General features: G+C 42.4%; 2 protein-coding genes across 2 annotated transcripts; both read left to right on the top strand.

Annotated features, from left to right (window-relative positions):
* Positions 1-27,101: 27,101 nt before the first annotated feature.
* On the top strand, positions 27,102-38,927 carry LOC147416857 (uncharacterized). The gene is made up of 6 exons (XM_086508017.1): positions 27,102-27,194; positions 27,321-27,398; positions 37,734-37,859; positions 37,968-38,099; positions 38,197-38,268; positions 38,528-38,927. Exons 1-6 carry the CDS (start codon positions 27,125-27,127, stop codon positions 38,767-38,769), a joined length of 720 nt encoding a protein of 239 aa, XP_086364143.1. The 5' UTR covers positions 27,102-27,124; the 3' UTR covers positions 38,770-38,927.
* A 19,096-nt stretch (positions 38,928-58,023) lies between these two features.
* LOC147416856 (uncharacterized) lies at positions 58,024-58,662 on the top strand. The gene has a single exon (XM_086508019.1). It carries the CDS (start codon positions 58,024-58,026, stop codon positions 58,660-58,662), a length of 639 nt encoding a protein of 212 aa, XP_086364145.1.
* Positions 58,663-62,503: the final 3,841 nt, after the last annotated feature.

Raw genomic sequence — 62,503 nt, 5'->3', positions numbered from 1 at the left:
GGTAAACACTCTGAGTGGCCAGGACATGTGCCAACCCTGCCTCTGCTGTGTACCCCATCTCTTCAGCTCTGATGCCCAGCTTCATAGCTAACTCTGGTTTGATAAAGTTGGCTTTGGCACCTGGATCAAAGAAGATGAGTGCCGTCTGATCCCTAAGTTTACCCCATGCCCTGCATAACTCACTGGCATCTGTGTTAGGCCTGTCACCCACCATGTCTGGCACTAAACCTGCCGTGGGTTTAGGCTTGTTGCCTTTCTAGTCTTCTTTATCTTCTGAGTCAGCTGGCCTTTTCCTTTGTGGACAATTGATAGAAATATGACCAGGCTGCTCGCATATAAAGCATTTGTTCTCAGCCATTAGGACCTTCTTTTCCTCGAGCGACTTGCGCACAAAAGGCTTCCTTTTTTGTTTCTTTGCCTGCGCTCCAGAAGTCCCAACTGAATCCTTGTCTTTGGTGGCCTGTTCTGACCCCTGTGACGCATCAGGAGCCGTTTTCACAAAGGGCTTCTTCGCTGAATTTTTCTTTTGCTGCCCTCCTTTATCACTGCTCGGAAATCCACTGTCCTCTCCTTTCAACAGGGCAAGACCAGTGTTCGCAACTTCCATAAGCTGAGTAAGGGTAGCCACTCTGTTCTTTATACAGTAATCGCGAAGCCCTTTAGGCAGCCCACAACAATACTTCTCTATCTGCTTTGTCAATGGCACAAATCTGTAGGAGGTCACTGAGAGTAATGCTTTGCAAAACCTCCTATTGTACTCCAGCAAGCTCTTGCACGAAGCTGCCGTAAGTTGGTGCCAATCTGTCAGGACATCGGCTTCAAATTCATTTGATAGCCAAGCAGATGCAAACATTTGCTTGAAGTAAACCCAAGTGGCGGGTGCTTGTCCTTGCATTAACAATGTCGTCCACCATGTAAGCGCATTGTCCTTTAAGAAAGTGACAGCTTTCCTGACCTTCGAGGCCTCTGTAAAATTCCCTCCCGCATAAGCTGTATCAAACTGCTGGAGGAAAGTGAGTGCCTTTGTCTTGTCCTCGAAACCACTGAAGGTACTGAACTTTACCGCTGCACCACCTTCTTTGTAAGCCTTCGGCTTCTCTAGTGTCCCCAAGTTGTCATACGGAATGGTCTGCAACATGGGCACTGTACTAGGCATGATCGGCACGTGTTGGCCATTCACATTTTGCATCAGAGGTGCGATATCTGGCTGCTGTCCAGAAAAACCAGCCATGCCAAAATGAGCCTGTGGCACCCCAAACTGGCCCTGGTTGCCGTGGAAACCTTGCTGCATGCCGATAGTACCATACATGGGGTTTGGCATGATGCCTTGCATACCCCCGAACACTGTTCCTGGCATGTACGGCTGACTTCCAGATGCATAACCAGCCATACTTTGGAACACTGATCCACCCCCGAAATACCAGGATGTACCGTGGGTGGTGGAAAAACTGAGTGCATAGCCTGGTATCCAGCTCCTTGTCCATTCAAGACAGCATGCTGGCTCTGAAAGGTGGCGGGCTGAACTGGCATAACCTGTGGAATAGGCGTTCTAGCCACCTGTTTAGGCACGGGAGGAACCTGCTTTGGAGCCCCCGACTCCGCAACATGCGAGTGTTCCCTTTCCTCCTGCGCCTCATGAAGTACCTGGGCTTGAGCTTCAACAAGCTCCGTACGCGGCGTAGGTTGCCTATTTTGCTGTTGCACTGGTGGCGCTTGCAAGAATTTCATAAACCTCGGATTCTGCACCAGCTGCGAAAAGACATTCACCGCGGCAACTAACTGAGTCTTAAACGCATCATCCTCAAGTTGCCCTGTCATAAAGCCCTGTACTACTGAAGGGACATTCACGTTGACAGGAGGTACAGACTGACGTGGCCGTGAGCTCTCACCAATCTCAAAAACCATAGGAATCTCCTGCCTCTCCTTTGGAGAGGAACCCTCTTCCATAATTCCCTTCCCCTTGTCGGCCATAGTGTAATCCCCGCGTTCTTGCACTGTGTGCCTTTACCCTGAACAATTCAGGCTCACTCTTTGAGGAAAAAGTGATTGATGTCCCGGTGACGGAACCATGAAACCGGCCCGAAGGGCGGTAGGCGTTGGCTTTCACCCGAAATTCTTTACTTTATACACACACACAGAGCACTTTGCAAAGAGAACCTGCGACGGGAGTTAACACTTAAACACACACACGGCTCGGAAGCTAGAATGCTCCGAGCAGACGCCGACAACCTGTAGGCCCCAAAATTGGCGCCCCTTTCGGTATTTCTTTATTCTTTAGGAGGGTAAATTACAAGGTAAGGTCCTGGGAATCCTTCACGTGTATCCACCTAGATACCATTTGATTTGGCCAAATTTCGGCAGCATAACAACCCCAAAACTTGCGCGAAACCAATTCCCCTGCTGGAACTCGCTTGCACTGTCGTATATCCTCTGATTCCTGTCCAAAAACAGTAAATTCAGCACGCTGTATTTACTGGTTTTTGCCCTGTTTTCAGCCCCAAACAGTCCCCTAACTGTCCTCTGCCAGTGGGGCACGATTCCCAATGATCGTGGCGTCCGTATGGCTGAAAAACAGTAAATATACAGCGCATACACAGCGCTGATTTTGCACCTGTATGGTGAGGTTATGACCCTCACCAGTGCCTGCTTTGGAGCAACAGCTAGCTACCCCTGTTCCTCCTCAAGGAGGCTCTTGCCTCAGCACAAAAGCATGAACCCACACAACTGTACATCAGTCAAATGAGGAGCCCTCTTGTGGGGCATCACATAATTGCACGTAGGGGAGAGAGAGAGCAGTGTGTAGTGTGCAGGGCATCACTCCTAGCACCACACTGTACATGAGAGGGAAAGGAAGCACTCCATAGCTCTTAACCTGTGACAAAAGCTGAAATGAGGCCTCTCCCAGCATAAAAATCAGCGCCCATTTTTCTGCAAGAGGAAAGTTCACGAAAATGTGACACTTGGCGCATTTTCAAGCATTTTCCCGTTTCGGGTTCGCCGCTTAAAAATATCCCAACCGACGCGTCAGTTGACTTCGCGGCAGAGTTATAAAGTGTTCCCCTAGTCATACCGGAGGTAATGACGCGAACACATTTCACGGCCCAAAATAGCAGTTCCCTAAATTTTAGGAGATGCTTCCGTTGGGCTGCCACTGGTCTTCTGACCATCTATCCTCATTGGAGCCGCATCAAAAAGTGCAATGTGGCCCAACTGTCGGATACTTTTTGTTGGTAGTCCCACCTTGACTTTACGCCTTAATTGAGTTCACTTCCTAGTATCCACCAACTTGCTAAGTGCGACGGGGGGGCCTATATGATCTTGCTCTGAGCCTAGACATCCTCTTACCATACGAATTCCAGTGCCGACCACTTCTCGTCTGCGGGTGAATCTACCGTTCACATTGGCCATACAATGTCCGACCGTTTGCTACTTCAAAAAGAGGGTCTCAAAACAAATAAATAAACCCCATTGGAAAGAAACCAACAATCAAGGTTAGCAGTTGCCACATCTCTGTGACATGGTTAATAACTGCCACGTCCTCGTGACACTGGTATGCTCAAAATTTCAATTGGACCTAAAAATGACCTTGAGACATCCTACGGGTAGGATGTCTTTTTGCCCAGATTTAGCCAAAAATTGAATCCAAGGTTCCCCTTGATGTGCTAAACACACAGCTATTCTCACTTTTTGATTCTGACACTTGTAGGGTGGTCAAATGATCAAGTATCTATTTCAGAAGCTGGATACTCTATCAGCTGATTTTCAAGTCAAATGAGCTCCAAATTGGACCAAAATTGACTGACAGGCTTATATAAAGCTATACAACACTATGGTATGGTCATAGTAGGGTTTTGGCGTGAAAATCATGCAAGAGACATCCTACGGGTAGGATGTCTATTTGCTCAGAATTGACCCAAATTTGAATCTAAGACTCTCCCTGTGTTCAGCAACCCAATGATATGCTCAGATTTGGGTTTGGATGCTAAAAGCTCCCAAAGCTGGCTATTCTTGCCTTTGTTTGGTACAAAACACTAAAATCCACTTAATCTTCAATTTTACTCATCCAAATGAGATGAAACTTGTCACATACACTCAATACAACATTTAGAACATGCATATGATGTCAACTTATGGTTTGGTCTCAAAATCACCCCTTGTACACAATTTGGGTAGGATATGTGGCAATTCTCGTCTTTTGCCTTTAATCTATCAAAATAAGGTCAAATTCCTGGTTTGAGAGTGTAGATATGGTAAAACCTACCTTCTAAACACACTGGTGGTCTCAGAATTCCCAAATTCCTGCCCAAAAACTCCCTGGAGACATACTACGTCCAAATTTTTTTCTGCTCAGAATGAAGCAAGATCTAGTTCAAAGGTTCCCCCTTGAGTCTAGCAACACCTTGGTATGCTTAGAATTTCATTTGAATATCAAAATCACTCCAAACAAGCAATTTATGAATTTTTCGCTTTCTGACTTCGCCTTTTGACTTTTGGACATCAAAAACATGGGAAAACACTCAAGTCAACATGTTCCTAGGGTAAAACCTACCCTCTGAACGCACTGGTGGTGTCAGAATTCCCAAATTCCTGTCCAAAAACCCCTAGAGATATACTACGCCCAAATTTTTTTATGTTCAGAATGAAGCAAGATTTGGTTCAAAGGTTCCCCTTGAGTCTAGCAACACCTTGGTATGCTCAGAATTTCATTTGAATGTCAAAATCATCCAAAACGGCTCTTCCGGACACAATCTTTCCAAAAAAGCTAAAGTCCACTTCACCCCAGTTTAAGTGTCCAAATGAGATGAAACTTGGTAGACACCCGTAGAAACACTTTTAGAACATGTGTATGAAGTTAGCTTATGGTTTAGGTCTCTCAATCACTCCCCAACATCAAATGGGTAGGATGTCTGGTATTCACTGTCTTTTGCCTTTTTGAAGCCGAAATAAGGTCAAACTCCTCGTTTCAAGGTGTACATAGGGTAAAACCCACCCAATGAACAATTTGGCAACCTCAGAATTGTCAAATTCTTGCCCAAAATGGCCTTGGAGACATCCTACGCCCAAATTTTTTCCTGCTTAGAATGAAGTAAGATTTGGTCTAGAGGTTCTCCTTGGTGTGTTGATTCCCAATATGTTTAAATCTGGTGATTTTGACAACTTTGAGCTAGTCAAACACTCAAGTTTTTGCTTCAGATTCTAGTGTTTCCTCAAGCTGTTTACCCATTCAAATGATTTTCAATTTTGTCTAAACTTGGTGTGAAGGCTTCTTTTATGCTAAGAAACACTTTGGTTTGGTCAAAAATTGGTATGGGCTCTAAACGATCCAATTTTTGTCCCACTTAATCCCCTAGATCCTGGGAACACTCTAGTGATATCAGTTTTGCAAAATGCTGCCCCAAAATGGCCCTAGAGACATCCTACGCGTAGGATGTCTCTTGCATAATTTTCCTGACTGGAGTATTTCTGATGCTTCTTTATGGTCTCTACATTTGATATCAATCACAATCAACACTAAAAAGCACAGAAATCACTCAAAACAAGCACTTAATGAATTTTTCTCGCTTTCTAGCTTCGCCTTCACCAAAAACATGTAAAAACACTCACCTCAACATGCCCTTAGGGTAAAACATACCCACTGAACACACTGGTGACCTCAAAATTTTCAAAATCTTCACAGTTTTACCTCTAGAGACATCCTACGCGTAGGATGTCCTTAATGACAGAATTGTGATTTTTTCAGTTCTAACTTTCTCTTAAGCTCTGCCAACCCCTTTGGACTACTCACAGCAATTATCAATCATCAATCAAGCATCCAAATGCAATGTTACTTTTTCCTTGATTTTATGTTTTCACAACTTTGATGAGCCTAGTTGGCATGCATGAAATGCTCAAGATCACAAATCAGGATGTCCTACCTATCCTACTCCTACTCATCACATGGGATGGTGAAATTTTTGATGCTCAAGTCACTTTCTAGCCTCACATGGACTCTCTAGCTGACTTTTCACCTCTTCCACCTCACCAACTCCCCATCAATCCACACCTATCTCCTACCTAATACTACTTAAGTCAAAGGATCTAGGCCAGACACACGCTCCCTAGACTCCATTTAAAACCAAAAAGTCCACCACTCTCCGATCCTATCTAAAAGAATGAATATACTCTAGCAAGCCAGAGGGACCTCTATCCTCAAGGACTAGTCTCAGTCACCTACTTAGGGCCCTTGTCCCGATAGCGGTGCCAATGTTGGCGGATACGCTGCGACGGACGTCAGCATAGCGAGAACTCACCTAACATATAATGTCAACTGAGGACGGAGCTCGACCCGCAGACGCGTGGAAGCAAGCAAAAGGTGTCAACCTCTACTCGATTGACTAATGACTACTTCCTACAAAGATATCAAATCTATATGCCATCGGTTTTGTGAATGTGAGAGTCTCCTATGATGCTACTGCAAGCCAAAAGTCTATCAAACGATCTCGAAACTTCACGAAACTCAAGGGAAGTCCTACACACACTGGGAGGCTGCTATCCCTAAGGTCTCTGACCACAAATCCTAATCCAATACCCTCCGTGAAGAAAACGCGCAGTATGTCTGGTCGGATTTTACAGGTCACTGTTTCTAAATACATGCCTAATGCGTAGCTCTACTCGCTCTGATCGCGTGGATATGCTAAAATGCAAAAACGGACAACGTTTACTCACCGAAACTCCAAAAGTAGCTCGCAGGTGAATCTGCCAAAACACAGATGAACGCGCGTGAGGTAAGCATCAACGCGTAGCTCTCCTCGTGAGCAACACGATGCTGCTCTCTGTTTGCGATTCCGACCACCGTAGTTCTTGTAGCCTAATCTTGGAGTGCTCTAAGTAATGCCCTCCAGAGAAAGCTATGTCAAACTGCTGAATGAAGGCCAAAGCCCTCGGAGCATCTCGGAACCCAAAAAAGGATTCAAATTTAATCGACTGTCCACCTTCTTTAAATTCTTTTGTTTTCTTTCTCTTGTCTTCGAGGAAGGCGTATTGGTTGGCTATGTAGAAGTGATTCTTTTCAAAAGTGTTTGTCCATGTCTTTCCGCGAGTACAGGTTCCGCTTTTCTGCACTCGTCTGTCTTTTTGGCTTTCCTCCCTACCTAAGAGAAGCAAAGGCCACACGCCATCTCGAGTAAATCTTATCAATCGCGTAATTCTTCAATTGTTTACTTAATCAATCTGTTCATACATATGCCAATCTGCAGTTGACGTTTATACTCCTTTTCTGGCAAACTTGTCCGAATTTTTTTTGCCCAAATCTTCATTCTTTTCTTCATATCCCGCGCTGAATTTCCAACTTTTCTTTGCCTTCCCACTGAGAGGTGTCACCCATGTGTAATCTGGGATTCTTTATGGCTTTATGCCCTGTAAGACAAAGCGATGAAGACGGGAGCGCGCGCGCGATGCGCGATGTATGAAGGGTGGGAGTGACTAATAAGTCCGATCGCGTAATTCTTCAGGTGTTTCGCCAATCTCGGGTACCTCGAGTAATTAATCAATCTGTTCACACATATGCCAATCTGCAGTTGACGTTTGTATCCCTTTTCTGGCAAACTTGCCCGAAAAAAAATTTGCCCAAATCTTCATTCTTTTCTTCAGATCCCGTGCTGGATTTCCAACTTTTCTTTGCCTTCCCATCGAGAGGTGTCATCTCTGTCAGATTCTTCATGAGAACCCATGTGTAATCTGGGATTCTTTATGGCTTTATGCTCTTATAAGACAGAGCGATGAAGACGGAAGCGCGCCGGATGCGCGATGTATGGTGGGAGCGGCTAAAAACTGTGTGCGCTGCAAAAAGGATCGGATCCTCCGTAGAAGAAGAATCTTTCTGTGCTCTAATACCATTGTAACAAACTTGGACACTCCAAGTCAAGATTCTACCGCAACACAACAGAGATTCACTTCAAAACAGTTCACACTTCACAATTAAGTGGACACGGCCCGAGGGAGTTCCGTGCCTAGAGATATTGGCCCCAAAGACTGGCGCCCCTTTCGGTATTTCTTTTTGTATTAATCTGTGTTCAAAGTACAAGAGAGTGGGAGGGTGCTCACTCTCAGACTGTGCGTCCAGATCCTCTGAGAAGTGAGGCGGCCCACTTATTTATTGATACAAGGGATGCCCAAAAGCAGAGCCCCAAAAGCATGTAATTTAAAAGCCCCTTAAAATAAAGGAATTATCCCCAAAAACTACTAATTCAGCCAGCGAAAATTCAGCCAGGGAATTCCGTACGCAATGCCACGTCAGCATCTTCGCAAAATCCGGAAAATCCATGTCAGCAGCAGTTAACTTAAAAACCAGGGGTTTCCGTACTGTCTGCCACGTGTCACTGTTAGCGCATTTGTCGGGCAGACTCTGTGTGTGTCCGGGTCTGTTGCCACGTCACCCATTTGTGACAGAAAGAACTGAATCAAACTGAAAGAAAGAGAGAGAGAGAAGAGACGACACAAGGATGTCGGGTCCCAACCCTCAAGGGCCCCTTTGCTCTATTGCCAGAGCAAGTACTTGTTTTATTCTTGCACAAATGGGTACTGATGCTACTGATGTTGGGTACTGGGTACTGAGGCACTAAAGGGGTACATTGAGGTACTGAGATTCTATGTCGATGATGATGATGTCGACGACAAGGTGCTTGTCACGAGTCTGTGTAGCCTTATTTGTTGATTTTCTTTCGGGGGAAACTTTATTTGACTTGTTTTTAGAAGCACCCCTCTGGAAATCTAAAGGCCCGAGAGTTGCATAGTGTGAACGGACGGAAAGAATTGCTAGAATTGCTAAGGCTAGCTAAGGTGGGTTTGCCAGTAGAAAATCACTCGATAACTGGGCTACATTGCATTTTTGGATGTGGTCCCAATGGTGAAAGATGGTAAGATGACCAGTGGGAGTCTAATGGCAGCATCTCCTAAAATTTAGGGAACTGCTATTTTTGGACCATGAAAGGTCTTCGCGTCATTAGCTCCGGAATGTCGAGGGGAACATTTCATTGCTCTGCCGCTAAGTCAACTGACGTGCCGTTTAAGATCTTTTTAGACCTGAAGGCTGGAACGGGAAATTGCACATTTGAGTGCCAAGTGGCACATTTTGGCACACTTTCCAACAGAGAGAGAACTAGCGCTCGTTTTTACAAAAGGGTTGATTGTTGCAAACTTTTTTTAAAGCGGCTTGCAACAGGTGAAGAGCTATTGAATGCCTGCTTTCCCTCTCATGTACAATGAAGTGCAAGAGTGATGCCTTCAGCACATTTCACTGCTCTCTCTCCCCCCTGCGCACACTAATGTGATGCCCCACAAGAGGGCTTTTCAATTGACCTCATGTACAGTTGTGTGGCATTATGCTTTTATGCTGAGGCAAGAGCCTCTTTGAACAGGAACGGGAGTAGCTAGCTGCTACTCCAAAGCAGGCACAGGTGAGGGTGATAACCTCACCGTACAGGTGCAAATTCAGCCCCAAATTAGGTGCTGTTTTGGACTGTTTACGGGCTGTTTTTCAGCCATTGCAGTGCCAGAAGCATTGGGAACAATGCCTAACTGTCAGAGGACAGTAATGGGAGTGATTAGGGCTGAAAACAGGTAAAAAACAGTAAATTACAGCGAGCAGGAATTCACTGTTTTGGGCTGAAAACGGAGGGTTTAGCTCATTGGAAGTGAGTCCAAGCATGGGGGTTTATTCCGAGCAAGTTCTGGGGTTGTTGTGTTGCCGAAATTTTGTTGGAACAGTAGCCACCTAGCGGGATATAGGTGGAAACCTTCAGGACTCTATTTTGTAACTTTTCCTTCTTAAAGAATAAAGAAATACCGAAAGGGGCACCTGTTTTAGGGGCCTATTTGGTGTCAGTCTTGGATACAGGTGCGTTCTAGTAGCCTGTACCTCTCTTTTCTACTGTGTCTTTAAGTACAGGTTAAGTGGGCGATAATAAATTGGGTGAAAGCTAGATAAGGTTTACGGACTACTGCCCAGTTAAGTGAATAGGCCGGTTACATGGTTCCTATCGCCGGGATTTAAATCACTTTTTCCCTAAGGAGTGAGCTAGGGTCTGTTTGAGTGAAGACACACAGAGTTTGAGTCAAGAGTTAGAGACTTGCACGCTATGGCTGACAGGAGGATGGATGGCAATAGGGAAGAGGGTTCCTCTTCACATGGGAGACAATCGATTCCTATGGTTCATGAGGTTGGCGAGAGTTCACGACCGCCACTCTTTGTCCCTCTTGTTGATGCGAATGTTTCTCGGCAACAGGTTCCAGGGTATATGACTGGGCAGCTTGATGAGGATGCGTTCAGGACACAGTTGGTTGCTGCTGTGAATGTGTTCACACAGTTGGTGCAGAACCCAAGGTTCATGGATTTTCTGCAAGCTCCATCAGGGTCACAGCAGGCAAGGTAATCAACTCAGCCAGTAGAGCCTATTGAGATTCAAGCCCAGGTACCCTATGTGTCCCAGCAGGGCAGGGAGCACTCGCACGTTGCAGAGTAGTTGGGGTTCCAAGACAAATCCTTTCCGTCCATGAACAAGTGGTTAGGACACCGGTTCCACAGGTTTTTCCGGTTCAGCCCGCCACTTTTCAGAGTCCACATGCTGTGTTGAATGGATAGGGAACAAGACTCCAAGCTATGCAACAGGTTTTACCACCACCCACGGTACATCCTGGGTATTTCGGGGGTGGATCAGTGTTCCAGAGCATGGCTGGTTATGCGCTTGGAAACCAACAGTACATGCCAGGAACAGTTTTTGGGGGTATGCAAGGCATGATGCCAAACTCCATGTATGGTAGTATTGGCATGCAGCAAGGGTTTCAGTGCAATCAGGGCCAGTTTGGGGTGCCGCAAGGTAATTTTGGCATGGCTGGTTTTCCCGACCAGCAGCCATATATGGCCCCCGTGATGCAGAATGTCGATGGCCAAGGAGCACCGATGATCCCTATGACAGTGCCCATGTTGCAGACACTTCCCTATGACAATTTGGGGGCACTGGAGAAGCCCAAGTAGTACAAAGATTGTGGTGCAGCAGTCAAGTTTGAAACCTTTAGTGGCTTCGAGGATAAGACGAAGGCTCTTACCTTCCTCCAGCAGTTTGACAGTGCATATGCAGGGGGAAATTTTGCCAAAGCATCCAAGGTCAGGAAAGCTGCCACTTTCTTGAAATCAAATGCGCGTACATGGTGGACGACATTGTTGATGCAAGGACAGGCACCCGCCACTTGGGTTTACTTCAAGCAAATGTTTGCATCTGCGTGGCTATCAAATGAATTCGAAGCCGATGTCATGACAGATTGGTACCAACTCACTGCGGCTACTTGCAAGAGTTTAGAGGAATACAATCGGAAGTTCTGTAAAGCTTTGCTCTCAGTAACTTCCTACAAGTTTGTGCCACTGATAGAGCAGATTGAGAAGTATTGCCGCGGGTTGCCAAAACGGCTTAGGGATTATTGTACAAAGAACAGAGTGGCCACCCTAACTCAACTTATGGAAGTTGCCAACATTGGTCTTGCCTTGCTGAAGGGAGAGGACAGTGGGTTCCAGGGCAACGTTAAAGGGGGCCAGCCTAAGAAAAATTCAGCAAAGAAGCCCTTTTTGAAAGCGGCTCTTGATGCATCACAGGGGTTAGAAAAGGCAGATAAAGGCAAGGATTCAGCTGATGCGTGTGAAACACAGGGCAAGAAAAAGAAAAGAAAGCCTTTTGCGCGCAAATCACTCGAGGAAAAGAAGGCTTTAATGGCTGAGAACAAGTGCTTTATTTGCGAGCAGCCTGGCCATTTTGCTGCAGATTGTCCCCAGAGGAAGAGGCCAGCTGATTCCGAGGACAAAGAGGATAGAAAAGGCAAGAAGCCCAAGCCCACGGTAGGTTTAGTGCCAGACATGGTGGGTGATAAGCCCAACTCTGATGCTAGCGAGTTATGCAGAACATGGGGAAAGATCAGGGATCACACAGCTCTCATTTTCTTCGATCCTGGTGCAAAGGCAGAAGATGTGCATAAGACTGCGTTTAGAACGACATTTGGTCTTTATGAGTTTTTAGTGATGCCATTTGGTCTTACGAATGCTCCTGCTACGTTCAATAGGATGATGGATCGGATTTTTCGCCCACATCAAAAGTTTGTTGGCACATTCTTCGATGACATGATAGTGTATTCGAAGAATGAAGAGGAGCATAGGCGTCACTTGACCATTGTGTTTGAAGAATTACGCAGGCACAGGCTGCTCATCAATGGAAAGAAGAGTGAGTTTTTCTTGGAAGAGATCCACTTTCTCTGGCACATTGTGTCAAAAGATGGTGTCCGAATGGATCCTGCGAAGGTAGAAGCAATCAAGACATGGCTAGCTTTAAGGACTTTGCACGATGTCCGTAGCTTCCTGGGACTATGTTCTTACTACAAAAGATTCATTCGCAACTTTGCAGAGATTGCTTCACCTTTACATACTTTGCAAAAGAAAGAGGTCACTTTCAGATGGACCCAAAAAGAGATTTCAGCTTTTAATCTCTTAAAGGAAAAGATGACTTCAGATCCAGTCATTGTGCTGCCAGATCTCAGGAAGTCATTTGTGGTCCAGTGTGATGCTTGTGGCAGTAGCATTGGTGCAGTGCTAATGCAAGACGGCAGGGTAGTAGCCTATGAGAGCAGAATTTTGCAAGGGCCAGAGATGACCATGCAGGTCTATGAGAAAGAGTTATTGGTTGTGATTCATGCGCTCTTAAGTTTGAAACACTACCTGCTAGGTGCTGATTTCGTTGTCCAAACGGATCATCAGACCTTGCGATACTTCTTGACATAGTCAAAGCTATCGGAAAAGCATATGCGATGGGCAAACATTCTCTCTATGTTCCACTTCCAGATTGTACATGTGGAAGGCAAGAAGAATGTTGTGGTTGATGCGTTATCAAGAAAGCCACAGATTTCAGCTGTGTCAATTCCTTATCATCATGAGCTTGATGAAATGAAGGAACAATATGTGAGTGACGAAGATTTTGCAAGGATCTTCAAGCAGTTACAGGAAGGACAACGTCATGAGCACTACCTCCTCAGAGATGGTTTTATGATGATGCATGGCAGACTCTGTGTCACTAGGCCGTTGCGACATAAAGTCATAGTAGAAAGTCATGTCCCACCGTATGCGAGGCATCGTGGATAGATGCTACAGTGAAAGTGGTATAGATGCTACAGTGAAAGCGGTTGAGACATTCTTTTATTGGCCTACCTTCAAGAGAGATGTGGATGCCTTTGTGCGAGCATGCGTGATTTGCCAAAAGGTCAAGTTTGACAGGCAAAAAGAACCAGGGTTGTTACAGCCATTGTCGATTCCGGATAAGCCATGGGAAAGCATTGCTATGGATTTTGTCTTTGATCTCCCGAGGACGCAGACAGGGAATGATGGAAGATGGACCATTATTTGCAGGTTTAGCAAACATGCCCATTTCATTCATGTCAGGAAGAAGATAAAATCTGATCAGATGGCACGCTTATTCATGTCCAATGTGTTCAAGTACCATGGTATGCCATAGTCAATTGTGAGTGATCGTGATCCTCGCATGACAAGTCTCTTTTGGAGAGGATTGTTTGAAAACCTGGGCACAACGCTTAAGTTTTCTTCTTCATTTCATCCACAAACTGATGGACAGTCAGAAGAGGCTAATTCTACTATCTTAGATTTGCTCAAATGCTATGTGTCAGATAATAAGGGCAAGTGGGAACAGTACCTACCATTGCTTGAGTATGCATACAACAATACGGTGCATTCGTGGACAGACAAGGCACCTTTTGAGATTGTTGAGGGTAGCAGAAAGGTTCCTCCTATCTTGCACACAAAGGACAAGATCTTTGAGGCAGATCGATATGTACAAAGTATGGATGAAATGTATAAGAAGATTAAGCTTGCCTTGGAAAGGACGCAGGCAAAGCAGAAAAGAGCAGCTGATCGTCACCGTCGTGAATTGTTGTTTTCACCTGGTGATTGGGTTCTATTGTGCTTTGAAAAGGCATGGCTAAAGAAGATGCAGGGCAAAGAGAGATTGTTTCCAAAGCTCAGCATGCGTTACTACGGGCGCTTTCAAGTCATTGATAAGATCAGCTTATAGGCTGAAATTGCATGACAGTTGGAAAATTCACAATGCGTTTCACGTGAGTCTTCTTAGACCCTTCTTGGGTAGTGTGCCAGAGGATATGCCAGTTGAGGATCAACCTGAAGTTGAAGAACTTGATGAGACCCTGATACCTGAACAGATTATGGCACACAAAGAAAGAAAAGTCAAGGGACAAGTTGCGAGACGATATTTGGTGAAGTTCAAAAACTATCCACCTATGGATGCGAAGTGGATAGAAGAAAGTGAACTCACAGAGTCACCAAATGATTTGCAGCTTTACCTTGAAGCCTTTGGTTTGCAACCCACGCACTCTCCAACTCTAGTAGAGCAAACGTCAAAAGGAAAGAGACCTGCTCGAGAGCGGGATGATCTACGAGCTAGCACTTCCCATGTCTATATGGATTCTGGGCAATAGAAATGACAAAAGTATGAAGGTCTCATTAAGTCATTTGTCTATACGTTTGATACTCTTTACATGTGATGATAAAAGAGTGCTAATCACACAAAATTATCTGTAACGTGTATAGAATGCATGCGATCGAGGACGTTTGCGATTTTAAGAGGGGGGTATGTCACTGTTGCTAAATTGGCTTTATCTTACAGAAAAATAATTCTAAATGAATTATTGGATTTATAAGTGAGAGGGTTTTCTCGCTTGGAACACCAAGGAAAAATGATTCTAAATAAATTATTGGAATTTTAAGTGAGAGGGCTTTTCTCACTGGAGGCATCCGAGTACAGAGTATTCCTAGTGCGTCATTCAAAGAAATGACGGGAGCACTGAGAACGGGAATATCTGTAAGGCCACCAGGAACGGGTACTTCTGATGCGTCACATCGGATGGGTGACACGGAGCATCGGAAAGAAGTATCCGACCATCCGGGAACGGACATCTCTGATGCGTCATAGGATGGGTGACATAGAGCATCGTGAAGGAGATTGTACCGTAAGTTCGGTAGGAAAGGACTAGGTGATGGGTATTCCTGATGCGTCACAAGGTGGGTGACGGGTGCATCGGAAAGGGAATATCCATAGTCGGGAGGAAATTCCGAACTGTGTTAGAATTGTGCACAAGGAAAAACAAGCACTTGAATGAAGATGGGTTCAGAGGAAACTTTGAGAAAAAAACAGATGCTTTCTGAGAAAGCGGATTGCTTTTCGGGAAAGCAAATGCTTTCCGCGAGGAAGTTTATGTTTGCATTGCAATTGTGCGTGTGATTGCATCCAGGGACACCTGGGAAGTGCTGTGAAAGCATTGTTTTTAACTTATAAGGTTTTATTGAGTTTTTGGGCAGGTTTAGACTATTTTTAAAATACGCCGGCCGCCCATTTAATAAGTGGGCAGCCATCTGATAAATAAGGCAACAGATCAGCCAACGTTTTCTCTCTCTCTTTTTCTGGCAGAACGGTGAAAAAAAAATGGAAAAAAAAAACGGCCGCGATTTCTACGCGAGCAGCTATTAGTGCCCGTGGCTAGGAGCTATAAAAGCATCACATGCCCTCACTCAGAGAGGAGGACCAATCTTTGCAAGGAGGAGATGCTGCTGCAGATTCCAGCCGTAAAGAAGACGTTGCCGGTGATGCCCATGGCTGCCCCAAGTGTACTAGATGTCGCCAAGAACCAGTGCGCGAGTTCCCTCGCGAAGAAGTGCCTACAAAGCGTGTTTCCATCGCGACAAGTTGCTGTTTTTCTCTGTTTTCAGCCCATAAACGTCGTAGACGGGGCTGATTTACGAGAAGGAACCCGAGAACACACCTCTTTTGTATGTAGGATTGGAAGAGAGGATTTTCTATGGAGAGATCTCTACTGGGGAATTGCTTTTCGAGAACAAAGTTGCGTTTCGAGCGTCGAGACTTTGAAGGTAACGGTTTTCATGTTATGAACTCTGAGTATTTGTTTGCAGGTGTACTTCCTCTTAGTGAGGGAGTAGGAGCAGAGGAAGGTATGAGCCTCTACAGGAGAAAAGCGCTCTGAGGAACTAGAGCCAGATCAGCCCAAGGGTTTCATACCCGAGTTTGGGAAGTAGATCCACGGATCGGAGAGAGGTAGTCTCTCAAGTTGTGATCCGGAAGCTTGGATTCCCAAGTACGGACTTCGTGTCTGGGAAAGCAGAGTTGTTCTGCGGGAAGAGGACTCTGGAAAGAGAGTTGGAAAAGAGTTGCAGGGATGCCATGCCCCGAGTCTGGAAGGTGAGATCCAGAGGCGAGAACCTCGATTCTCGAGGAATTGGAATAAGGAACGGAAGTTCCTTGGAATAGGGTTTTGCCCTAGGATTCGGAAGCCGAGGCTTTCGGGAACCATCAAGTCTTATTCTAGAACGAACGTGGTAATACGTTCGGTTCAAGTGCTTGTATAGACTTCTCCTCAGTAATAAAGATGCTATTACGGGGGGGACCAGCCCATCTTCTGGTCCCCAATACTGTGTCGATCTTCTCACTCTATCTCTCTCTCTCTCTCTATCTATTTCTCTATATCCTCTGGCTTCAATATTAAGTTATAAATTTTATTTATCCGAGTATATTTTATATTGCTATGCGAGTATATTTTATATTGCTATGCGCTCCCGTTTGTGACAATCACGAGTCTGTGTAGCTTTATTTGTTGATTTTCTTTCGGGGGAAACTTTATTTGACTTGTTTTTAGAAGCACCCCTCTGGAACTCTGAAGGCCCGAGAGTTGCATAGCGTGAAACGGATGGACAAAATTGCCAGAATTGCTAAGGCTAGCTAAGGTGGGGTTGCCAGTAGAAAATCACCCGATAACTGGGCTACATTGCATTTTTGGATGTGGTCCCAATGGTGAAAGATGGTAAGATGACCAGTGGGAGTCTAATGGCAGCATCTCCTAACATTTAGGGAACTGCTATTTTTGGACCATGAAAGGTCTTCGCGTCATTAGCTCCGGAATGTCGAGGGGAACATTTCAGTGCTCTGCCGCTAAGTCAACTGACGTGCCGTTTAAGATCTTTTTAGACCTGAAGGCTGGAACGGGAAATTGCACACATGAGTGCCAAGTGGCACATTTTGGCACACTTTCCAAGAGAGAGAGAACTAGCGCTCGTTTTTACAAAAGGGCTGATTTTTGCAAACTTTTTTTAAAGCGGCTTGCAACAGGTGAAGAGCTATTGAATGCTTGCTTTCCCTCTCATGTACAGTGAAGTGCAAGAGTGATGCCTTGCGTACATTTCACTGCTCTCTCTCTCCCCTACGCACACTAATGCGATGCCCCACAAGAGAGCTCTTCAATTGACCTCATGTATAGTTGTGTGGCATTATGCTTTTATGCTGAGGCAAGAGCCTCTTTGAACAGGAACGGGAGTAGCTAACTGCTACTCCAAAGCAGGCACAGGTGAGGGTGATAACCTCATCGTACAGGTGCAAATTCAGCCCCAAATTAGGTGCTGTTTTGGACTGTTTACGGGCTGTTTTTCAGCCATTGCAGTGCCAGAAGCATTGGGAACAGTGTCTAACTGCCAGAGGACAGCAATGGGAGTGATTAGGGCTGAAAACAGGTAAAAAACAGTAAATTACAGCGAGCAGGAATTTACTGTTTTGGGCTGAAAACAGAGGGTTTAGCTCATTGAAAGTGAGTCCAAGCATGGGGGTTTATTCCGAGCAAGTTCTGAGGCTGTTGTGCTCCCGAAATTTTGCTAGAACAGTAGCCACCCAGCGGGATACAGGTGGAAACCTTCAAGACTCTATTTTGTAACTTTTCCTTCTTAAAGAATAAAGAAATACCGAAAGGGGCACCTGTTTTAGGGGCCTATTTGGTGTCGGTCTCGGATACAGGTGCGTTCTAGCAGCCTGTACCTCTCTTTTCTACTGTGTCTTTAAGTACAGGTTAAGTGGGCGACAATAAATTGGGTGAAAGCTAGATAAGGTTTACGGACTACCGCCCAGTTAAGTGAACAGGCCGGTTACAGTGCTGATGGTCTATGTCGAAGACGGGGAGGTCTGCGACAGGTACTGCTGGTACTGCCCGTCTATGTCGAAGACGGGGAGGTCTGCGATGGGTATTGCTGGTCTATGTTGAAGATGATGATGTCTACGATGGGTATTGCTGGTCTATGTCGAAGATGATGATGTTGACGAACGACGACAATACTGACGACGACGACGACGACGATCGTCACGGACACGACGACGACGACGAGAGGCTAGGGCTGAAAACTGAGATCGTCGGGAATCTACTACGATTGGGTACTGTGCCGACGACGGTTGCTGTTCTAAGGGCTGAAAACTGAAAAGGCTGGCTGATCTATAAGGTTGAGAACTGGCGCTGATGTAAGGGCTGAGAATGCGGTACTATCTCGGGGCGATGACGATGACGACGATGAGACTATGACGATGACAACGATGGGTCGTCGTAAAGTCTGCGACCTGCGATGACGATGACGATGACGACGGCGTCAAGGCTGAAAAACGCTAAGGCTGAAAACTGAAATCTGTCGCGATGGATGGCTTTCCGGCGAGGATCTGCTATCAGGAATGGAATTGGGGATGCGACGAGTCTAAAGGGATGGTATTGTTGCAAAAACATTGATGACTGAAATGTGCTCCAAAAACGCTAGTGCTGTTGGGGTACTGTTGAGAGAGAGACCACTTGCTGGGTCCAACACTTGGTACATCACCTTCTGCTGCCTCCGCTACTTCTAGTGAGTGCCCAATGGGTTTCTTTTATAGTTTCTTAGCAATTTCCCCTACCTACTTTTCCAACAAAAGTCACTTATTAATAAATAAGTGAAAAATGTGTACTTTGGCAAAAAAAAGGTTCTATGCTTTGGAAAATGCTCACGCTGAAATGACTGTATTGTGTAAGAGAGGGTATGCAACTATGACCAGCCTGGGCATGCACGTCTTGCTAGAGGCTCACAAAGTGCCAGGCTCAATCCTAAGCTAGGCTTTGACTGATGCTAGACCATGGCAAAAGCATGTCCACGTGACACTGCACTCCTCATTATACCAACTGTTCTGGGGCATAGTCCTAGAACGGTGTCTCTGCTCGGGTTGTGTATGTCGATAAGCCTTCCTAGCCGCATCTTGTAGAGTCTGTGTGAGAATATGGGTGAGCTCCTCCAAAGGTCTCCCTGTATCCCCTGTGCATAGGCATATATAAATCCCATCCATGTCAACAGAGTCCGTCTCCGAAGTGAAACTATATTTTGTATGATCTCCTGCTCGTGTCCTCTGAGCTGTGGTGAATTGGAAGGATATGTCCCGTGTCAAAAGGGCATGGTCCACTGCTACGCCAATGGGCGGGGGTCCAATTTGTAAAGTCCCCAATATGGGAAAGAAAGCTCGGCGTGGCCATAATATAATTTATTGTGCTAGCCCTGTGACGATGTGGGAAGCAAGTAAACCCGGTGGCTGCTAGGAATCTCTGTAAGCCATTAAGTGTGGCTAACCCATGTGCGGTGCCCATATCTAGCAAGTATCTCCCATACTGTGTATACATTCTGTATCGTGTGAGAATCTGTCCAGCCCTATGTCTATGGTGTCTAGCTCTGTAAGGTGCAACGGAATGAATGTTTAACTTTGCTCGAGATGAGTGCTCCGAACTGTGCTCAAGGCTCCTTTTACTTACGGAAGGGAGAGCCTTCCGTTCCTTTAGTGAGAGAGTGCAATGGACACACACAAAGTGAATGGACACTATGCGTGAAGGTGCATGAGACTGAGAGATAGAGAAGAGAATACGACACCAGAGACGTAAAACCCTCCTCCGTAGGCCCTACTCTTGATGGCGAGAGTGGTCTACTATTGATTGCACAATCTGGTACAAGATGTTGAATGCAAATCTAATGGCTATGTCGAGGTCGACGAAGGGGACGATGAGGACATGCTAAGGCTGAAAAACTGAGTGCTTCGACTCTGACTATGGATGAATTCTGCTGTGTCAAAACCACCGTTGTACTGTTGTCCAAAAACGCTAGGTATGCTGAAATCTGCTGATGCAAAAACGCAACCTGCAGGTCTTTTAAACGCTGCTGAAAACTGATGTGCTGCTGCTGTCCAAGGACGCTATGGTTGGTTGAAATCTGCTGCTCCAAAACGCTATAGAGGGCAGCCCAAAAACGTTGGTTGATGTTGCCAAAAACGCTGGTTAGATGTTGTCGAAAAACGCTGGATGTGGTTGGGAATTCGCTGATGCAACGATGCAATTGGACACTCCAATGCAAGGTTGGAAATGCTGTATGCAGAGGCTGAAAACGCCAGCCAAGAGTGGGGGAAAACGCCAGCCAAGGGTGGGGGTCTTGCTGAGAAGTGTCTCCAGAGGCCTGTTGCACCTGAGTGCCTGATGCTCTCCTTCTTCTACCAGAAGTGATAGCCTTAGGTTTGCTTATATATTATCTTAGCAAAATTGCCCTACCTAGTTCCCAACAAAAGTCACTTAATAAATAAGTGAAAAATGTCAAAAATAGGAAAAATGGGTTTAATGCAGTGGAAAATTCCCTTGATGGATTCTGATGGGAATGCTTATGATCATGCTGTGTGCAAGCGGAGGATATGCATCTAATCTAAGTGACTGGTCATGCACGGTTTGCGAACAGACTCACAAAAGTGCCAGATCACTTCCTATTCTAGACTGACTTGACGGAACTGAACCCTCGTCATGCTGTAGCTTGTCCACGGACACATGGGGTTGGATGTGTCACGTGACATCTCCTCCTTTTCAAAGTGAGGTATTGGTACCGAACTGTATGGTGTCGAGAGAGATCGCCAATATCCTGGAAAGGACTCTTCGCTGGCCCACTTTGATGTGTGGGTCGTGCGATACTTGAACTTCATAAAGGTCTGCAACGCTTGCTTCTTTGGGCCACGCCGAAAGCGAGACAGTCTTCTAAGTCTCTTTCCATGCTTCAACTTCGTCTAGAGTCATGCGTCTGTCTTTCTAAAAAATCTCCGAGGCTGAAAATTCCTGAAACCACTTCCAACACAAAAACATGAACATACCCATTCCATGTAAAGTGATTGGAAAAATACTACTCTTCTATAGAGCGTGTGCATGCAAAGTAGATGAACATAGAGACGGAGTGCCAAACCGTTCATCAAACACACACAAACAATGAGGTCGAATCTTGACTTTTTGATCTAAATCAATCAACTGTGGCAAATCATAATGGAAATGCCCATGCTTGATGCTCAATCTTTCTTGTGCTCTGTCTACGACTGTGTCATGCCAAGGAAGAGACATGGAATGTGACTTCCTTGAATGCATACTTTTTAGCTCTTTATGAGAAATACACATACATCTGTGCTCATTCATGAGTGAATCATGCTCAACGTACAATATGACATGCCTATGAAAAGGGATCACATAAAGACGCTAACTAAAATACAGGAAACGATCACGAATGAAACACTCGAACAATGCGTGCTGATGAATCATTCAAACACATAGTACTTCCTGTAAGGGTTCTTTGGACCTAGGCTCGAGAGCCAAGATCGGTTCCTCTGATCTATTGAATCTTCTTGTGGGGGATCTGTGGACCTCGACTTGAAAGCCAAGATCGATTCTTCGTGATTGATCGAATCTGCAATGAGGTTAGCTTCACTAGAGAAAGTATCATGTCACAAGACGGGCACCACGTGCCAATAGAAAAGAACAGACTGAACAGACCTTTAGCACTTCAATAAAAACAGAATTGAGAGAGAGAGAGAGACGACACGCGACACGGAGTGGTGGAATTCCACCCCAGAGAGTGTTGGCCCCAAACCTTGGCGCCCCTTTCGGTATTTCTTTCTATTGCATCAACACAGTACAAGTCGATACTCCATACTCTGCACCTTCTCCAGGAAACATGCCAGAGAATGAGTCCTAACCTCATATTTAAAGGCCCTTGGCCTAAAAAGCAATTACAGTGAAAAGCCTTCAAAACTCAAAAGCATCAGGTCCAAAAGCAAAGCCAAAAAACTGCTAGCGTAAATCACGGAAATCCGTACAGCCTGCAACGTCATCAGCCATCCCAAAATGCGGAAATCTCCCCGTTGTCCTTAGGGTTAGGGTTAGGGTTTCTAGCAGCAGAATTAGGGATTGCAGGTTTTAGGGTTAGGGTTTTCTAGAATTAGGTTTTCAGCAGTTAGGGTTTCTGCTCTCGGGCAGCCACGTCATCACTTTGTGACAGTTTAGGCCCCTCGGCCACATCTGTAAGTTGGCTCCATTCTTTAGGCTTTGACATGTCAGCAATTTGTTACATCTCCTCTTCTTGAAAGAGAGTAATCGTCTGCGATTACAGCATATCTGCAAAACAACTCAAGTTAGCTCAAAAATTTCCGAGGGTCATTCCAAGGGACAATCAGTTTGCTCTTTTGATCAAGGAGTTAGCTTCTCCTTTCTGCTCTTTTGAACAAGAAGTTAGCTTCTCCTTTCGTCTAGATCGGAACTCTCGATATTTTGGCGCAGTAAAATTAGCCATCACACCCAAACCGTACTGATCTTCCACGGGTGTCTTGATGCACTAAAATCACATACCCAGGCAATCTCATCCAATTGGGAATATTTAGTAGTTGGCACATTACAATGCAACACAAATGCTTACATATGCATGTTACAAGACATAGAAACATAAAGCCGCCGATGAACACTCCTCCCGCATAACCTAACGAGGTCCTGGCCGGGAGATATTAAACGACTCCCTCATCACTCCTCTCGCATAACCTAAAAATGTCCGGGCCGGGAGATACAGAGGCCTTTTACAACCAAACGCCCCCTAGACCGCAGTCAGCGTCGTTTGGAGGTGCTGAGAGTAACCACTGCTGAGACTTCTTAATACTCCTCCCACATAGCGATCCAGGTCCGGGCCGGGAGTCACAACAACAATACTTCCCCCGTAAATAACCACAAGGGTCCGGGCCATGAGTACGAACAAGCATTCTCAAACATCATTTCTCACTACTCCACCTGGGAGTAAAATCACCAATCATTGAAACCAATATTAAAACCAGAGTCAAACATTTCAAATTGGCAACAAAACAGGTTCAAAACAGATAGCATCCATTTCAAACAAATTCCAAACAGGATCACCAAACAAGTTCTCAAACAGATTTCAAACTTAAAAAGTAATCTCGACATCAATCGAGCATGAAAAGTCGATTGACTTTCAATCCTGAAACCTGCACCAAAAATTAGGGTTAGGTTCTTTCCATAAGGTCGTAGCCAAGCACAATATGGTTTGTTAGCTCTTGGACAAACATTGTTGCTTTGGTGGCGATGGTAGTCCCAAGATAGCAATCACAATAAACCTCCAAGGTTATCTGCTCGTGAAGAGACATCTACTGAGAAATGTCGAGAAATTTCAAGTTACAATCTGCTAGGGTTTCCATGGCAACCATTTCAGGATACCCAACTCTGCCAAAAGTTGCACTCCGAAGGAAGATGTTAGAAACCATATAACTTTGGGCAAATTTTTTTTTTTTTTTGAAAGCTTGCCAAGTACTTGGAGTATGCTGCTTGGTAGCTGTGGACATCAACATCTACATACATGGCACTGCTTTTGAGAAAAACAGTGACTTGAAACAAATCTGGATGCTTCTCTTGCAAGTGATCTTAATTGGCTTATGCCCTGTGAGACATGAGCGGTGAAGACGGGAGCACGCCCGATGCGCGATGAAGTAAGGGTGGGAGTGGCTGATAAGTCCGGGTTGGAGGACAAAGATACCTCAAATAAAAATCCCAAAAGCTTGTCTGCTCTTTTGTAGGACCGATATGCTTTCAGAAAAACACACGCTTGATGCTCTGAAACCACTGTCACAAGACGGGCACCACGTGCCAATAGAAAAGAACAGACTGAACAGACCTTTAGCACTTCAATAAAAACAGAATTGAGAGAGAGAGAGAGACGACACGCGACACGGAGTGGTGGAATTCCACCCCAGAGAGTATTGGCCCCAAACCTTGGCGCCCCTTTCGGTATTTCTTTATATTGCATCAACACAGTACGAGCCGGTACTTCAGACTTTGCACCTTCTCCAGGAAGCATGCCAGAGAATGAACCCTAGCCTCATATTTAAAGGCCCTTGGCCTAAAAAGCAATTACATCATTCTTTAGACTTTGACACGTCAGTAGTTTGTTACATATCAACTAACTCATCATCCTTGTGAACAATCACATCATCTTCATGCAAAGCATCATGCTTGTGAGAAATCACATCTTGATCATCATGCTAATCCTCATGCTCATTATTATCATTCAAATCATCATACTTATCATCATCATTCAAATCCTCATGCTCATCATTATCATGTAATTCATCATTCAAATCCTCATGCTCACGCTCTATGGTTGCTTTTCTTTCTACTTCTCTTTCTGCGTGTCTGCGATCCATTTCTGTTTTTCTTTCTTTGCATTCATGATCAAATTCTGCCATTCTTTCTGCTTGTCTTGCTTCGCGTTCTAACTTCCTTTCCATAAACATCTGGTCCAAAGCCTCCATAGGAATTAGTGCAATCCTTGGCGTAGATGGGGAAAGGGGAGGGTCGGAAAAGCCTCCTGGTGGGGAAAATTCTTCTTCGCCTCTCTCATGCTCATCACCTCCAAGCGAAGTATCCATTCCGCTTCGATTGATGACCATCCATTGTGAGCTTTGGTTCTTAAGTTCACGAGGAACTTGGGTTCTTGGGGGTCTTGAGTTCTTGATGGTCTTGAGGTTCTTGAGGTTCTTCTTTCACTTGCAATCTGTGTTAGAGAAAGATCTTCTCTTCACCCGAGTTCTGCTCTTTTCCGCGGGCGCACCGCTTGGCGGCCTTGCGCTCACACCAAGGTTGCTTTTTTCCACCTCACGTCAATTGGCCGGCCGCTAAGTGCACGGTCCGCTCTCAATGAGTGAAAAGAGGCACAAGGGGAGGCTGGACAAGCCCTTCTTTCTTGGGTTCCCTGTCACTCTTCGAAAACACGATTAGGAATCGACACGCTTAAGTTAACTTGGGTTCGTGCGACTGCAACAAGCAAAAAAAATTATGTGGTTCTTTCCTTGAGTGATACAGAACACTGCCAAAGCTCTGATACCAATGTAAGGTGCAACGGAATGAATGTTGAACTTTGCTCAAGATGAGTGCTCCGAACTGTGCTCAAGGCTTCTTTTACTTATTGAAGGGAGAGCCTTCCGTTCCTTTAGTGAGAGAGTGCAATGGACACAAACAAAGTGAATGGACACTATGCGTGAAGGTGCATGAGATTGAGAGATAGAGAAGTGAATACGAGACTAGAGACGACGTAAAACCCTCCTCCGTAGGCCCCACTCTTGATGGCGAGAGTGGTCTACTATTGATTGCACAATCTGGTACAAGATGCTGAATGCAAATCTAATGGCTATGTCGATGTCGACGGAGGGACGACGAGGACGATGCTAAGGCTGAAAAACTGAGTGCTTCGACTCTGACTATGGCTAAATTCTGCTGCGTCAAAACTGCCGTTGTACTGCTGTCCAAAAACGCTAGGTATGCTGAAATCTGCTGATGCAAAAACGCAACCTGCAGGTCCTTTAAACGCTGCTGAAAACTGATGTGGTGCTGCTGTCCAAGGACGCTATGGTTGGTTGAAATCTGCTGCTCCAAAACGCCGTAGAGGGCAGCCCAAAAACGCTGGTTGATGTTGCCAAAAACGCTGGTTAGATGCTGTTGAAAAATGCTGGCTGTGGCTGGGAATTCGCTGATTCTACGATGCGATTGGACACTCCAATGCAAGGCTGGAAACGCTGTATGCAGAGGCTGAAAACGCCAGCCAAGAGTGGGGGAAAACGCGAGCCAAGGGTGGGGGTCTTGCTGAGAAGTGTCTCCAGAGGCCTGTTGCACCTGAGTGCTTGATGCTCTCCTTCTTCTACCAGAAGTGATAGCCCTAGGTTTGCTTATATATTATCTTAGCAAAATTGCCCTACCTAGTTCCCAACAAAAGTCACTTAATAAATAAGTGAAAAATGTCAAAAATAGGAAAAATGGGTTTAATGCAGTGGAAAATTCCCTCGATGGATTCTGATGGGAATGCTTATGATCATGCTGTGTGCAAGCGGAGGATATGCATCTAATCTAAGTGACTAGTCATGCACGGTCTGCGAACAGACTCACAAAAGTGCCAGATCACTTCCTATCCTAGATTGACTTGAATGAATTGAACCCTGGTCATGCTGTATCTTGTCCACGGACCCATAGGGTTGGATGTATCACGTGACAAGCTCTCTCACATTTCCTCTCAGGTATCATAGAAGATTGTCTGATGGTTACCCATTCAGGCATTGAAGTCCCCCAGGAGAATGATGTCTCCCTCTTTAGAGAAATCCCATATTTCATCATCAAGCAGAGAGAAAGGAGACTCTCTTCTAGGTGACACATAGGTTGATGTACTTAAGGCAAAGTAGCATATGGCAATATAGAGAAATCTACATGTGTCAGCCATCAATCCCACCCACATATACCTGGCATAATCGTCTCTCTGAACAATATGTACAAGCGACTGCAAATCTTCCTTGAAAAGAATTGTTGCCCTCCCCCCCCCCCCGAACAATATGTACAAGCGACTACAAATCTTCCTTGAAAAGAATTGCCTCCTTCCCCCCCGATCCTCTACTCCCATGCTCAGATCTCGCATCTACCTGATGAGCCGTCTCTTATCTGTATCCAATCACGTGTGGCATCATCTGACCGGGGGCCTGGTGAGTCTGGGACAATATCTGTGTCTCTAAAGCTGTCCTCAAAGGTACCCACATCAAGCTTGAGAGACCCATTGCAGTTCCACACTGCTATTTTAAGTTTGGTCCCATAGGTGTCCAACCGTCATGTGGAGTGTCGCTTCATAATGACCACCTTCCCTTCTCTATAGAAGGCTATCTTTCCTTTTTTTCTTGCCGCCCTAATCTCTGGCATAACTTCCTGCATGAGGGCAAGCTGTGATAGAGTGAGGTCATCACCAAGGAATATGCCGGTCTTCTTTAATGTGGGCCTTTTCTTCAAAAACTCTTTCTTCGCAGAGAGAGAGAGAGAGAGAGAGAGAGAGAGAGAGAGAGAGAGAGAGAGTACTGCTTTCACAGAACTCATGCAGCTGCAATGCCTAAATCTACGGGACTGTTGGCGCCTTCCAGAACAAACATTGAGTTATATTGGAGGTATTTTTGTTGTTTGTGGTGATTGCTTCCTGTATGTTAGCACATGAGTATTGTTGCAGTTTAGGTCGGATGCATTATCAGTTGATGTGATTTTATTTGATCCATGATATGTTGATTTTCATACAGGGCTCTCCAGATTAAGCTGCCTTGACATGCAAAATGTCAACTCTCTGACTGACTCATCAGCCTCAACATTTCTTACAGGTTTCGATATTCAATTCTGGTCTCTATTCATGTGTAATCCTTCCATATTTTGTTTCTTGTGGTTCGTATTCTTACACCTTAATCATTGGGTTTGTCTTTTGTGTAGCACACGTGCCATTCAAAGTTTTTTCTTAAGAGTGTTATGCTCATTGCTTTGATCATGACTTGTATCATGCATGCGATGCCTTTTTTATTGTCTGTATCGAAGAACTCACTCGTTCAGGATTTTTGGTTTAGATGACTTCTTAACAGAGACCCTACTCTTCTGAGTGAGATTAGGTCTTGTTCGGGTTCATCTTGTTGTCAAGTTACTTTGGTTCCTCTCTCTAATTATGTTCGATTAGTTTCTTCCTCTTATCGATTGTATGGCGTCGTCTGTTTTTCACATTTGACTCAGCTTTTGTTCTTGGACTTTTATACTATATCAATCATGGCTTTATGTAAACAATTCATCTTGACAGAATTTGTAAACATAGTGGCTTCGAACGGTTCCTACATAATCAATCAGTCTCCATTGGGATTTTTGAAAAATTGTAGACTGTTTTGATGGGTGAATTTCGCCTCATGGATTCTTCATGTTTATGCTTGTCTATAGTCGTTCATTGTGTTTGTATCTCGTCTCCTCCTGGATTGCTACCTATTGCTACCTGTGTGGCTATGAGTGAGCTTACATGTATGCAATCAAGACCCTTCATTTTCATGGGCCTCCTATTCACTTGTTGCTCACGTTACTCAAAAGTGCTTTGTGCTTGAATCTTCTTGTTCTAGCAAGACTTCAGCACATTGAAGGCCTCCACACTCTCTCCTTTGCCTGGTTTGACTCCAAATACGTGCGTGTCACAAACAGGATCCCATAACAAGTTAAAATATCTAGGATTTATCACTTAACACCAAGGCGAACTGAGAGAGAGAGAGAGAGAGGGGATGGATGTGACGAACTTGGACACCCCAAGTCGGGAATCTGTCATTCCACACGAGGAAATACTTAAAACCCTTAACAAAATCTTATCGCAATCTAAGAGAGAGCGAGAGAGAGAGAGAGACGACACGGCCGGCCGGCCTAGTTCCATGCACAGAGGTATTGGCCCCAAAGTTGGGCGCCCCTTTCGGTATTTATTTTTATATTAATGCTTGAGCAAAGTACAAAGTCCGGAGGGAAAGAGAGACCTTAGTTACAATTTATAGGCCCATGGCCTACTAAAAAGCAGTACATGAAAAGCTTCAAGTTTTAAAAACATCTCAAGCTCAAAAGCTAGCGCACAAGGCAGCCAGCGCATATCATGGAAATTCGTACGGTGCCACGTCAGCAGTCGGCGAAAAGCGTGGGTTGTCCGTACAGCGCTGCCACATCAATATCCTTGCGCAATTTACACTGCCACACCAGCATGCTCTCTCATGTAAGTAGTGTTTAAGTGCATATTTGAAAGACGAAATAACTGCAGCATTTCGGTTTTGTGATTCCAAATGAGATGGACATAATAGCAATAAGAATTAGTCAATCGAGACAGTGAGATCTGGGATAGATCTAGATGTGATTGCTAAACATGTTGCCAATAGATCATGGTCCGATATCTCGATGGACAATATGTTGTGAATGTGATTTGAATGTTCAGTGACTGTCGTCTTTGTGCAAGTGCTTGATTTGTGTTGTCTAGTGTGTTAGTACTTAAGAGTCAGTGTCTACTGAACTGGTTTGTCTTATGTTTGATTTTGTAGGCATACAGGCATAATCAAGGGCGATTACAATTGTTTTAAGAGGGGGGTATGTCACAAAGTGATGACATGGCGTAACCATTTGGATGGACTCCGGACAGTAGGAGATTCAGCCCTAGAAAAAATACAGATGAAGTTTTACCAACTTGCAGAACTTTCCGAGGGGCCTAAATTAAAAGGTCTGAAGCTTATAAGTTGGTACAAATTATGGTACACCATCCGAAGAAGCCCAAGGGACAAAACGTAAATCAGATTCATTTCGAGAATTCTCATTTCAAAGTACTTCTTTCATAAAGTCATAGAGATACTGTCAGCCCATTAGTATCCTTGAAATCCAAAGAAAATTCAATGACCTTATTCCATCTTGGTAACCTGTGAAAAAGGAGCGGAGTAACTCCCCTCTTGTGCAGTCTCATCTGCACCAGATTCAACCCTGCTGATCTCCGAGATCTCTCGGAGTAGTCGAAGCTAGACCAAAAGCCTCAAGGTAAAGTTTAAGTATCTGGGGAGTATCTGCCAGGTCTTCCTCCTCCATTCACTTCGCATCCAATGTCGGATAGTTCTTGAATTTAACTAAGAACCGCCGTATCACTTTACCTTTCACTTTCCTTTCTTTGTGAGCCAGTGTCTCTATTCTGGAACGAGAATATTGCTAAATTGGCTTTATCTGATAGAAAAATAATTCTAAATGAATTATTGGATTTATAAGTGAGAGGGTTTTCTCGCTTGGAACATCAAGGAAAAATAATTCTAAATGAATTATTGGAATTTTAAGTGAGGGTTTTTCTCACTGGAGACATTCGAGTACAAAGTATTCCTAGTGCATCATTCAAAGTAATGACAATAGCACTGTGAATGAGAATATCTGTAAGGCCACCAGGAACGGGTACTTCTGATGCGTCACATCGGATGGGTGACAGGGAGCATCGGGAAGAAGTATCAGACCATCCGGGAATGGACATCTCTGATGCGTCATAGGATGGGTGACATAGAGCATCGTGAAGGGGATTGTACCGTAAGTTCGGTAGGAAAGGACTAGGTGATGGGTATTCCTGATGCGTCACAAGGTGGGTGACGGGTGCATCGGAAAGGGGATATCCATAGTCGAGAGGAAATCCGAACTGGAAAGAGGAATACGCGTAAAGACGCAAGCACAAGAATAAAGATGGGTTCTGAGAAGCTTTTCTTAAAAAGCGGAAAAGTGAACGAATTTTCCGGGAAGAGCAAACGCTTTCTCGCGAGGAATCTATGTTTGTATTGCATTCGTGCATGTGGTTGCATCCAGGGACGCCCGGGAAGTGCTGTGAAAGCATTGATTTTAACTTATAAGGTTTTATTGAGTTTTTGGGCAGGTTTAGACCAATTTTAAAAATATGCCGGCCGTCCACTTAATAAGTGGGCAGCCACTTAGAAAATAAAGCAACAAAACCAGCCAGCGAATTCTCTCTCCCTATTTCGGGTAGAACAGAAAAAAAAAAAAAACACGGCCGCGATCTCTCCGCGAGCAGCTATTCGTGCCGTGGTGAAGGAGCTATAAAAGCACCACATGCCCTCACCGAAGGGAGGTTGCCAGCGCCAGCAAGAGAAGACTCTGCCGCCAGAAGACGCGAGAGATCGCGAGACTACGAAGCACGGAAGTGGCTTTTCTCGCGCAAGAGCGACAGGTACCTATTGTGGATTCGCCATACGAATTGTTGTCGTGTGTTTGCATGTGTGTTTGCAGGTACTTCATCGCGAAGGAGAAGCGAGAAGGCTTCGGCCTACGCTTTGGAATTTCGGAAACGGAATTCAGAAATTGTCTGCGGAGTCTCAACTCCGAGTACAGACGGAAAAAGGATTGAGAGCTTGTCTCTCGGATTTCCCTTACGGGAAGGAACGACCATCGAGTCAGAGATTTAGAACGGAGGGGTTTTCTCCGGTTCTTGTGCTTGTAAAAAGATTCTCCCTAATAAAGAATTCTCTTTAAGGGGGGGGGGGGGACCAGCCCATCTTCTGGTCCCCAGTACTGTGTCGATCTTCTCACTCTCTCTCTCTCTCTATCTATTTCTCTCTATATCCTTTGGCTTCAATAATAAGAGATAAATTCTATTTATCTGAGTATATTTTATATTGTTATGCGCTCCCGTTTGTGACAGTGGTATCAGAGCATGGACTCCTCTCTTTCTCTGTAAAGGAGGATGACTCTGGGAAGATACGGGAAGAAGCCATGACAAGCCAAGAGAGAAGTAAGCAGGCGGAAACCTAAGTCCTGCAGGAGAAAGCTCGCAGAGTTGGAATTTTTTTTCTCTCTGCAAGAAGTCGACACAAGACTTGGGATTCGCCGAGAAGGCAACAAGAGCATGATGCTGAAGAACCTAGAGAATCCAAGGAGCGGAATGCTCGAGATCCTTCAGAATTCAGAAGATATCCATGAACATCAATCGAGAACCATAGCCAAGAAATCCCGTAATCTCGGGAAGGATATGAAGAAGGTCTTTAGACCTCAGAACCCTTCGATCAAGTTTGATACTTTTGACGGAAGAGAATATGCCCCGAAAGCTACCGCTTTCATTTGACAGTATGAAGTTGCCTTTGCAAACGGAAATTTCTGAGAAGCGTCAAAGGTAAGGCATGTGACCAAACACCTCAAGGGGATTGCAAGTACTTGGTGGTATACCAAAGCTTTGCAAGGAACTTACAACAAGACTTGGATTCAATTCAAGGCTGAATTTTTTTCCTTTACGCTTTGAGGAAGGCATCCAAGAAGATTGGGATCGGTTTGCGCAATAGAAATACGAGCAAGTCCAAGCAAGTAGTGGTTCACTCTTGCCAAGGTAGCTCCACTCTTGACCCTCTCTGAGGAAGGAAAGATGAAGAAATTCAACGAAGGACTTTTGCCGAATTTTGTAAACCCATTTGCAAGATACTTTGCAGCAGATGGTGGAGTCGACAATAAAAGCTGAAAGTGTACACCTTGATGTACATAGAATACAATCCCCGCAGTGGGACGAGAACCATTGAACACAGGAACAACGAATTTTTGTTACCTCTCCTCGAAGGATACATTGCTATCCAGAGAAAGTTTGGAGCAAGGGAATTCAATCTAACTCCCGAGTTTTTGACCCTCAAACTTTAAGTGAGAGGATAGGTCTTGGATCAAAGTTAAATCTTTCAGGAACTCATAAAATGCGTATTGCTTTTATGCACGAGATATGCATGTGTCTGACCAGGACAATCACTCTCGCGTATTTATGAGAGTAGGATCAATTTGAAACATTGTTTTCTGAGATGAATTGGTTTGCTCAACCATCTGGAAGGTCAACTATTGATCTCGTATCCGGTAGTTCACAAACAAATTACCTGCTATTGTGGGTAGGACGGCAGAAAGGAAGGAACCATTCAGATCTTTCAACCAAGAAAAGCTTTCACTAAGCTTGAATACTCTTTAAGCCCACACCCCCTACCCGGTAAGGGAAGATATGGTAGTGCTTTTCGCACAAGTGAATGAACACTCTTTACGAGGGAAGAAACAAGCGACGACTACGGCGTGTGCTCGAGGAATCCAAGGATTGAAATCCTAGATTATTTGATGAGCGGGTTTTGCTCTAAGATCGAGCCAAGGGATCGTCAAGTTGAGCGTCTTTGCTCTAAGGATCTTACGAAGGGAAGGTAATTTCCCAGGTTCATTGAAACTCTAACACAGCTTAAGAATTATGTACACTTTTGAGTACATGGATAACACATGAAGATGCAGACCTATGCCAAGGAACTGGACGAGAGTTTGTTATACTCTCTTGAGCGCCTTTTTGCGCGCAAGAATATTCCGACACGAGAATCTCTATTTGAGATGTGTTTGGTAGAAGGAATCTACGGAGAAGAGGTTTTCCGATGGTCGTTAAGCGCAAGAATATTCCGACATGAGAATCTCTATTTGAGATGTGTTTGGTAGAAGGAATCTACGGAGAAGAGGTTTTCCGATGGTCGTTGATCATTGAGTACGCTATGTGCTTTTACCATTACAGTAGCAACTTTTGGTTGCGGTATATGTTTCTCCATGAGCAGGTCAAGTAGCATTTACACGCTGCTGGAATAAGTTCGAACTATTATGTTCGTAAGAATATAGTTCGTCAACCGTTTCAAAATGGTAAGAATTACATATGGGAGAACATCCCTGAGAATCAAAGAGGGTTCGCTCTGTTGTGAACCGGGTTTGAACGTACGTTCAGAAAATGCTATGGCTAGAATCCTATCTGCCTGAGATTTTGCAAGTCGTCGTTGATGCTCGCAAGGTGAATCATTTTTTATGATTTTGTAAGAAAGAGACGCTAATGGGCGTCCGAAAATCACTGCTGGTGGTAATAACTCGCAGGAGGAAACGATTGGAAGAAAGTGCTGTCGTGTACAAGGAATCTTCGGCCTCGAACCGTCCGCCTACGTTGAGCGACGGCCTGGAACAAGAACCTTCTTTAAGGTGATCGCAAATTGTGGAAGAAAGACATCGAGCTTAATGCTCTATGACTTGAGCATTCCCTATGTGGGAGGACACAAGAGGTTTAATACCCTCTAGACTAACAGCGCAGGATTATGCGCAAAGACAGATACCTAGATTGATTTCTAGGAGGATTATTCTTCTCGGGATTGAGAAGGTGGAATTGAGTTAACAGATTCTCGGATGAGGAAACTTCCAATCTGTTGGAACGACGCAAATGACGAGTTCTTGCATGGCTCGTAAGTTTGATGAATGGTGAAGGATATCCTCGAGGTACTAGAGGAAGAACATGAAGCGGTTAGGTAAGTATTAAATTCTTGAATTTTTGTTTAATTTACTGTTCCGCTTCAAAAATCTTATCTTTGGTGCCTAGGAATGGAGGAACCTTCTTAGCACCCTCGATTACTTCAAATGGCGCCTTCCCCATCGATAAATGAATTTGTGTTGTTGTAGGAAAACTCCATCAAGGGCAAGTACTTTACCCCTTAAGTCTTCTGATCCGAAATGTAAGACTTCGATAAATCCAAAACCACTGAATTGGCTTCTCAGATTTCCTGTTTGTCTGTGGGCGGAAGAGGAGGAGAACTGCAACCGTGTGCCAATGTTCTCCCAGATTGCCCTCCAAAACAAACTAGTGAATTGGGGGTCTCTATGCGAGATTATGGACTCAGGCATGCCATGTAACGAAAAATCTGTGAAACAAACAGTCTTGCCAAATGATCTGGCTTAACTGTCTTCCTTACCGGAATGAAATGGGCCTTCTTGTTGAATCTGTCAATGACTGTCCAAATGCCATCATGCCCACTTTGAGTCTTGGGAAGATAAAAAATGAAATCCATAGCAATGCTTTCTCAAGGACGGGAGGGTATGGGTAAAGGCTGTAGAAGTCTTGGTGCCTTATGCCTGTCAAACTTGACCTTCTGGCATACTAAACAACTACGAACAAACTCATCCACATCCTTTTTGAGCCTCAACCAATACAAGTAACTCTCAACACCCTTCAAGGTGGTATCTATGCCGTGGTGGACAATGGCACTCTGTCAAAACCTTTTCCCTCAAAGGTTGTGTAACACAACATCGTTTTCGGCATCAAATAGCCGTCCCTTATGGAATGGCCTGCAACTGCCTCCCCACTCTATATCCGGTGAAAATTGTCAACAAAATCATGATCTTTGGTGTACTAATCTACCATATCCTTGAAGCTTCGATGATGTATCACGGAAATAGCTAGAACCAAGGGCTTGCGAGACACTATGACAGAATGTTAGCCCATCTTATCTGCTCTTCCGAAAGCTGCTTTTGCAACAAGAAGTAGCGTAAACTCTAATGGTCTTTAAAGACAGTAAAGTCGGCTCCGAGTATAAAATGTCGCCACTGTGTAAGAGCATGGATAACTGCCAACAACTCTTTCTCATAAATCTGTGCAACTAGTTCAGGACGTGAAAACATCTTGCTTTTGTAAGCAATAACATGGGCTGCTTGCATCATCAACCAAAGCACATCCAAGCACAACATTTTTGTGCAATAGTCCGTGACGAGCAATCTCATTGTGAATTCTCTCCCCATGCCAACTTCTTGCGCAGGGCCACATGCCTTCAAGGTGGAAGCACGGGTGAATACATCTGGAGAGAGGCCTTCCCTGAGCATTGAGTGAACATCCCATCAATAACTTTTTTGCTTTTGTGATGCCACACTTGGCATATATCTCGGCCAAAGTACGGCTAAGGACGACATGGGAGAAAACAGCAGTGTGCTTCCTTGCCATAGCTATGTCGGGCATGTCCTGTAATCATTGCATTCGCATTCCAAGTGATGACATTCCGGACAGTAAGCCCATCAAGAACTTCTCGTACTTCCAGGAGAATACCACATTTCGCATACATACTCATTGATGTGCTGCTGGGCAGATCATTCATTAAGCATTTTATGTGCTTTTGTAAAGGCATATACATTTCGACCAAAGCATTGCCATATTTGTTCAACAGCCTCTGACTAACAATCGCATCGTGAATTTTCTCACCCATGCGAAGGTCTTGCATACGGCCATATGCTGTCAGGTGCAAGCTAAGGTGATTGCTTTTAGAGAAAGGCGTTCCGTTTGCATCTTCTTAAAACAACCTAGAGTGTCCTTGCCACAGCCAGGTTGGGTATACCCTGCTATCAGTCCGATCAGAAAAGCAAACCCGTTGTTTTTAATTCCTCATCATGCTCTGCTTGTCTATGCTTGACTTGTGTTCCGAATATTGCTTCTTCCCTGGATTTTGTTAATCGAAAACTGAGAGAGTGAATTGTGTGAGAAAAAATTTGAGAAAAAGAATTGTGTGTGAGATTGTGCCTGCGTGTGTGAGAAGGAATTGTGTGTGATTGTGCCTGCGTGTGAGAAAAAATTTGAGAAAAAGAATTGTGTGTGAGATTGTGCCTGCGTGTGTGAGAAGGAATTGTGTGTGTGATGTGCCTGTGTGTGTGTGAGGAGGTTGATGAGTTGCTGCTGCTTCTGCTGAGAAAAAGAATTGTGTGTGAGATTGTGCCTGCGTGTGTGAGAAGGAATTGTGTGTGTGATTGTGCCTGCGTGTGTGAGAAAAAATTTGAGAAAAAGAATTGTGTGTGAGATTGTGCCTGCGTGTGTGAGAAGGAATTGTGTGTGTGATGTGCCTCTGTGTGTGTGAGGAGGTTGATGAGTTGCTGCTGCTTCTGCTGGGTTGAGAGGTGCCTAGATTCAAGGAGCTGCGAGTGTGCAAGCTATTATAAACGACGATAAGAAAAGCTAAAAAAAGCCATCGAGCTTGTTGTTTAAAACCTCCGCCACGTGGATTAATGACGAGCCAGATTTTTGGATGGAGATATATCACTACTAACGAAGTAAAAATTCTACTTTTTTAGTAGCAAGCTCAAGTTTACACAGGTTGTGCAATAATCCTTATAAAGAGCAACGTCATTCACAGGGTCTTTTAGAAAAAAAAATTTGCGGAGTTGAAAAATCAAAACTGAGATAGAGGTTTTGGGTTGTAGAGCTTGGTGTTGTTAAACTTGCCCTATTATATATAAATTTTTCGTCTGTAGTCTTTATGGATCCACTACAAAAAGTAAATCTGAGGTCTTCCTGGAAATGATGAGCATTGCAAAGAAATGTATGCATTGGCAATTTGTGAGGAATCCTCATAGAAAGAGGTTTGTCTCTAACGATTTGGTTGATCATAAAGTATGCATTGGCAATGGAAAAATCTGTGTGGAATCTTCTTTAGAAAGAGGTACTATTTTGTAGACAGTGGAAGAGAATGGCCAAATAATGAGAACCCCAGTTCCAAAATTGACATTCCTTTACCGTTTGTTGTCTGTCTTGAAAATGATATTCGAGAATGTGCTACGTCCTTTCTGCCCAGAATAATCAATTGTGGTCACATTCATTTATCCGCTGCATAGGGCATTGCTTGCCGTTATCTAATGGACTCATTTGAAGTCCTAAAAATAGGATTCTTGGCTCGTTGTGAGCATTCTTTTGTGGATCACTACGCTTGGAGTCTGGTCCTTGGCAGGGTCATCAGGGGGACTCTAGCTATTGAGGTGGACGTTCGTCCCGTGTGTTGCTAGCTCCCTGGCTTTAGTTGAGTGCATATTAGCCCTATGATTGGCAGGTGCTTGTTGTCCCTCTGCTTATTCTATGTGCATGTATGGCTTCTGTCATGTCGTGTGCAAAATGGATCGTAGGGAAGACGAAGAGAGGCAACAGATGCTGATGAACAAGATTTGAGAGGATGCATGAGCCTTGGCCTTTAGACAAATTGAGTATTCTGGGGGAGAAAAAATCATGAGGCCTGCATTAATGTGCGGTGAGAAAGGAGTCTGGAATTGAAGTTACAAGCTGAAGGTCATTGCACTTCCACAATTAGTTGGAGAAGTTGTTACAATCACGTTCTATACAATAATTTGTTTGTTGGAGACGTTGGTATTGTATTTGATAAAAACGGACTTTGTGACATAAGGACATGCTTTCCATTCATTGTGCCGACTTTTGTGAGTCTTTCTCGTTTGTATTCAATCTCCACTCTTGTTTATGCACCTTTGAAGTATCGGGCTCATGAGAAGAGTGGGATGATGTGGCTCAGAATTTAAGAGTTGTTGATTGGTACTGAATGAGCTTTTGGTCTGTAGAGCAGGGATTACCACTCTTCGTAGCTTGAATCTGAGTGGAACAGGAGTGTCTGATGGCGTACTAGAGGGATTGACATATGGTCAAAGGTTGAGAGCATGGGTGGACCAGAAACATATTACAAAGTGTGCAGGTAAGTACCTAGAATTGTCTACAAACAAGTTTTGGCTTGAAAGAGTCTCAAGGTGTTTTTTGGGGTATACATGGAATTAGTTCTCATCACCCATTTTGACTCGAGTAGGAGGAACAACCTTCAGCACTGAAAGTTCTGACCATACACACAATTTATTGGAGCAATGGAAGCCTTTTGAGTTAGTGTACCTAAGGCTCCAGAATACTAGGGTTACAAAGGCTGCAGTACCTTTGATGTTGGGTAAGTAAAGTTTAGCAACATTCCCTTAGGTGCAGGTCAAATGTGGGCAACTTTGCTGAGCTGTTTTGTGGAACGACCTTGGTATTTTGAATGACAGCATTTGGGGAGTTACTTTTTGTGGATGTTCGTGATACTGAAATATCAGGAAGGTCTTTGAAGAGTTTACAAGGTAATAGCTATGCCCATTGTTTGCATGGTTGTCTTTTTTGTATGCTAGAGTTAGGGTTGGGGTGGATATTTTAATGAACCATTCATATTAGAGAGAGAAGAATCAAAGCATAACTGAACGACTTTGATGCAGAGCATTCAGCAACCCAATTGCTGCTATAGAATCACACTTAAGCTGCATCTGTTCACATCTGGGCTGCCTGCACATATGTGACTTCGGGAGGTCTAAAACCTTCAATAATGATGGGCCTGTCTTGCAGCCAAACATAAGTTGATTTCCCTTCCCAACAATGCCAAGATTCTAGCTCGCTGGAACTCACTAATTGTGTCCACCTTACAAGGATCGTGTGGTTGCTCGTCTCTTGAATATAGCGCACTGACTGCACAGTTTAGGTTAAAGGAGCAATGTGACGGAAGCACTCAATGGGAGCAGGATGGTGTTACACGTCTCTTACTAGCTGCAAATAGAGATACATCGTTAAGGTCAAGAAATGGTCATTAAGCAGTCAAATAGCATGCTGTCAAAAAGGCAAACTTCTTGTCATATTGTCACCTCCTATGTTTTGGAATGATCCCTGGTGGTGTAAGGGCTCTTCCGCCATGTAAGAAATATAATATGAACCGCATCGGTAAGTTGCAAATATGGCAAATTGACCTGTATTTCAAGTGCAGATGTCCCTTTTTCTGCAAAATCCATGAGTCCTGTGATTGAATACTGAACAGAGTACAAGGAGGTTTTTATTAGGACCTGTTTCTGTAGTACGCATGTAGAACCGTCAGTGAGAGAAGCTGCAGTTGAAGGCTTAAGTTCATTTATTCTCTTGCCACTTATTTCGGTTGTTTTTCTCTATTCTGAGGTGTCAAAACACATACTTGAGCAGATTTGTTTGACAGGAAATGTCAGCATCCCTCGGGTGTTAAGAGTGACGGCTTATAAGCTTGGACAATCTGCAGTACTTCTCTCTTAAGAGATATACTGCATATATTTCATCTATATTGTCTGCTTGTTTTGGGACTTCCTTAAACCACAAGATAGTGGGAGATATGCTTAAGTGATGGTTTATAGGGAAGGTGCAAGGTTAGACTGCTGGAGGTTTTTGTCATAAATCATATTTGAGTCCGAAACCAGAGGTAAAGTCCAATTGCAAAGTTTGGCTCCTTTTTAAAATTAGATGTCCAGGAAGTGTGCCTTGGAAACATTTTGTCACCTCACTTAAATTTCCAACTTCCAAGCATGGAAACCTCCTTCAAAGAGCGGGTTGAGCAAGGCACATTCGCATAGGCTAGAACGTGGAGCCTTTTCCCCCCTGATCATCATCTGCACCCTTATTACCCACTCCACAAGTTCGTAATCACTGCCGCAATCCACTTGAACTCCGGCATGGCCACAGCGCGGACCACCACGCAAACCACTCCTCTTACAAAACCTAACTTGCACACCATACTCAGCACCCGCCCATCCCCTTATACTGAGCACAAGTCACAAAATGATGACATGGCATGCTATAAGTTGTTCCAACTTATTGTTCCAACTTATGGGCACCTGCCAATTGTCGACAAGGCCCCAAGGGACACTAGGCTTAAGAAAATTGGCTTGCGGGCAGGCTGTATGGACGTCGAAAAACGTGTTGGCCGCTGATGTGGCATTTCGTACGGAACCTTCGTGAATTGCGCTGACATTGATGATGTGGCATAGCGTACGGACTTCTGTGTTTTATGCTGGGAGTTTTTGGAACAAGTAGCAACAACAAGAAGTTTATTGTGCAAAGCAAATGCTCCATTTTTCAAAGGATTCCCCAATCGATGAAGTGCATTCTCGATGGTAGACATCCATTGACTTTCCATCAAAGTCGTCCGTCAAGAAACCTCTTATACCATTGATGTTTATTGAAGATGAACTCGATAACGTTGTCGAAAGACAAGTCAACCAATTGTTGGGGGCGAAGAAGAAACCGAAGAAACGCAACAAGGGAAGAGACTACCTTGGCTATTTGGACCGTCAATCTTCTTTCGTGAATGCAAGAAAACAGAAGAAGCATGTACGCTTCGCGGGATTGTCTAGTTCGTCATCTTCTTCTGATAGTTTGGATAGCTCTCTCTTTTGATTCGAGTAATGAGAACAAAAAGAGCAAGGAACGATGAAAGAATCAGAGATATGGAAAAAATAAGAAGGCAACCAAGAAAATCAGATCTCGTCGTAGATCTCAACAAATTTTTGACAGTTTTGATGAGGATTCGTCCTCTTTTGAGAGTTGGGACTCCAAGGACCAAACGTTTTATTCGAAGAGGAAGCTTTTTAACAAAGCAAATCAATATGACTTGCTTGAAGACAAGAATAAAAAGACCAAAGATTTCAAGGAAGGTGGACAAGCAATCAAGTTTGATATCTTTTCAGGGTTTATAGACACCCACAGAGCCCTTGCCTTCATTCGGTAATTTGACATAGCTTTTTCTAGAGGGTGTTACACAGAGCACTCCATGATTAGAAGGGCAACATCCCATATGAAAGGAAATGCATAGAGATGGTGGGCCACTCTTCTGTTAAGAAAAGAAGCACCAACAAACGGAATGTGGGCACATATTTGCATGGTGCTTTGAAAAGGCAAAGAATAAGAACGATTGATTTATTGAAATAGGAGTGGGTGAGGAGATACTCACTCTAGAATAGATACTTGATAGAAAATTCAAAAAGATACTAATGTGTTGACAGTATTTTGTTTTATGAATGAATAATTTTGGTTTAGGACGTCTTTGATTTATGTATGAAATTAATGTTTTCTAGAAAGCCTTGCTATTTGTACATGTGAAATCGAGAATGACATGATAATGAATTAGGAGAAATGACAGCTTCAAAATGAACCCGATCACAATTCAAGATAAGAATCATGAATTTGACGATGAATGATTGAATAAAACTGTGGTGAGTGCATCAAGAGTTCTCGAGGGATGTGATAGCTACACAACAATAAGATGACTAAAACTGAATGATTGATGAAATGAGTGCAACATTTCGGCCTTGAGAAATCTATGGACATGATCGCAATAAGGATTAGTTAATCCGACATCAGTGAGGTCCGCTAAATACATTGTCAAGAATTATGGTCCTAGATTTGAATGGTTTCTATGTGAGATGATTTGAATGTGATGTGATGTGACTGTCGTCTTTGTACAAGTGATGGATTTTTCTCGACTATTGCGTCGATACTGAGAGTCGGTGTCTGTTGAATTGGTCTATGGCTTATGTCTGATTTTGCAAGCGTAATTGATGGCGATTACAATTCTTTCAAGAGGGGGGTATGTTACAAATGATGTGACATGCTATGAGTTGTTCCAACTTATGGGCACCTACCGGCAGGGCCTCGCTAAGGGACACTAGGCATTAAAAAAAAAGGTTGGCGGTAGACTATAAGGACATTAAAAAACACATGAGAATTGCGTTGAAAGTGATGATGTGGCACAACGTATGGACTTTCGCGTTTTGCGTTGGGCGCTTTTGGTTTTGAAGATTTTCATGTAATTGCCTTTGAGAGCCCTCAGGGCCTTTGAATATGACCCCAGGACCACTCTCTGGCTTAGTTTAAATATAATCGAGGACCACCGCGAGCATTGTAACTTTGCTCAAGCATTAATTTTAAAAAATATACCGAAAGGGGCATCAGATTTTGGGGCCAATACCTTTAGGCATGGAACTACACCGGGCCGTGTCGACTAAATTGAACTGTGATTTAAAGTCCTGAAGTGTTTTAAGTGATTCTCTCATGTGTTGTGCCCGATTTTCGACTTGGGGTTTCCAAGTCTGTTACAACGCGCACAACTTTCCTACTTAACTTACGCAGACCCACCATCGCACTCTGCAAACGTTTTCTCAGGCGCAACAATAGTACACAATAGTGCATCATTGAAGTCGGCAGCTTCCTACACTCTTTTGAGGTGAACTATTCTTATAAATGAAGCTCGTGTTTCTCTTCAAAAGCTATCCCCAACCATATTCCGCCGGCAACATGGAAACCTCTTCACCAAGGGAGAATCATGGCCCACAAAACATCTCTCCCCCAAGGGAAAATATCGAAACCTACCCACATCAAATATTGGAGGACTCTCTCACCCTCAACGACCTCGCTTTGGATCCCTACAAGATCATCACTAAGGAACTTGAGCATCTCTCGGAGGACTCCTTTGGTTTCTCTCTTAATCCTCAACGAGTATTGCTCCAAGAAGACGAAGATGAAGAGGAAACTTCGCCCATTCGCCTCAACCTTAGCCTGGAGGATACTACCCCACTTGCACCTATTAAACCATACAAAAAAAAACTACTTCAAACCTTCAAATTACACTTAATACCACTAAACCCAACCCTCACACACCAATTCGCTCAGTATCCTCATCTAGCCTTCTCCCTATTTGTTTGCCCTCTTTTGATCCGACACATCCCCCACCGAAGCCCCTTCCCTCTCCCTCAAAAACGTAAGGAGTTCGACCATATCATCTCCTTCTCAATTTTGGATTCTCAAAAGCTCTATAAAAGGATATGCAAGACCTCCACTTTCATCACACATCTAGAAGAATGGCCCGAGCAACAAATTGCTCCCAAAAGCCTCAATATGAAGCCACCCCGCTTGCAACTTGAAGGTTCGCAAGCTTAAGCCCTCCTTAATTCAAAATTTACCTCTCTTACAACCCAATGCCAATTGGATTGCACCCAAGCTCGCATCCTAACTAGTAAGCTTCTCCTCCAAAATCTTAATACGGAATTGAACGACTACCACTATTGTGTAACCAACCGCTTGTTTAGCCTCACTAAGAAACTCTCTTATTTCCCTACCCCTTGTAACCATCACCGATTGGCAACACCACCTGAAGGAATGGAGAGACTCCTCTTTACAATGTTTTCTCTCTCTAATGCAAACCCATATAGTTAACACACATAACCTCTCTTCAAAGAAGAATCAATCAAAGAGCTCATGCAACTTGAAGTGAGTAAACGAATGAGCTCTCTTCCCACCTCAAAAAACCTTAGCTCTAATAATCCTCCACCCTATAACACTCACCCCCACAAATCCAAAAATTCCATCTAACATCCACCTTCCAAAGTACCCTTTTTTCCACCAAGAGCCTCTCATTCCTTATACTCATAATAACCCTAATAATCTTGGGCCTCCTAAAAGGATAAACAAATCTCCTACACATCGCTCATATACCCAAGCCCCACTCCATCCAACTCTCCCCCTTCCAAAAAGCCTAAACTGCTCCCCTCCCACTCTTTCAAAGAGCCTACCATCCCTCCCAAGTAGCCTCTCAATCGTATATATAGCCCTTCTCCCCAAAACCACCACGTAAGTCGTACCCCCACTCCTACCCCTAATCCACCATGCAAAAGGATCCCAAACATAACCTCAACCATAATTATTGTTACAAATTCTGGAAAAGGGAAAGGGAGGAGGGATTAGGGCAAACACACCCTACTTCATGGGTGCATTTACTCTTTGACAAGCCTCCCCTCCTCCCTAAACTTTGGATGCTCAATGGCTTCACCCGCACTCCCTCATCCTTGAATTTTCCCAACCCGATGAACCCCTCCACCAACCTCACATCTACAAGAAAAAGCATGAGAAGAAGGAAAAAGTTTTGGCTCCTACTTACCAAACCATATGCCTACAAGCTCTCAAATTTAGGTAAGCAACCGGCGTACTCCTTCAATGATGCGTTTTCTTTCAATTTGGTTCACAATCTCACCTCGTGTCCTCTCGCCCACATGCCAACAAGCTCTCAATTTTTGGTAAGCAGCCAGCCTACTCCTTCAATAACACTTTTTCTTTCAATTCGGTTCACAATCTCACCTCGTGCCCTCTCACATTGAATGAAAAGAAATGCCCAAGTCTAAGCCTTAAATATATCCATGCGCCCGCTAATCCTTCACCCCACACTATCGTAGAATTACACAAGACCATGGCAAGAAAGCTTCAATTAAAAGCATTCTTAAAAAAAAATAAAAACTCCTCATCCTCCCCCTACAAACTACCTAAACCCAATTGGAAACCACCCGAGGAGGACCTTCCCCTATTAATGATCACACAACAAAAAACAACACCACTGTGAACATATTTTTGAAATATACAATACATGTTGCTCCAAATCTCCCAAGTTTGTGCACTTGACCGATTAAAACCGCAAATTAACCATTTTTTCTAAAGAATGTTATGAAAATGGAGCCATTATGCAACTCAATGATCCCACCACCTACCAACCAACCACTCCACCCTCCTCTAGCTACCTTGGCTCCCTATTCTCCACCATACACAAATATACCCTCCTCCCCATCGAACAATGCACCTTAATTCTCTTGCTCCTTTCCAATGCTTTCAACCCTTACACAATCTACTTTCTCTCTAAACTACATTCCCTACACTTGTCCCCTAACATACAGTTTTTTGAGCTCTTTATAAATTCCCTACGCTTACTCCCTAACACAATGTTCTAAAATTACTAGGTTTTTTTGGCCTTTTGCATGCCGTGGTGCACTCGGCGTCTTTGCGGCTCCTCGTGTTCCAAAAAATCCACCAACGGGGTTCTTTGGTGCAAATGCTACCCGATTTGTCCTTGGCCTCACGTGAAAAATCCTATTTATGACCCTAAAAAGATAGCATGGAACTTGATCATGGTGCAAAAATACCCCCATACTTTGATGGACCCAACAAGTCCCCGATAGAACACATACATTCGTGTGTAAATCTTGCAGAGAGGGTATGCAAGACGACACCCTTGATGAAAAGGCCAAAGAAATCTCAAAAGGGGAAGAAGAATATGGTTCAAACCATAGAGGAATAGGCAACCCCAAAAGAGTGAAGAAGAAAGTACAAGAACGATGTATTTGCATGGAAATGGCAACCATTTCCTCCCCCACCACCAATGACTAAGAAGAATGGGAAATGGATGGCCAAAATACTGGCCTTGCTTGATATACAAAAATATTAAAAGATCACAAAGCCCATAATTCCCAAAGCTCCATTCTCAAGGGAGGAGCGTGAAATAATGTAGAATTTATCATCCTCTCACAATCCCACAGTCTTTGAAACGTTGTTAAGAAAAAGAAAGTGATAACCCTTTATCACCATTGCATACAAATGAGTAGATGGAAGTTTGGAACCGCCTCCATCACCTCATCTACCATGATCTAATACTTGATCTATGTCATCTACAAAGCTAGAGTCTTGTAGGAGAATAAGTGCCATTGAGGCTTCTTCATGCTCACTTATCTCTTCAACCTCCCCATCTCTCTCATCAACAAGGATTACAGGGTATTCTTGCTTGCTTTTTTCTTTGTTCTTACCCCTCTCCGTGCCATCAAGCACCAACAAAGCTAAGACCATGTCCCAATTAAGGAATTAGGTGCCCATACACCCCTGCCCAAGTCCATGAGGTCATCCTCATCCTCTACCTTGTAGTCCCTCTTAGCAAGCCCTTTGAGAAATCTCAACATGCAGTATCAAAAATTATTGTCAAATTTGTACACATGCTTTAGAAAATAAATTGACAACCACATGGTGTGAGTCCCTTAAAATAGTTGTGTATTCATACATGTGGCCCTCTAGATACTCTACAAACTCCTTGAATGCATCGGCATGAATGAATGATGTTGCTCCCAGGTCAATTGTGCCTTCAAACACGAGAACTAGTGTATCGATGTGATCAGTAAAGCCCACCTTTGCCAGCTATGCAAGGAGTGCCTCATGGGGTGTCACCATGGAGGCAGATGGGAGGAACTAGCGTAGAAAGCAGAAGAGCTAGAGTCTTATGAGAAGGAAAAATGAACTTAGAACTCCACAAATGACTTTAAAAGTTGATACGTTCACAACTCAAAAAATTAATGAACTATCCAAAGCATCACCTAAATTGAATTAAAACTTAAAAGAACTTAAACTTTACAATTAATAGCTATGCATAGAGATGGGATGTAAAACAAAATTTTCATTAAGATAGAGCTCTGTGGTTGAGCTTGTACAATGATAAATCTCGGGAATGAGATGTCCTTTCTAGAACGTCCAACTTTGCTATTCACATAAAAGGAATACTATTCAGGCAATTTATATCTAAGATTGAGGTACTCATGAAGATGGCCAAGAATCACAATACCATTGTCTGGCACATTTGAAGGTCCACAGTCTCTTGAACAACAATATCCGAGACAAGGGCCTCCCATAATCCCATCATTTGCCTCCATATTTTGTATGAAAATATCATAAACCTCTTAGGATGACAAGCATCTAGAGAAGCCATGAAAGGAATGCATCACAACCCTGCAAAAAAATTCAAGATTAGTTCATATACACGGTTATTCTTAGTGTGGCATAACCAGCAATACTAACATGTATACAAACACAGTCAATGATACCACTACAAATCTCTACATGCAAGATGAAAAAAAAACCCAATATGGTGAGCAAAGTTATGAGAACATTGCAAATAGGAGTGAAGCTCATTGTTTTTACCAACATATATGTTGAAAGAAGCCCAATGATCTTACCAAACTATTGTTGTGCTTAATTTTCAAAACCATTCTGATGAGTGAGGGAGATCATTTCAGATCTAGATGAGGAAGAAGGACCAAGGAAGATGTTGAGGAAGATACTCTATAAGTAGCCATGGATTCATATATAAAACTTTATGTAGAGCTGTGAAGGTGATTTGAGCGATCAATAGGTATTTAAAGGGAAAGGTGGGCTTGAAGAAGGAGATGTAGGTTTCATAGCTGGAGGGGAGAGAGGATAGAGGTAACATGCTTGAAGAGAGTAAAGAGGAAAGAGAGACTTGAAGAAGGAGATACATGTTTCCTAGTTGGAGGGGAGAGAGGATAGCCGTAGCAACCTTGGAGAGAGTAAAGAGGAGACAGAGAATGTCATCACATTTTTTGAAAGACCCTCTTTTAGGGAGGGAGGGGGATTCAATAGCCTCTAGAGAGAGAAAGTATTGGTTCTTGCACCAACTTTATGGGAAAAGGCTCAAATTTTTTTATTTTCTCATTTTATTAAAAACATGAAAAGACCCCTTTATCCCTATGCCTATAAGTTTGACCACTCGGACCTACCACTCCCACCATTTTAATCCATGTGACAGTCCCCCATTTGCTCATTCCTTAATCTCATTTTTAATCTCATGGCAATTAAAGAGGCCCTTCTACACCCCTAATGCCATTTTGATCTTGGGTACACTTCTTTTAGTTGCAGCTTCCTGCTTAGGGCTATGATTGTCAACCCATAAAGGTGGGCCTCGAATATGCATCTTTGGCTTTGAGTCCAAGGTTCCTTCATGCACTTTGAGGTTTTTAGTCACCCATATGGGGCTCCATAAAATTGAAAAAAATCAAAATTTTCCCATTGTCCCTATTCACTACCAACTTCAATCACACATAGCTCCATACATACAAATCCGATCAATGACTCGTAAAGCACATCTCATAGCTCTCCTCAAGTACTATTGTCCAAAACCCTAGTAAGCTGGAAAAAACTTTGATGCATGTATTCCAAAGCAAGCCCAATCACTACCCCAATCCCCAGAAAAACTTTGAGTAGCCATATTACCTCCGTTTGAACTCCAATTTGAAAACTTTAAAGCCCTACTCAGAGAGAATACTTAGGACTTTAGTTCGATAGCTTTAACCACCAATTGGACTCTTGTAGAATTAGCAAAATATTGCAAAAATCTTTCAACTTCCAACTTCCATAACTTGATGACCGTAGCTTCATGTGATGAGCTACAAAGATAGTATTGAAGATTGCATCGAATGCTACATAAAAACACTTTGAAGCCAATACTTTGACAATATCCAAGCATTCCAACCATAAAGCACCAAAATCAAGCATCTTGGACTGAAAAACTACCTGTAGCATACACATATTGATTTCATTTGTGTGCATTTGTATCTAGCGTTTTCCAAACATATTGGCTTGCTCCTACTTGCAACCATATCCACATTTCCCACATTTTCTAGCATCAACAACCTTTGGTGGCATCAACATGTCCATAATGGGGCTATGGCACCCCACCTTAGATCCCTTAATATAAAAAAAAATGTGGAGATAGTTGGGGAGTCCTCAATATTATGCTTTATAAATCATCATCTCAATGTCCCAACTCTCTATATGGGATCATTGATAGCTTTCTGAAAAAATCCAAACAACATCTCCCCATGATACAAGCACCATTTATGAGATCACCCCATTAGGTCAATCACCATCGACAACTAAGCTCTACCATTATCATGACAGTAGGCTAACACCCTAGCAACCACTACACTTCATAGGTTTGCCAACACACATGATTACATAAATTTCATGTGCACCTTTAATCAAGGAAATAGGATCAATAGAATCAATGTCCTCCATGCCCTCTAGTACCTCTAATGAGTTGAGCAACAAAAGATCCATGGCCCATAATGACATATGCACCCACAATCAAGATGAGTGTGCCCTCCCTACCTTAGAACCCATAATATCTACAAAAATGTGGGGGATATTGTTAAGGGTAATGTTGAGTTTATTAGAGTTACATTCATGATGATTAACAAAATACTCAATGGACACAAGAGAATGAAACCAAAATGAAACTAGATTCGCATTGATAATGAGAGCCATAACAAGGCTCCACAGTAATTTTTATGTAGAGTTTTTTTTTGGCAATGATTTAAGAAAAAACCAATGAGTTTCAAAATTAATAAATTTTAATTGACTAAACTATCAAGCTTTAAAACATTACAGATAGTTGCTTTGTCTTTTAAAGTAGATAATCATCAGTGATTCAGTAAGCATCATACAAGCTAGTGCCAAAAAAATCATCAAATTTTGTAGAGTCATACTATGTCCAAAACTACGAGGAAGCTATAGAGAAGCTAACCCGAACTGGGTCAACCGATAGATGTGATAGCTTATCTCTATAATCGTATGCTTTGATACCAAGTGAGAGATACCCCTCCCCGACAAGTCTATGCAAAAATATACAATTTATACTTTTATGCAATTTTAATATACATTAGAGTTGCGGAAGCGTTTTTATGGGAGAGGAGTTCTCAACACCTGACCTAGCATGGAGATTCGGCCATGAGCCAGACTATATATAGAGGCACCTAGCATCAAATAGTTATACCCTTGAATGAATGAAAGCGTACTAAAAAAAGAAAAAGGTGGAGGGTGAATATGTGTACACCACACAAGGGGAATAGAGAGAGAGAGAGAGAGAGAGAGAGAGAGAGAGAGAGGGAAGAGCAGAGGTTGAAATGGAGTGGGTAGAGACACATGAAAATGACAAAAGGGAATCTTTAAATGCCCCATCTAAATGACACAAGCAACCATGAATTAATGCAATAACAAAATCTGGGTATACCATAACATAAAAAATAATAAATGACAAGCAGAGCATCAAACCTTGTGTAGATATTACCCGGTCCACCCATCCACTTCCACTCTGCTACGAGCAGAGAGAATTTCACTTTGCAGGGAGCGAGCCACAACACCTCCAACCTATCGGAGCCAGACATAAGAGCTGAGTCCTCTTTGCCTCCCTTCATGAACCCGAGCTCTGAAAGGATCCCAAATACCAATAGGTGGTAGGGAATCAACACCAACCATACCGATTTAGGTGCCACGCTTCTTCGATGCCGAGCATCTGGTGTTTAGGCAAAGCCATGGAAAGATCCCCGACGTGTTAGCCATGTAGGTCATTCAACCCCTAACGCACCAACCGTGTAGATGAGCCTAACAAAAAAGAAGATGTAAGAAACACCCCCAATCTAAAAAATCCCCAGGTCATTGGATCTTTTATCTAAGGCTAAGCGATGTAGGTAATCATAATCTTGTAGCTACACTACCACGAAAAACATAACACATGAGTCCAATCACCATAGCATCTTCTATATGCAAAACAATCTTTTCCAAGTTGTCAGATTGTACACGGTCTTCACCCTTATATGTTCACTATAAACCATCAAACCACTTCATGATCCAATCCAAAACCATAATCTAATTCCATCACATGGGTGAGCACTCCGCCCAACTCAGGGTGATGTACATCTAATCTTGCAAAGCCACTTTAGCACATAACATGGCTGCAAATGTTTTGACAACACAACCATACCCCAAAAAAATCCAAGAGCCACACCGGCTTCCACGATCAAAATCATAATCATAATCCATGAAGGATCTCAACCCTTGACCATAGAAGATATTCCTTATTGAACCCACTCCCACATTTAGAGTTTTCCATATCCACTGCAATCAAACTGAGCCCACACACATGGCCCTTAAGACATGAACTTTTTATGCATGAAAGAAGTCCAACTAGAGAGTAAACCTAGTTTAAAATCCCATTTTGACAATGTTTATCCATGCATAAGTGATGCACTATGACCACGCCTCACCCCCTAGCACATGGAGCTAGTTTTGACCTAGAAGGGTGGAAAGCAGTATACAAATGCACATGAGGTATCCATATCCATCCATGAGGTTCCATACATCATATGAAAACATCCCATCAACTTAACCATGATGCAAAACAGGCCCGTCACTTTGATAAATCATATGCCATAACATCACATATATGAAAAATATAGTTATTTTCAAGTGTATGCATAACAAGAAAATGAGAGTATTTGACCTCAAACCAGTGCATCAAGCGCATGCCCATAACATAGACTAACACTTTATCACATCAATTTTTCCATAAGAGGCTTTTTCAAACAACCGTAACACAAAAAGAAAGCCACCTTATTCATATTTTCCTGTACGGTTCGGGTTGGCTAATCCTATACCCCCATATAATTTTATGGATATCAAACACTTGAAATCAATTCATCAAAACAAACCATCAAACATATGTGAGCTACTCTTCGAACTCACGTCGTCATATGTTACTCCCCCTTGTAGCACCCCTACATGTGTAGGTAACCCCGTATAAGGAACGGTTAATAACCCATACTCACAAAATGATGTCAATGATCTAGATACATTCAATCAGAAACTTTAATCAAGTCTTTTATTTGCTTAAGTGGTTTTGTTCATCCAATGAATCTATATGGTGGTTCTCCAAGGAGCTTGGGGTTCAAATTTTTTATCGTGCAGTGGGTAGCAAGCTGTATTTTGACCATAACTCTTTGCTCATGCAAAATTTTCACATGATACCCATAGAGAAAATGTTCTAGATGCTATGTTTAACTCTGATTTAAAGGGCTTGATCCAATTCATAGCAGTTTGGGAGATATGATCAAAACCGTGTTCCTGGTGCCTATACAACGTGAAACGAAAAGCGCTTTTTATGCCTTACATCACCATAAACACACCGTGTGCAATAAATCAACGTGCTAAACATGCTAAAACAAGCATGGAGCATCCTTGTACATATCCGGCAAGTCCATACATGCCCTTGTATATGATACAGCAACACTGAGAAGGTAGTTACTTAGAAAACGAAGTAGAGAGAGAAAGAGATGATGGCTATGGAATTTAGAGCTTCTTGATGTTAGTTAGAAGAAATTATCAGTTGTCGAAAGGATTCTTGCTTTGTCGCAAGAGAGCGGTAATGAGAGCTACATAGAGGTTTTTTCCATGAAGTCGTTAAAGAGCAGTGCACACAAAGTGAAAAGAGAAGTGGTGATGGAGAGCTTACACCACTCCATATAATTCATATGTATAGACGTGGCAACTGTCGAAACTGAAAACTAAGCACTATAGGATGATTTATAGGCACTGGGTGAGGCAAGAGTGTGCCCTAAGGCAATAGGTAATGCCCCCTCGCTGACCAGATAGAACTGCAAGCTTTTGGAAACTTTGTTAAAAACAAGGCATTGCTTTGGGGGGGTCAACGCTCACCCTTTCCCTTCAAATTTTATAGCAAAAATTGATCAATTGGACAATATCTCGACAACTAATGTGATTGTGAACTATGATGCACTGTGATGCCCCGACATAATTATGACTTTCCTGTACTGTCTCGGCGTATTTAAGGTGTCTTTTTTTATGAAAATATTTTTTAATGAAGTCTTGTTTATTCCCATTTCTTCTTCGAATGGTTTTTATTATATCCAATAGTGACCAAAAATATCATTTTCATATATAGGTCATCCTAGAAAGCACGCTGCTTTTCAAAAACCCCAAAAAGCACAAAAAGCTAAAAGTAGCATTAAAAATAAAAAAGAAAAAATCTAAAATTGAACCATGGGTTCCCCTTTTCTAGTCGAACAAGACAGCAGACTCCCTTTTCACTAAAAGCACTAAAAATCATGAAAAACTAAAAATAACGTGAAAAGCGCTCAAAAAGCAGATTTCTTACAGAATTGAACCATAGCTTCCTTGGAACTTATAGATTAAGGATTTGGTCCTGCTTTTTGCAAAAAAAAACATTGAAAGGCCCAAAGAACATAAAAAAGCTATTTAAAAAAAATATTTTTCCAAAATTGAACCAAACATCCGTTTGACATACCATACCAGAATGAAAATGACCTTTCTTTTCATTTTAAATCCTTATAACACTACCAAAGAAGCATTCTAACCAAAATTTCACTGAGTAGATATCAAAATCTATTTTCTTTATTTTTAAAAGAGACCCAACAATCGCGAATCTTACATCCTTCGACACTTGAAAAATTTGAGGTGTCATCACTTGGACATGAATATCGAATAAATAAGTGTGAAATCTTCTAAAAAATATAATGCTAATTTGACTAATTTACAGGATATTTACTTATGATTCTGTCCTGGAGAAATTTCGATTGCAATAGTTATAAAATAATGTTGGAGCATTAGCGAGTCCAAAAGGTATCAAAAGTTCTTCATTTTCTCCTTCATCTATAGTGGTTGCATGGACAAAAAATTCACTAAGCGGATATTGAAATCTATTTTTTTATTTTTAAAAGAGACCCAAAAATTTGGGATCTTACAACTTTTCTTGTTGAGAGTAAATGTATTTGTTCATTTAGACACACATTGTCAAATCTTTTTATGTGTCATAGGAAAGTCTAACTATTGTTGCTTGACTAATTGTCCCTAGTATGTCAGCATTCCATGTTTTAGATGGACTTGCTTCAGAGTAAGAGCAAGAGCAATTGTTGCTTGACTAATCTGCACTAGTATGCTAGCATTCCATGTTTCTAGACGGACTTGCTTCAAAGTAAGAGCAATATATTTTGCTCAATTTGGGAATCTTGATTGAGGTAAGCTTTTCTACTAAAATCCCTTTTGGACAAAGGGACAATCTCTTTAGAGGTTTTAATTGATAGTCTGATTACCATCAACCAATTTTACAATGTTAGGCCGTTTCTACAAGCTGATAGTTAAGCCAAATGTTGGTTAATTAGGAAGACATTTGTGCTTTTGAGAGAAAAAAATTCATTAATGTTTTTTATTATGAAAAGTCTCCTTCAAGGGAAGAGTAATATCAAGACTAGGGTTTGGGAAAGAAAGAGTTGGATATCAATAGCTAGTGGCTTCATGTGGGAAGAAGGGCAAGAGGGGAGGTTAGCATTTGGGGAAGAAATCATTGGAGCCCAAAATTGATTGTTGTCCTCTAGACTCCAATATAGTTTTAGTGTTTCTGGACATGCGAGAGAAAGGAGGGAACAATCATCAAAACACCAACTTATTCCCTATCGCTTGCTTCTTATAATTGGATGCATCAAGATGATGCTCTTGGATTACCTAGCAATTTGTAGATGCTTTTCTTACCTCCTCCTAGAATAGAGCGCTCATTTGCTTGCCTTGTGGGGTTTGGCCACTAGAATCTACAAATGGGTGCGAAAGACTTGGAAGATTCTCTTCTTTATTATGATACCTAGGGCTGGACATGCATAATAATCTCCTCCCAACCTCCCAATTTATAGCCCTTGGCTCTTACAAGTAGGAGCCCTTACCTTATGCCCTTGCCCTCAGCTCCTAGCCATACTGAGCCGTTCAGACCCTTTGGCCCTTGGCTTGACATTACTTCTCCCTTGGATAAGCATTTTCATCCTAAAAAAAAATCGGTGATATCTTTATAAGAACATTAATGTTTTTTGCAGTGGCATCCTTCGTAGATCCAGTTGTCCATTTGATCGAAACACGGTTCACTAGGAGGTTCAATGAAATCAAGAAGAGCATCTTAATTTTTTGCATTGTTGTCCCTTTGGAACCATCTTGTGTAAACGGACCATATCCAACATAACATGTAGACTCCATTTAGAACTCACTTGAGCATGCTAAACGAGTTTTTACAATAAAGATGTACCCCAAAAAGTACCTCTTTTACATTCCATGAAAGTAACTGGCTAACGTAACTCATCAACAAAGTATAAGTCCTTGACTTGTTATCAATCTGCATTAGTAGACAACCCCACTGTAACTATTGATCGAGATTGAGAACCTTATGTAAACATAAGAGACTAAACTACGCCTCACAACATGCTTTGCCTCATGATAAGCAAACTCCAACTAGAGAAATAAACTTTCCAATAGGAGTGCTTGGTGCCAACGTACTCGCTTAGAATATCTTTTAGCACAAGATTAACACTTATAATCTTTCTATCCTCTCTAGATGACTGGTAGTACTGAGATGGTATTTCTCCACCGTTTACAAACATGAAGAGACTAAACTAGGCCTCACAACATGCTTTGCCTCATGATCATAGCAAACTCCAACTAGAGAAATAAACTTTCCAATAGGAGTTCTTGGTGCCAACGTACTCGCTTAGAATATCTTTTAGTACAAGATTAACACTTATAATCTTTCTATCCTCTCTGGATGACTGGTAGTACTGAGATGTATTTCTCCACTGTTTACAAACAGTGCACCAAAATGACTAGTAAACATGGATCACAATTCTTTGCAACAATGTTAAGAATAGACGTCTTGGTTAACTTTAATGAGCTGATCTACAAGCACCCAAACCGAGCCATGACCTATATTGGTGATTGATAGATCTACAATTAATCTCATAAAGATATTGCACATAGAGTGCGAGCGGCTTTAGAAGCTAATCAACCTTTGCTGGAACACTAGGGCCCATAACACCTAGTGTGCATGCATTCAAAAAAAATAGATATGAATATCCATGACCGGACTTGCCAATGCTTATGGATAATGTTATGCTCACGGCTCATGGAGAAGAACTAATTACTTATTATGTGAAAACCGTGCCAACATATTTGGACCTTAATAGAATGTGAAAATCCATCAAATCTAGATACCAAATGAACTAGTTCATTAACTGAACATAACTTTGCTACGTGTAGAAACAACCGTTTGTTAAATTTGTTTAACAATACTGGTAACCTTAACAAGTCTTACTAAGTATTTGACAATTTCTGGCCACTGAAATGGTTCCCCTGGGGGACTTTGTTGTGAGACAAAACTAAAATAACGGGCACCAATGTCAATCCCAGAGACTCATATTCTCCACATGTGAATATGTCGCAGATAAGGAGGTTAAAAAAAAAGACACCCATCAAGTACGAGAGGTACTTGTGTGTGGAGGTAACTGTAAACACTCAGCGACATGAGTGAGAGGGACCCTTGTTATCCTTGCTTCACACTGGCTAAACTGAACTCCTTGCTAGACTCTGTTGCTCCTCTTGTGACAACGTGTGCCAACAAACAAAACCCTCCATGTAGGTCCATAACTTCATAATGCAGAAATGTATTTTGGACACTATGGCCCAAAATACTTTGCTCCTACATGACCATGTCATGTTCTGAAGAGAAAAATGGATGAAAGTATAGAAGCGTATACATCCTACTTGGAGAGAATCAGTTAAAAAATATTTAAAAATGAGATAAAATCAAATCAGATGCGTATGTAGCGATTGAACATAGTATTCACGTACCCGTAGCTAAATGCACATGCCCAAAGTAGCTAAATATGCATGCTTAAATTTCCCACATGTAAAGGCCTAGGAAACCTTATTGAAGGACTAGTAAAGATCAAGTAGTAGAGCACTAGTAATCATGGGTGTTGGCTTTGCAATCAAAACCTGTTGGTTAGAACCTACATTGTCAAGCCTCTTGTTTGGATTATGTATGGAAATTGCTCAAACTAGTAGCCAATAGTGACTAAGACAGTCTATTGTGTCGAATAATAATTAAAAATAAACCTTGGAAGTTGAACTTGTCCACTACCCCTTGGCATATTGCCGAACGTTTTCCTTCAAAGTATAATTGTGATGAGATCATACCCCTCCGCATATTGCGGACTTTTTTCCTTGAAAGTATAACTATGATAAGTTCAACATGTGACCCTCAGCACCTATGGAGTGAGTGTATATCAGTTGGGTCATGCCCCAACAATTACCACTCCAAGAGACACATTCAGTGTTGCAACTAAGCATAGAGCATGTCTTAGTTGGAATCATATTCACAATTGAAGTTCAGAATGATCATATCTCTCTTTGAACAAAAGAGAATGATTCCTAAAACCCCAAATAAAGTAGTCATATGATATTTTCTTATGTTAATGTTGACTGAGATATTTTTGAGTCGGATATTTGCTAAGCCAGATATTTGTTGACTCTGATTATTGCTGACTCTAATATTTGGTCAGTCAGATATTTGCTGACTCTGATTATTGTTGAGTCTGATATTTGGTCAGTCAGATATTTGCTGAGTTTGAATATTGTTGGGTCTGAATATTTGCTAGGCCAGAATATTGCTAGGTCGGATTTTGCTGACTCTGATATTTTATGTCAAGAACCTTTTTGGGTTGGACAGTTATAACCATCAGTTGGCACTTGTATTGGGACAAGTTCTGAGTAGGGGAATGCAAGAGAAGCTTTAGCCATGGTGTTCTCTACTCTGTCTGATCTTTTCTCTATGTTTTGTTTGCTGACTCTGAAGTTATCTAACTGTGTCTTTTGCTGAGTCTAATCATGGAATGAGTGTTTATTCTCTGATTGAGAATAAGTGTGCTAAGAGATATTCTTGTGTTGTTGAACTCCAAAACATTTGGCGATCATGTTGGGCCATTGAAGGTTTTGCCAACACATTTGGTGAACCTACTGCAATTGTTTGTGTGTTGTGTCTGACATTCTTGTCTTGTTGATTACCTATTGTAATGGTATGTATGTTGGGTCTGATAACCTTCTGTGTAGCATTCGAGGTTGTTGTTTGTGTTTCACGAGAGTGATGATGCTATGAAAGAACCTATCCTGAAGGAAAAATTGTTAGACCAAGGAGTGGAATTTCAGGAGCAGTAGAGATGATGGATTTCAACCATCATGTTTGATTAGAAGCATTGTTACACATTCAAAATTCAGATTTTGCTGCTATAAGTGTTGCAGATTCAGGTTGCACAAATTTAACCAGGTTCTGCAGATTCAAGCTGTGCAAAATGGCAAAATTTTGGATGATTTTGCAGAGACAAAAGAACAATTTCTTGAAATTAGACAGAGAAATCTGATGCTGAATTGATGTTGATAATGAGATCTATCGAAGCAAACAAACTCAAGAATGGTATCTTTTACTGAATTTTTCCAAACATATAAAGACTTCACTAAACTTAAATTTTCCAATCAATTTAAGCAACCAATTAAATGGACTATGCGGATCCTCGTACAATATTATGGGGGGTGAAAGGAAGAAAGATAAATGTGAGGTTTGCATGAGTAAGAAGCATGAGGTGGATGATTTTTCGTATGTAGTTGATGAGTGCTCAAAGAGAGATGCTTGTAGGAAGTGGTGCATGGTGGATTTGTGCACAAAACTTCATAACATTAGCAGCAAATTGCAAAAGGCAACTTCCTATAACAAAATGGAAAGAACCTTAGAGAAGTTAGATGATTTTGAAGATGACTTGGAGAATGCATATGAATGGCCGGATGATCATAAAGGGGATAGGCGAAAATCATGTTCTAGTAGAAAGAAGGTTTTCAAGTTGAAAAAAGCATGTGAGAAGCTAAGGGATGCATATGAGAATGAGTTTGAAGGGGATTCAAGTGCTGATGATGACGATGGATGGAGAATGGGTCATGTAATCCACCAAGTAGGGATACCAAACATGGAGGAGAAGGAGGTGCAAAAGGAGGTTGGCCAAAAGAGCCTAGAAGAGCCCCTAGATACCCCTAACCTACCACTAGAGTATACGCATGGAGTGCAAGAGGAAGATCCATTGCTTAAACTTATGTTGTTTGCATATGGAAAATGTTGTTACCCTATTTGTGGGGAGAAGCATGTCATACATAACCATGATGTTGTTCATGTTACTCAAAGCCCACTTGAATTGGTGAATAGTAAGATGAATGCACTAGAGGAATTGTTCGAAATCAGATTTCTTGAACTCAAATTTGTTGAGGAGGAATTTCTGAAAACCATATCAATTCAGGAGGAGTCTCCACCAAAAAGATCTTTGCAGGTGAAGAAAGTGTTGCAAAGGGGGTTGAAGGAACATTGAAGGAGTTTACTGATGCTAATTTTGATGATCGGCAAATTCAGTCGAAAAATCATACCACGATGCCAAATGTTGCGAATGATCAAGTGAATCAAAATTTTGGTTTTGAATGTTTTGAAGGACAGATTTTGATGTCATAGGTTGATATCAAGCCAGGATAGGCTTCAATTGCAGAGAATTGGAAGAAGCAGATTGATCGTTGTTCCAATCTAAACAGGGATGAATCAAAAAAAGGTCTCATAGATCAGATTGAGCATGAAGAATTTCAAGAGCAAGTCTTTGAGGAGTATAAAATAGGTTCAACAGTTTGTGTGGAGCATGCAATGATGTTTGAAATACAGAATGATGAAATTTCAATGGATGTGCATTCTGAAATTGATGTAGGACAAGTTGTTCTCAATCCAAGCATACTTTTGTTGAGAGATGTGTGTTTTAAATTTGATGAGATAGTAGAAGTGAATTCTTACATGATGGACTATTAGATGTGGATGGCAGATTATCAGAATTCACATTTTCATGTGCTACAAATTATGGAGTTGCAAATTGGGCAAAGAACAATACATTACAAGAATAATTAGGTGGACTTAACAATTGGATTAGGTGGAATGTGCCTTTTACAGGAGGATGATCTAATTTTGGAAAAATATGGAGGATGATCTGATTTTGAAAATTTGGACTTGAAAATATTGGAATAACTGAAAGTTCACAATGCAAGAAGGCAACAATACATCAAATCCATCAAAAATGGTAAGTCAATCAATTGCAGCAGTGGTATCTCATAAATCTACAGAGGAGCATTTTGTAAATGGAAAGGCAGTGGATACTCAGAATTTTAAAGAGGATGTTCAGTTGGAGTTTCTGTGGAAGTTTTTCACAAGTTGAAATTGTTTTCTATACTTCATCTTTGGAGTAGAGGATTTCTCTTTGAATTTTGGTTCCATAAGTTTGTTTTGTATGATCTGATTTGAATGTATTTGTATTTGAGAGGTTCCCTACCTTGGCATGTTGTCAAAAAGTGGTGTACAATGATATGGGATTGCACAATGTAAGGTGGAAAAAGATTCAATTTTTGAAGCGACATCAGAATAAGGACATGTTGTTGCAAAAGACAATGGAATGGCTGTCAAGATGTTTGCAGATGTGCAAGAGTACATAAGTATGCAACAAATTCAGTTAGAGACTTAGATGTAGTAGGTAGCAAATTTTGGTGTATATAAAGTTTTTCTATAAAAACAAACTCGATTAATGGATAGTCTCAAATCAAAGATGGACTATCTATGGAAGCAGAAGCATAAACAAGAGCTGCTCAAAGAAATCTGACTCAACATCAAATGAATAAAAGTTAAATGTAAAGTGTAAAATAAACTTACATTTACATGTTTAAGGATAAATTTGAACATTGAAGAGCATAATTAACAGATTTATAATTTTAAAATAATTTTTTTTTCAAATGCTTTAAATTTTTTGGAGTTGACTTCAACATTAGGTCAAGAAGATGCAGATGTAAATGGTTTGTTGATGTTTGAGGAGATCTTTAAACTGTAAAGCAAAAAATGGTAGAGAGCATGCAAGAAGTTTGGAGGCCATTAAGGTCCATGAGTATAGAGCCAAAGAATTGGGGAACTAGGTTTTTTATCAAAAGCATCAAGAATCTAAGCAGGTCAAGAAGGTTCTAGAGCAAGGAGAAGGATCAACAACACCTATGGTTAAACAAATAGAGCCAAAAACAACAAAGGATCAGTTTGGAGAAGCAATTTGCTAAGTCTGAACTATCAATGACTAATCCAGACAGTGTTGCAAAGATGCAAACAAAACCTATGAATGTTTTATGATCAAAGGATATGTGGATCCGAGCCGGATTTTTACAAAACCCACCATCGGGACGTGCCATGTGTTGACTGTGATATTGTTGAGTCAGATATTTGCTAAGCTAGATATTTGCTGACTCTGATTATTGCTGACTCTGATATTTGGTCAGTCAAATATTTGTTGACTCTGATTATTGTTGAATCTGATATTTAGTCAACCAGATATTGCTGAGTCTGAATATTGCTGGGTCGGAATATTGCTAGGTCAGATTTTGCAAGTCTGATATTTTATGTCAAGAACCTTTTTGGGTTGGACAAATATACTCATCAGTTGGCACTTATATTGGGACGAGTTCTGAGTAGGGGAATGCGAGAGAAGCTTTAGCCGTGGTGTTCTTTACTCTCTTTGATCTTTTCTCTATGTTTTGTTTGCTAACTTTGAAGTTATCTGACTATGTCTTTTGTTGAGTCTGATCATGGAGTGAGTGTTTATTCTCTGTTTGACAACATGTGCGTTGAGAGATATTCTTGTGTTGTTGAACTCCAACACATTTGGCAATCCTGTTGGGCCATTGAAGGTTTTGCCAGCACATTTGTGAGCCTACTGCAATTGTTTGTGTGTTGTGTCTGACATTCTTGTCTTGGTGATTACCTATTGTAATGGTATGTATGTTGGGTTTGATTACCTTCTGTGTCAGCATTCGAGGTCGGTGTTTGTGTTTCACGAGAGTGATAATGCATGAAAAATATCAGATTGACATGTTGCCAAGTTTTCACAAGTTCGTATGCTTCTAGCAAATTTCAAACTTTGGAAGCTACTAGGCATATACCCTAAAGGGAAGACTTTTCTTCACATAAGTTCATCAAGGAGATGAGATAGAACCATCGTATCTAATAGGTGCTCTTGTTGACACAGAGATGTGAAAGTAAAACAAAATTGACCTTGTCGATCTTGCATAGAGAATTGGCCTTGCCAAATCGTGTATACTATTGAAAATCCTTAGATTGCCCAACCTTGAATTAAATGGCTCAGGAAGCTTAGCTAACAAATTTTTATCAATGTACTTTGTGTACTTACTTTTACTACACTCTGGCAAGCTGTAATCTCTTTGGAGGGATCATGCATGTAATGCATAAATATAGATAGGGAGCCGTGCTCTTAAAAGCCTTGCTTTTCCCCTTTGCTTGACAACACAAAGAGGATACATTAAGGAGATACTGGCCGACGGAACACACAAGCTAGTTTTTTGAGTATTTGTAGATGGAGCCTTGCTCCTGTGATGCATCTTATGGTAGTGTTAGATTAAATATAGTTAAAAGAAAATTAGCCCCATCAATTATCAGCCTTGTTGAGTAATATATCGTATTGGGAGCATAACAATATCGATAGTAATTGTAGAAGAAAAGCATACCTAAGCTGACTAATACTGCTTGTATGCACCTGTTGCCAGTTAATTTTCAAACCCATCGGATAAGGTACAAGACCTGCCCTCATTGAGAGCTATGCTGATAAAAACTTGGGTGCTATAAACCCTTGTTGGAGAGCTTTCTTGGATTAAACGACCTTGTTTGTCTAAATGGCCTGCATAGTAGCTTAAACAATTGCCTTTATAGGCCATCAAAAACACAAAGCCTTGCTTGATTGTGATCTACAAACCTAGCTTAGATTTTTGCTAACAATGCTAACAGTGTATTTAGCAAAAATTAGTGCTTATGGTAACTTCTACAAGCCTTGCTTGTGCTTGCAATACCGAAACTGCACTAGTATGGAAAAAAAACTTCCATGGCAGCGCACGCACGCACACACACACATGTTGCATGCCATAGTTATCGTGAGCACATTCTCAAAAAACGTGAAAATCAACTGCATACCTCAAGTGAAAATCAACTTGCCGAAAGAGATTCAACTTGAATCCATTGTATTGGTTCCGAGAATTCTCAAAAATCACTTGGTCAAGGATGACCACGTATGCTTGGCAATAATCACCTTGGTGATGATTGCATGATCTTGCATTAAGAGGTGGTTGTTGAATCCA

The sequence above is a fragment of the Adiantum capillus-veneris genome, unplaced genomic scaffold, assembly GCF_014529385.1.
Source record: "Adiantum capillus-veneris isolate H3 unplaced genomic scaffold, ASM1452938v2 Hic_scaffold_443, whole genome shotgun sequence".
NCBI classification, from domain to species: Eukaryota; Viridiplantae; Streptophyta; class Polypodiopsida; order Polypodiales; family Pteridaceae; genus Adiantum; species Adiantum capillus-veneris.
This window is presented reverse-complemented; position numbering and strand designations above follow the sequence as displayed.

Coding starts and splice junctions, on each gene's coding strand:
- LOC147416857 (XM_086508017.1), top strand. CDS start 27,125: ATGCAGCTGCAATGCCTAAATCTACGGGACTGTTGGCGCCTTCCAGAA. Junction 27,399..37,733: donor AGCCTCAACATTTCTTACAG/GTTTCGATATTC, acceptor TCTGTAGAGCAG/GGATTACCACTCTTCGTAGC. Junction 38,100..38,196: donor TGCAGTACCTTTGATGTTGG/GTAAGTAAAGTT, acceptor TTTGAATGACAG/CATTTGGGGAGTTACTTTTT.
- LOC147416856 (XM_086508019.1), top strand. CDS start 58,024: ATGGAAAGAACCTTAGAGAAGTTAGATGATTTTGAAGATGACTTGGAG.